The 72089-nt window shown below is 36.5% G+C and overlaps 1 protein-coding gene across 1 annotated transcript; it reads left to right on the forward strand.

Moving 5' to 3' along the window:
- The first annotated feature begins 10403 nt into the window (after positions 1-10403).
- On the forward strand, positions 10404-54662 carry LOC136041840 (uncharacterized). Its single transcript, XM_065726619.1, has 5 exons — positions 10404-10572; positions 15457-15585; positions 38683-38853; positions 48279-48484; positions 54428-54662. Exons 2-5 carry the CDS (start codon positions 15457-15459, stop codon positions 54660-54662), a joined length of 741 nt encoding a protein of 246 aa, XP_065582691.1. The 5' UTR covers positions 10404-10572.
- The last annotated feature ends 17427 nt before the right edge of the window (positions 54663-72089 follow it).

The following is a 72089-nucleotide window of genomic DNA, read 5'->3' on the forward strand; positions in this document are numbered from 1 at the left end:
TGAGTACATGTTTGTTTGTCACTGTTTCTCTCTTTGTGCGTTTGAGTGTCTGATTCTGTGTGTTTGTTGGTGTTTTGGTTTATTTCGCTCTTTGTCCCTGTGTGTTATAGCGTATATTTGCTTGTCCCCATGTTTATGTATCTGACTGTGTGTATTTACGTATTTTTGTCCCTCCCACTCTCTGTGACTGTGTTTCTTGGCGGATTCTTACTGGTCCCCATCTCTATATTTTTGTGTTTGTGTCTGATTTTTTTTTTGTGTTTATAAATTGTTTTGTCTCTCTCCCTCTCCGTGCCTTTTTGTCTTAGCGGGTATTTTCTTTTCTCCGTGTCTGTTTTTGTTCGTTTGTACGTGCGAATGTGTGTTTTTAGGTGTTTTCGTCTCTCTCTTACTCAGTGTCTTTGTGTTTGAGTGGATATTTGGACGTTCCCTTGACTGTCTTTGTGTGTTTGTGTGTCTGATTCTTTGTCTTTGTAGGTGTGTTTGTCTTTCTCACCCGCTGGGCCTGCGTGTCTGAGCGGATGTTTGATTGTTCTTTTTTTTGCCTTTTTGTGTCTTAATCTGTGTGCTTTTTGGTATTTGTATCTCTCTCACTCTTTGTGCCTACGGGTTTGAGCGGATGTTTGCTTGAACCCGTTTCTAATTTTGTATATTTGTGTTTCTGACTCTATTTTTTGTGTTTTGTCTCTCTCATTTTCTCCGCCATTGTGTCTGGGAAGATGTTTTCTTGTCCCCGTTTTTTTTTCTGATCAGTGTATTTGAAGGTTTTTTTGCTGTGTCCGTCTTTGTGTGCTTGTGTGTCTGAATATGTTTTTTGGTGTTTTTGATATCTCACTCTCTGTACCTGTGCGTCTGACTGGATGTTTACTTGTGTTTCTCACTCTTTGTTTTTTTAGTGAATGTTTGCATATCCCCATTTATGTCTGTTGATAATTTTGAGTGAATTATTTATGTCCCCATGTATGTCTGTGGGTATGTTCAAGTATGTCCGCTGGGCCTGCGTGTCTGAGCGGATGTTTGATTGTTCTTTTTTTGCCTTTTTGTGTCTTAATCTGTGTGCTTTTTGGTATTTGTATCTCTTTCACTCTTTGTGCCTACGGGTTTGAGCGGATGTTTGCTTGAACCCGTTTCTAATTTTGTATATTTGTGTTTCTGACTCTATTTTTTGTGTTTTGTCTCTCTCATTTTCTCCACCATTGTGTCTGGGAAGATGTTTTCTTGTCCCCGTTTTTTTTGTCTGATCAGTGTATTTGAAGGTTTTTTTGCTGTGTCCGTCTTTGTGTGCTTGTGTGTCTGAATATGTTTTTTGGTGTTTTTGATATCTCACTCTCTGTACCTGTGCGTCTGACTGGATGTTTACTTGTGTTTCTCACTCTTTGTTTTTTTAGTGAATGTTTGCATGTCCCCATTTATGTCTGTTGGTATTTTTTGAGTGAATTTTTTTATGTCCCCATGTATGTCTGTGGGTATGTCCAAGTATGTCCGTGGGCATTTATGTCCCCGTGAATCTTTGGGTTTGTGGGTGTTTTTGTCTCTTTTCACTCTCTCTGTCTTTGTGTCTGAGCAGATATTTGCTTGTGCCAGAGCCTAATTTTGTGTGATTGTGTCTTTGTCTCTGTGTGTTTTTGTATTTGAATCTGTGCGTTTGTAGGTGTTTTTGTCTCATTCACTCTCCTCTGCCTCCGTGTATGAGCGGATGTTAGCTTGTCTCCATGTATGTCTTTGTTCGTTTTTGTGTGTGTTTGTTTGTGTTTTTTACTCTCACTTTCCACGCATATGTTTGTTAGGGGATGTTTACTTGTTCTCCCGTCTGTTTTTTGTGTTTTTATGTCTGATTCTGTGTGTTTGTAGGTTTTTTTCTCTTAATTTCTGTACCAATTTTTCTGAGCAGATGTCTTTTTGTCCTTGTGTCTCTCTTTGTGTGTTTCAGTGTCGGATTTCGTGTGTTTGTAGGTCTTTTTGTCTCTCTTATTGTGTGTGCATGTGTATTTGATCGGTTGTTTGTTTATCCCCATGTCTATCTTTTTGTGTCTGACTCTGTGTTTTTAGGTGTTTTTGTCGCTCTCAATTTCTGTGCTGCGTTTCTGAGTGAATATTTGCTTGTTCTCATGTCTGTCTTCTTGTATTTTTTGTGTGACTCTGTGTATTTGTAGGTGTTTTGTCAATCCTGCGCTCTGCACCTTTGTCTCTCAGCAAATGTTTTTGTCTCTCTCACTCTCTGTGATTGTGAGTCTGAGTGGATGTCTGCTTGCTCCCATACCTGTCTCTGTGTTTGTCTGTCTGACTCTGTGTGTTTTTATGTGTTTTGTCTATCTCAATCTTTGTGCCTATGTGTCTGAGCTAAAATTTCTTTTGTCTCTCTCTGTGCCTCTGTGTCTGAGCAGTTGTTTGCTTGTCGTTTTGTCTGGCTCTTTATGTTTATATGTGTTTTTGTCTCTCGCTCTCTCTCTCTCTCTCTCTCTCTCTCTCTCTCTCTTTCTCTCTCTCTCTCTCTCTCTCTCTCTCTCTCTCTCTCTCTCTCTCTCTGCCTATAATTCTGAGCGGATGTTTGCTTGTCCTCTTGTCTGTCTTTGTGTGTTTGTGTATCTTACTCTGTATGTTTTAGGTGTTTTGTCTCTCTCAGTTTTAGTGTCTCTGTGTCGGTGTCAATGGCTGCTTTTCCTTGTATCTGTCTTTTTGTTTTTGTGTATCTGACTCTGTTTGTTCTTGGGTTTTTCGTCTCTTTTACTCCCTGTGCCTCTGTGCCTTAGCGGATGTTTTCTTGTCCCAATGTCTCTTTGTGGGTTTGTATCTCTGACTCTGTTTTTTTAGGTGTTTTTGTCTCCATACTCATTGTGCCTGTGTGGGAGAGCGGATCTTTGCTTCTCCCCGTGCTTGTCCTTGTGTGTTTGTGTGTGTGACTTTGTGAGTTTACTAGCGTTTCTGTCTTTCTCACTCTCTGTGCCTGTGCATCTGAGCTGCTGTTTGCTTATCTATCTCTCTGTGGCTTTGCGTCCTAGCGATTGTTTGTTCGTTACTATGTCTGTCTTTGCGTACTTGTGGTCTGAATGTATCTTTGTAGATGTTTTCCTCTCTTTCACTTTCCGTGCCTCTGTGTCTGAGTGGATGTTTGCTTGTCTCCGTGTCTGTCTTTGTGTGCTTGTGTTTCTGACTGTTTGTTTGTATGTGTTTTTGATCTCTCACTCTCCTTGCCTGTGTGTTTGAGCGGATGTTTGCTTGTCCCATGTTTGTTTTTGTGTGTCTGACTCTGTGTGTTTAAATGTGCTTTTGTTTCTCTCTCTGTCTGTCTGTCTGTCTCTCTCTCTCTCTCTCTCTCTCTCTCTCTCTCTCTCTCTCTCTCTCTCTTTCTTTCTCTATCTCTCTCTCTACCTGTGTGTCAGAGCGCCTGTTTACTTGTCGTTGTGTCTGTATTTGTATGTTGGTTTGTTAATTTCGATAATATTACGTAAGGTTTCGACAATGCAATAGAGGATTCTCTTATGTTAGGCGATATTTTGATAATGTGGTACAAGATATTCGGTAATATCAGACAAGATTTTGGTACTATCAGAACAGGACTTGGAAACACTTGGCTGAAATTGTTATCAGCATCATACCCTATTATGATATGGCACCTTTCCAAAAAAAAGTAAAATAAATATCACTACAAACTTTAATTTCCTAATAATATGAAAAAAAAACTTCTTTTTCTTAAAGAGTGAAAGAGGCTGCGTCCCAAAGTCGAACCTTAAAGGTTCGACTTTGGAATTAGGAGAGGCAGGAATTAGGAGAGGCAGTTGGGGGGCTGCGGCCCCCCAAACCCCCCGCTTTTAAAAACTCTTTTGTACAAGTTTTTTGTTTTTGGGGGGATTTCATTGTTACTAATTACTAGTTTCGGCGCAATGATTCTCCTGTCCTCTTGTGTTTAACATTTTCGAAGTTATTCCATTATTCATTCATTTCAATTTTTTTTAATTAAAAGAGGGCCTTTCCGAAGCCAAGAGCGGGGGCGGCAGCCCCCCACAACAAAAAACCTGTCTTTAAAAGCGGGTGGTTCGGGGGGTGGCAGCCCCCCAACTGCCTCTTCTAATTCCTGTACGTTTTAAGGTTCGACTTTGGGACGCAGCCTCTTTAACTCTTTAAGAAAACGAAGTTTTTTTCATATTATTTCTGTATGTTTTTCTACAATCCATGGTGGATATAATTTAATAATAATTTTCCATGTTTATTTTCTCGCTTTCTGTATCAATAAATTCAAACTGACAAAATTATCTAATTTTGAAAATTTTAATAGTTTAGTAGCTTAATTAAAAATTTAGCAGCTAGTGGTTTTTACCCACCTGCCTCCGGTTTATTGGCCCAGCGCGCTTCCGCTGCGCCAAGCTGCTGTTATGCTTGTTATCAAACAAGTTATTACAATAGAAAATTTCACCAAAGGCTTCAATTAGGAAATCAATTTAAATGGTTCTTTTAACTTGCTTCCATCAAGCCTTACCCCCGCTTCAGTATAAATTCTTGTGATCATTCCAGTATGTAATTCTGATCACATGTTTCCATGTTTATTTTCTCCCTTTCTGTATCGATAAATTCAAACTGACAAAATTATCTAATTTTACAAATTTTCAATAATTAGCAGCTATCGGATTCGATCCACCGACCTCTGGGTTATGGGCCCAGAACGCTTCCGCTTGGCCAAGCTGCTCTTAGTGTAAGAATTTTTCAAACAAGTGATGTTATTACAAGAGAAAATTTTACCTTCAATGGGGAAATGGGTTTTTCTAAGCTAGAAAATCGGGGGGTTAAGATTTTCCGACGAAACTTTCCAGGGCACTTACTCGGAGAATTCCGCGTCGAATGAGTCTTCGTACACCCAGATCCGATGTTGGCTGTGACCTTTAGGCGTGGCAGAAAAAAAAGGGTTTCTGTAATTTTTCTCAAATAAAAATTTTACGGATTAAGACATAATTTTTTGAAGTTTTTAGTCAGTCTCACCATGTCGAGCTGATCATTTTGATGTACTTGATGTTGAAATTTGTAACTTTTAACAACAAAAAACTTAACATGGGCTCTTATAGGGAAATGGGGTTTTTCTAAGCTAGAAAATCGGGGGGTTAAGATTTTCCGACGAAACTTTCAAGCAAAATTACTCGGAGAATTCCGCGTCGAATGAGTCTTCGTACATCCAGATCCGATGTCGGCTGTGACCTGTAGGCGTGGCGAAAAAAAAAGAACATGAACATTACGTGGCTATGCGTGGTTTCTGGAAAACAGGGAAGGAGTTATCGGATCGAGCTGAAATTTCGCGGATAAGCTCCTGGGCCCTAGGGGACCTTAAATTATGAATTTCAACCCGATCGGACAACGTTAAAGGGGGGCTGGGGCTGGGGGGTTGAAACTTTCGGCCAGATTTTCCCCATGAAGGAAAAGTCGGAGGGGGATGAAATTTTGCAGGTTTCTTAGTTGGAGCTCGGGCTACGAAATGCATCCCTCCCCATCCCTCTGCAACCACTGAAACCGAAGATCGCTTAATATTGTCGTGGTTCGCCTCTTTAAAGAGGCACGAGTGTGCCTCCTTGATAAGCGAAATCACTACTAACATATATATATATATATCAGCTTCACTTCGAATTTCAACAGTATCACAAGTGATTGTTTTTGTTTTCAATATATTTTATGTCATTTTAATGCATGAAAAAGGTTGAAAAGATGTCTATGTACTAAGAAATTTAAAAGCCAAAGTCAAAAAAGAAACAAATATTTCACTAAAATCTATTATTTTTTTAATTAGAAAAATTTTGACTAACAGGTTTATCTTTATCTTCAATCTTTATTTTCAACTTTTCCATGGGTAACAAATTGTGCATGAAGAGGAACTTGTGTTGTTTAACCTTTAGCAGCAACAAGGAACTTTCTAATAGCATGAGCTTTTTGTCCTCCTCTTCTTCACTGTAACTATCGTTTTCAATGATCTTTCTTCCTTTCATACTACTTCTTCAGCCTTTCTTTGTTAAATTTTCCACTTATCTCAAGTGAAATTCCTAATTGTTTTGTTTCATATTTTTATTTTAATGTTTTTCTATTTTTCGGTGGATATTCTATTTTCTTAATTATTTTCCCCAACTTTGTGCTAGTGGAAAGTTCGTTCATCTTATATTCCATACGTATGACCTGACGACCTCCTTGCTTTCTATTTATGAACGTATTTTCTTCGTAGGTAGTTTCGAAGGCCACACTGTCTTTCTATGACGATAAAAAAAAAGTTCGAATTCGGATAAATCCTTTTAATAGTCAGTGAATAAACAATCAAACCACACAGTAGATATCTTGATCCCATTGACCGTCATTGTTTGCTGCTGACGACCACTGTTCACGTGATCAAAATATCCATAATATTTTCACTGTCTAATAAAAGGATTTATTCCTATTCAAACCATATTCTGTTTTCAGTTTATTTTCAGTATATTTTCTGTTTTCAGTTTAGGTAGAAGTTTGTCATTCCATATAATCTGGTAAATTACACCCACTATTTCCTTTCGATTTGTCTTTTTAGGTTACAAAATAAAGAGCAGATACCACAAAACTGGGCAAGAATAAGTATTCACATTCTTGGCCTTACGGTGTACATTCAGATCTTTGCCTTATCCTCGCCTACGGGCATTCTTGAATTTTGATATTGTATTTATCCGGTTTGCACTTTTTATCTGTTTCCAACTTCTTTGAAATAACACTCCCAAGATTTAAAATGTTTCCTTTCATAGGATTTCCTCACAAAACATCTTCTATTTTGTCTCCCAATAATAGCATTTCACACTTACTTCTATTGAGCTCTACATTGAAAATGTCACAGTATTCATCCACTTCGAAATCTGAATTGCCGCCTCGAAATCTTATCCAGGTTCCATGCACGTTGTTAGACCATCCAAAAAATTGTTCAACTTCATCACCACTTTATTGTCATTGTCACTTATTTCTTTTTCTAGATATTTGAGTTACGGGTCAAAATAAATTTCAAGCAGTAAAAGACTCGGCAACTCTCTTTGGGCTGCTCCGGTTTCTGCGCAATCTTTCTGGTAATAAAACCATTCCTATAAATTACTTATACTATTTATTGGAAGTCATTACTTATAAGTTTCATGGAAGTCATGGTGTTGCATGAGTCATTTTGGAATTTTTCTTCTTAGTATTATGGTCTCACTGGTTTTAAACCGACAGATACATCTTGTGGAAAACTAGAATACACCTATTTGTTACATAATAGCGAGTGTATTCTTCAAGATACAAATGTTTATTATGTAAATTGTATACAAAACCTACGAAGGCCAGAAAAAAAATCCTCAGGGCCCGGCAATACAGATGCAAACGTACAAGTTACAACAAAGTTTTTTTGGTTGTCAATTGCTCAAAAACCTTCAGGGTGACCCTACAAACAAATTCCAAAGGGGGCCCTATTCCACTCAATTCCACTGAAGATCTAGAATTCAAGTCCAAAAGGGCCCTTGCATCCAGTTCAACCGAAGTCTTAGCATCTAATTTCACTGGATCCCAAGTGAAAATTCAAAAGGGGTGACCCACTAGTCAAGTGGGGAACCCCCACTTGTAGCTGAAGATAACGTAATCTCACGGGACTTGTTTGAGCTCAGGGATTGCTACTCAAGCGGGGAACACCTGCTTGTAACTGAGGACAGCGCAGACATAGGTGTTACGTAAGGCGGTGCACACACGAATGTTGCGAAATGACAGCGCAGATGTGGATGTTACGTAATGACGGTTCAAAAGTGAATGTTAAATATTGGTGGCGTACATCTGGATGTTGCGTAATGAAGAGAGCCCGTGAGTGTTACGTAATGACTGCGGCCACTTGGGAGGTTATGTAATACTTTAAGGGATTTTTTTCCGGGATTTCGCTTTTTTCAAAATTTTTTTTTCTTCAAAGGTTTTCAAAGGATTCAAAGGATTTTCTTCAAGATTGTTTTGGTTATTTTAAGATATTTTTCTTCAGGACATTTTCTCCAAGACTTTTCCCTCAGAGAACCATTAAAATCCGACATCAAAGTTTTTTGTCTCTTGAGGAATCGAATGTAAAACCAGACATTTCCCCAAATGGAATGCCGCCATAACCACCTGTGCCAAGAAACACTTCCTAATACTTTGACTAGGAAAATATTTGCTAGTGGAAATTTTCTTCCAACAAATCTTTCTGTTTCATCCATCTGTGTATATCAAGCTCAGTTGACAGGTCTTCATCTGTAAAACCTCCGAAACTCATAAATTATGCGTTCTTTCTTTCATACTTCATTTCTATCTTTTCCTGCAAATTCCTCGCATACTCATCTTTTTTAAAAAAAACTAAACACGAATAATTAAAATAAACAAATAAATAAACACACACGAAAAAAAGAAAACAACAAACACTACTATTAAAAAACCACCAATACCACCACTAGAAACTTCAAAAAAAAATGAACTAATTGCCAGATTAACTGCTTTCACTTAATCCTTCCAGTACCTAACCTATGCACATAACCTTCCTCTACTTAAATCCTTCCAGTTGCTACTAAATTATCTTTTCCAGAAGCATTGTAGCTGTCTTTAATATAATAAAGAGGTTTCAAAATCATCTGAATACTACTGTTACTATTACTAACAACTCACCGCAGCACCAAGCCACCTGAGGCCAATACAGCTACCCATGCTTCCCCTCTACCCCAATTTATTCAAAGCCTCCCTCTTTACACCCTACCAGACACTTACTCCTAGCCTTAGTGACTTAGTCTCTAACATTAATTTTCAAACCTATTCTAGCACCCTGAACTTACAAAACTTCTTAGAGTTCATTCACTTTGCTCAGACTTCCATCTAGGATACTTAAATCATCAGCATAATCTAAGTCCAGGAGAGTTTTCCTCCCCAGATGATTCTGTGTTCTCAAACAATCAATCAACCAATCAATTTTATTGATACTAAAAAAACAGTTAAAAAACATGAAGTAATTAAGAAGCCCAAGAAGCTTAGCTTGTAATGGGAATGTCTCCCATAACCTTTCCTGTTTTCCTTGAGATAAATTCCATCAAAATGATCCATATAAAGTGGGAGAGAACACAATCCTAATTTAATACAAAACCAGGTGCTATCCCCATCTCCTACCTTAACTGCAGCAGTGTTAATCTCGTACATAGCACTAATCACTTCAATAATTTGTTTGGTGTACCATACAAGGATAAGACCTTTGAAAAAGTTCTTCTATCAACAGAATCGAACCATTGCTCATAATCTATAAAGCTGAGGACCAAAAGTGTTTGACAACTAAGGTACTTTTCAATTATAAATCTGAGTGTGAAAATTTGGTCGACACATACTACTTTTCCTAAAACCGCACTGCTCTTCTCTTAAAACTTTGTCTGCAGCTTCTCTCAGTCTAAGAATATAATATTACTAAGTAAGTTTCTACCTAAAGAGACAAGACAAGCGTTGATAATTATGACACTCACTCTTATCACCTTTCTCATACAGTAGTTTTAACTAAGGTTTTCCTAAAATCGTTAGGAGAGTCACCAAAGTCACCTCAGACTCACCAAATTTAAGGAAGTATCTCGGTTTAGCATGTTCTCAAAATGTTCCACCCATCTCTCTTTAACTCTTTCTTTATCACTAGTTGTGGCCCTGTTCCTATCTTTAACTGGGACAAGTCTCGATTGACTACTTCCTCTCACCTTATTAACATGTCAGCATAATATTTTACTATTATGCCATCTTGCTGTATGTTCCAGATCCTCGGCAATTTTATTCATTGCCTCCACTTCACACCTCCTTAGTTCGGATTTTGATGCTTTCTCCACTTTCTTTACATTCTTTTGTTTTCATATGATCTATCACTCATATAATTCTTGTACAAGCCCCATCTCCTCTCTACTAAACATAAAGATTTTTCACTAATATTCCTAGCTGCAGTCTTAACTTTCTTTCATAAGGAACCATTAGCAACTTCACAAATTGCTTTTTTAAAATTATTCCAACCATCTTCTACATTGTCAAATTTTAAACTCTCAAGTTTAGTATTCAACTGTGTCTGGAAATTTTCTCAAATTCTCATCCTCGAGTCTAACAACATAATAACCTCCTGGGAGGTAGTTACCCTTCCGAAATTCAGCTTTTAATTAACCCTAGACATTACTAGAGGGTGATCTTTACTTTTAACATCAATAACCGCACTCCTATATACCCTAGTACCATCTGACTAATCATGAAAATCAACTAATCAGAGTTCTTAAATCTCCTGACTTATAATTTCTGACCCCCGTCTGCACCTATATTTTTGTGTAAAACTAATTATTGTATTTTGAATACGAGTTAACGATTAAATTTAGTGGAAAAAGTTTGTATCATTGACCTACTAAAATGTTGAAAAAAAACTCTCACAAAATTTCAAATTAATTTGGAGCTTACAAATAATCCATAAACCTCAGTTTATCTACTCTGGTGTTAAAAATTTCAATTTGATTATCGACCGCAAAAACTGTTGTGATCATTGACTGTATCTATGTTTAGGTAGTCGTTTCGCAAACGTGATTTAGCTATATTTAGGACGGTTAAACAGTAAGCCTTTTCCTGTCTTTTTTTATTCTGTCTTCTGTTCTCATTTTTGTATAAGTAGAAATTGTAAGATTATTCCCTTCCAAAATATTGGAGACAATTTTGCGTTTGGCTAAAAAAAATAGGTTAAATTGTGCCATAAATTGATTTTTTCTTGTTTTAGTTCTAAGACTAATTTGGGCTAATTTGAGCATTATTATTCTAGATCGGATTAGTCCACCTTAAAAAAAATTCTGCAGCTATTTAAATTTACAACTTTGTTTTTGAAGGAACTTTGTCACCCTGCCTAACAATTAGAGATGCGCCTTATTTAAAAACGTATAAAATTTTGACAATTTGGTTATATAAATTAAAAACATATTGGAACTTTCTTCAGGAGCAAATCTCTTGTACCATGCACCTACAGTGTGCTTACGGTTAAATATGATGGTGTATTTTCAACTATTCTTTATTTTCTGCTTGTAGCATGGTCAAATTTATCCCTGATCAGGTCAGCCAAAATATGATACAATATATGTTTTAGGTTCTGTATGATTTTTAATTGTAAAATGAGAATTATAAACCAATGCATAGCTGCAACCACAGATGTTGTAACCGAAGTTTAAAAATAGCTTCCTAATTAAACTGTCTAGTCACAAATATCTCTCAGCTGACACTAATTTGGGATAGTAATATTCATTTGGCCTTAGCATAACGGTAATTTGTAAATTCAATTTTTTAGGAATTTCAAATAAGAGCCTACAAAACCGAAAACTTGATACTACATTGAAAAAGAAGTGCACCGTTGAAATTACCATTGTCGGAAACTCTTGACTGGTGGTTTACTTCCCCCCTGCAAATAATGTTTAGCAAGGGTAGCACTGATCCGTCTCCTTTTGTTTTTCTTCATTTTTTTTTTACCTGGGGTGACCTTCTTTACCAGTTGTAGGAGAAAACTGAAAGAGGGATTATTTGAATGGAAATTATACACATGGTAAGTATACCTAATGGAGTAAAGTGCCATTTTCTGTCATTTCATGGCACAAAATATCTATTGGCCAAAATAAGGTGCAAAATAAAGTTTGACTCTTTGTCACAACTCTACTTTTTAAGACAATAAAAACTTGAGTATGGGACAGCCCCATTCACATATGGAATAATTTCTGTTTGTTCTAAGTATAAATGTCGCTTCTTACTTTCAGTTCAAAAAAACACCTTTTTTTTCATTTAATTTGAACACAAATAAAAATGCCAAACACTTTTTTAAGTTAAAATTTTTATTTTGCGACAAAGAGTGCTGTTTTCTGTCGCAAAACAACAATGTGGATAAAATTGGACTAACATCCGGGTGATAAATTGGACTAATCTACCCTTTAAATTTAGCATTGAAATTTGTCAAAGTTGAAGTATTATAGCAATGGAGTAGAGCAAGAAGTTTATATGGGAGGGGAGGTGTTATTACGATCAATTGCAATTGACTTTGACCCAATTTGATCGTATTGACCCAATGGTCCTAGAATGTTGAGAGATGACTCGTTATAACGGAAATTAAAAGTTCTATTGCCCTTTTTAAGTGACCGAAAAAATTGGAGGGCACTTAGGCCCCCTCCCACGCACATTTTCCCCCATAGTCAGATCAAAATTTTGAGATAGCCATTATATTCAGCCTAGTTGAAAACTTAGTAACTATGTCTTTGGGGACGACTTAATCCCCCAAAGCCCCCGGGGGATGGGCTGCAATTTACAAACTTTGACCATTGTTTACATATAGTAATGGTTATTGTGATGTGTACAGACGTTTTCAGGGGGACTTTTTCACGTTGGCGTGGGAGTGGGTCGGGGTCGGGGGTTACGTGGGAGGATCTTTCCATGGAGGAGCTTATCATGAGGGAAGAAAATTTCCATGAAGCGGGTGCAGGATTTTCTAGCATTGTTTAAAATAAACAACGAGAAACTAAAGAAAAAAAATCACCTGGAAGTAATGAGCAGCATTAAAACTTAAAACGAACATAAAATATTACGTTTATAAGGGGGTTTGTCTCCTCCATAATACATTTCTCCTTACGCTGATGTATTTTATAGTAATTTCAACTATTTATTCTACAGCCTTTGTGATTCAGGGGTCATTCTTGAAGATTCAGGATAAAATTCCAGCTTTAGCGTAAAGAGCGAGGTATTGACGAGGGGGCAAACCCCCTCATATACGTAATAAAAACATACAAATATAGATGTTTGTTACAAAAGTTAATTCTTAAGATACGTATGTTTATTACTAAAGTGCAAAAAAAAATCTAGTTGCATTTTAAAGTTGCCAAAAAGGGAAGGGCAACTAGGCTTCCTCCCCTACCCCTGTTTTTATCAAACTCTTTCGATAAAAACTATGAGAAAGCCATTTAGCAAAAAAAAAAATATACAAATTTCGTTTTAATTATTCATGTGCGATGAGCCAAAATCAAAACATGTATTAATTCAAAAACGTTCTGAAATTAAATAAAAAAAATAAGTTTTTTTAACTGCAAGTAAGAAGCGACATTAAAACTTAAAACGAACAGAAATTACGAACTGAATAATGAAAGGGGTTGTCCCCTCCGCAACACCTTGCTCTTTACGCTAAAGTTTTTTCATTGTTTTAAAAAGTATAGTTGTGACAGAGTCAAACTCTAGCGTAAAGAGCGAGGTGTTGTGGAGGGGACAACCCCTTTCATATACGAAGTAATTTCTGTTCGTTTTAAGTTTTAATGTCGCTGCTTAATTGCAGTTAATTGAACTTGTTTTTTTTTCGCTTCACAGAACCGTATCACCTCTTCACGTGTTTGCTTTTGGTTCATGTTTACTTTCCTACCTCTCTGTTTTTTCGAGCCTGTCAGTCGGATTTCCTCCATGTATCAAAGGGAGGTTTTTGCCAAATGGAAAGTTGGAGTACCATCTTTTATGGTATACACATCTGCTACATACAAATACAAATCCGCTGCTAGAATTCAGCCGTAAACTTTCTCAAAGCTGTGATCATTTCCCTTTTGACAAAGTCCCACTAGTGTCTCACCAAACTCTATTGTGCAGACGTAAAAACTGTTTTCCTTCTTGTGAGTATTCTCAAAAGCCACTCTGCTCGAATAAAATAAACAATCGGCTCTAAAATTGAATTGTTCTATCTGGCGATTTGAACTTCTCCTCTGGGACTCATTTTGTTTGACTAACAGTCTCAAATGCTGGTCAATGGCCCCTCTATTTTTGTAAGATCTTAACCATGACTTGTGAAAACAATCCCCCACCACAGCCGTCACATCAGTTCTTTTTCGCTTTTTGCTTTGTTCATTTATGGTTCTCGCTCCTGATCCAGTCACAATAACCTTCTCGTCCGCTTAGAGTGTTTTATTCTTACATATTGAACAAATCATACTTTTAGACTAGTATTCCACCCCATAAAATAACGTAACGAGTCACCTTAAGTGAAAGGAATTTTAAACTTTTCAAATATTTTCTAGTTTGAATTTGAAAATTAAAATTATCACTTAGACGCCATAAATATTTATGCAGTTTACATAATTAGCTTAGCGATCCTGTTAAAATTTTCAGGAACTATTGTAGTTTCAATTGACAAATCAGATTGCTTGTTAATTTTTGTATCTCCTCATATCTACCTCTGTATCTACCGGAAGCTTTCACCAGCATCAATTAGAAAATAGAACTCTCAGACAAAAAATTGGTGTGGACAAAAACGATTTTTGAAAAAGTTGGTCTTTTGTGTGCCTTAAAATTTGCCTCAGAGACTACCTCATCCTCTCTATCCTCAATCAAAGTTGCTATAATGTTCTGATGTAATTAGGGATGTTAAATCAAACCCATAAACCATTTTCTAAATTCGGAATCGGCTTTACAGGACGGCATTCTTTACGTTAAAAAATCACCCTCAACCTCAACCAAAAAACTCAAATTTGTGAAAGAGCTAGAGTGCATAACTTTTCGGTTTTGGAATCAGCATATATTTTTAGTTGGAATCTGAAAGAACCAATTGCATAGCAATTTGTTTGAGGTTGACTCCTTTTTCACTATTTTCATAAAACCTCTCCCCCAACCTCAATCTCTTTCATAGCTTTTAGCCCCAAACAGTTCTTTTGGCTTTAAACGTTTAGTTTCATGCTCATCAGCAAAAAAAGAGCACAGACATGGCTTATCTAATCAAATTTGCTGGTATTTACTCAATCAACATTTTCGCCTCAACTTCAAATACAACCTAAAAAACTCAAATTCGTAAAAAAAAAAGTTCGAGCGGTAAATTTGGAATCAGAATCAGTGCATATTTTTTAGTCGGTAAGCGAAACAATCATTGTATAACAGTTTGTTTGAGATCAAGCCACATTTTTACTGGACTAACAGTCCGTTTTCAAACTATATCTTTTAAAGCTAGAGGCTGTCAAACTTCCGGGGTCTATAACTTCAAATCGATCTTAAGACTTACACAAAAAGGAACGATAAAAAATATTTTTCTTGTAGTAAAATCAACCAAAACTGTGTAGCTAATTTATTCTACTTAAAATCCCTTACGAACTTATATTAGTTTTATTAAACTTGTATACATAGTTTCCCTCAAGAAGCCAATCAAATTTTAAATAAGAAGGCTTTTAAAATATATGCAGAATGCTTGAAAAAATGTTTATTGTTACTAATAATAGCTTTTAGACTCCCCAATGATTTGAGCAGGAATTGTATGTCTTTAAATGTCGTTATGTCGTTAATGTAAACAAACAAAATACCTTTGAAGTCACCTTTTTTGTTTTTGCTTCTTTTTTTCACGGATGAATGTCGTTTTCGAAGTCTCAGGAATACTAAACATAAAAAAACGTGAGCTGAAGGAGAGAATAGTAGCATTTATTTCTTTTTAAATGGTTTGAACTCGCTTTATTGTAGATGAGCAAGAACGTTATTTACATCACTCTACTCTTGTTTGTACACAGAAGCAACACAGAAGCCACGTCCAGCCTGACTGTTGAAGATAAAAATATATTGGATCAAACAGCACGTTATGGTCTTATTTCGGTATGTCTATAAGCATTTGAGTATATCTTAATCCTGACTAAATGAGGAGTGGAGAGAAAGAGCGAGAAAGAGAGATAAGAGATTAAGTTTGGCGTACTTTGGTCAGGGTCACCACTTGTAGCATGAAGTTGTTGTTTTAGCACCATTTCATCATGTGTAACACTCTAACAAGTGCTAAATTTAATGACAAATTAGTAACACTTTCGTGCTACAATTTGTAGTAGTTTTTGCAACAATTTTTTCTTTTTGTCAAGGATGGAATAATAAAGATTCGGAAAAAGGCAAAGAGATTAACAAAAAGTGCAGAGCGCCTTTTCCCCCTATTTGTTTTTGAGAGATTGGCGCAAAGTTGATATAACCTGGACCTCCTTTTTGCCGTGTTTGTTTCAAAATATTGGCACTAAGTTTGAAATAACCAGATAAAAAAATTTGATCTGGAATTAATCCACTTATACTTAAACGGACAATGCGCGTGTCATGGCGCAAGCCACGACACGAATAAACATTTTGTACTCCAGCGCCAAAAATTGTTGTGTAGCGCTCAACTTTGTGCAATTTTTGCACTTTAGGAACTGACCACGGTGGCAACCTTGACCTTGGTCCATTGTTAATCGAAAAATGTTATTTTACTAAAACAACAATCTGGAATGTTCTGAGCAGCAAAGGAGCTAAACCAATCCAAATTTTGTCATGCTGTAAACATCTACCGATTTAGTGCAGTCTAGTATTTAAATTCTCAAATACAGTAAATAAAAATACAGAGACAGAGAGTCAGAGCAAAAAAGGGTTGGATAAAGAAATAAAGATTTTGCAGATACACCTATTTAATGGCCAAGATGCACATAGTATCTTTAGATTTAATTAAGAATTAACCTTATAACTACACTACTACAACTAACAAATCACCGCAGCAGGAAGCCGCCTGAGGCCAACAGAGCTACGCACGCTCCTTCTCTATCCCAAACTATTCAAAGCCACCCTCTTTACACTCTCCTAAGAAGTTCCTATTACCGTTAAATCTTTCTTTATGGAAACTTCCCACCCCAGACGAGGACGACCTGCTTTCCGTTTAGCCCTAGATGTTCGGCCGAAAAGCACAATCTTCGGCAATCTGTCATCCTTCATAAACAGAACGTGCCCTATCTATGTCAACTTATCTATCACTATAGCCCTCGAAAGTGGGGTTGAACCACACTTTTCGTACAGCCTACTTTTTTCAGTACGATCAGTCAGCCGGGTACCCAGAACGATCCGTCGGCAATTTTTGTGGAAAATATCTAGTAAATCTTCATCCGCTTTTTGGAGTGCCCATGCTTCATAGCAATATTTTACAACTGTCATCACTGTACCTTCCAATATTCTAAACTTGGTCTGCAGACTTATTTTCCTAGTCTTCCAAACTTTTTCTAATTGTGAAAAGACACTCTGGACCTTGGCTGTTCTACTTTTAACATCTTCACTGCTACCACAATATTTACTAGCAATACTACCAAGGTAGGTGAAGCTGCCCACCTGCTCAAATCTTTTCATTACCCAACGTCATCTTGTCATATTCACTCATTCATAGCGCTAATGATTTAGTATTCTTAACATTTAATTTCAAACCTATTCGAGAATTCTGAACTAGCAAAGCCTATAAAAGTTCATTCATTTTGCTCACACTTTCATCTAGAATGCTTAAATCAACAGCATAGTCTAAGTAAAGGAAAGCTTTTCCTCCCTATTTGACTCCGTGGTCTCCCATTGTCTTTCCTGTGTTCCTTAAGACAAAGTCCATTAAATTGATCCTTGTAAACGGGGATAGAATACACAACCCTCCTTAACTCCTGATTTAATACAAGACCAGCTACTAACCTCATTTTTTTGCATTAACCGCAGCAGTATTATTCTCGTACATAGCACTAATCACTTCAATGTGTTTGTCTGGTATACCGTATAAGAACTTTGCTAAAGGTCTTCTGTCAACAGAATCGAAAACTTAAAATAATCTATAAAACTGAGAACCAAAGGTGTTTGAAAACTAAAACATTCTCAATTATTAACCTAAGAGTGAAAATTTGGTCGACACATATTCTTAGTTTTTCTGAAACTGCACTGTTTTTCTCTTAAAACCTTGTCTATAGCATTTATCAGTCTAAAAAGTATCATATTACTAAGTAATTTGCTACCTACAGAGACCAGACTAATGCCTCGATAATCACGGCACTCACTCTTATCCCCTTTCTTACAGAGTGGTTTAATTAAGGCCGTGATTAAGAGAACTGATGGAACTCGAAGATCCCATGTTAAATTGAAAATTTATATTTAAAAAGTACTCAAGTATTCATTGGCGGAAGATGCCGCTTTTAATATCAGGCCATAGCTTCTTGAAGATGCTACAAAATGTTTGAAAGGATTTTGCTCTATTTCCTCTAATTGCTTAGAAATCTTAGAAAATGTCTAGGTCTTTTTCACAAGTGTACTCGATAAAGGATATTGCTTTTAGAACAAAATCGGTACTATCATGAGCAGAAGACAATAACCTGTAAGATGATTGGAACCATTTTTCGATTTATTTTCCTGTTTTCTAACAGTCCCCTAGAATATTTTCAGCTACCTGAAATTTTTACAAGTCGGTTGCCAGAAAGAATCTTTTCAGATCACCGATAATACCCCCCAGAGACCAAAATGACAAGCTGGTATAATCAGCTGCTTGTTAATAGAGTGTGAAATTTTCATAAATTATTTCAATGCAATGAAGAAACCTAGAAATGAGAAATAGTCAGGAGCCTTCAGTAAAGTTGTGCACACAAAGCCGAAATCATGGGGAAAATTAAATCAAAGCGAGGTATACATCTTAAAAGTGTTACCACACATAGACAGCGCCTTTGTAAAAAGTATTTGGAGCTTGGTAGATGTAAATATCCAAAATACCTAATAATGCGGTACGGTGAAGAACTAGACAAGTCAAGAGATTAAGGTCAAGTGACAAACCTTGAAGCGGAGCAGAACCCCGTAGCTTCCTCCCCGTTGCCCTACCGGGTCGTGACTGGTGTTAGAAACTTGGATTGCGACGAATTGAAGGATTGCCGGCTAGAGACTTCAGTTTGGAAGCACAGGTGAGGAGGAAACAACCCGTAAAAATCATAGAAACTTAACGAAATTTACACCACCAGATTCAGCGTATCAGAGAATCCTACTGTAGTTTCAAGCTCCTATCTACACTTAAACAAAAAAAAGTTTTTTTTAAGTGAAAGTAAGGAGCGGCATTAAAACTTAAAACGATTAGAAATTACTCCGTATATGAAAGGGGCTTTTTCTCCTCAACGCCCCGCTCTTTACACTAAGGTTTTTTACTGTTTTAAAATGTAGAGTTAAGAGAAAGAGTCAAACTTTAGCGTAAAGAGCGGGGCGTTGAGGAGGAAAAGCCCCTTTCATATACGGAGTAATTTCTGTTCGTTTTAAGTTTTAATGTCGCTCCTTACTTTCATTTAAAAAAACTCGTTTTTTTGTTTAATTTCTGGACGTCTTTGAATTAATGCATGGGTTGATCTTGGCTCTCCACACATAAATAATTAAAACGAAATTTGCATATTATTTTTTGGGGCTAAATGGCTTTTTCACAGTTTTAATCGGAAGATTTTGAGAAAAAAGGAGCGAGGGAGGAGACCTAGTTGCCCTCCTATTTTTTGATTACTTAAAAAGGCAACTATAACTTTTAACTTTTTACGAACGTTTTGTATGTTTTTTATTCGTATGTTTTTATTGCGTATATGAGGGGGCTCACCCATCGTCGATACCTTGCTCTTGATCTTAAAGCTTAAATTTTGTCCCAATTCCTTAAGAATGACCCTTGAATCACAAAGGCCGTAGAATAAACAGTTGAAATTACTAAAAATGCTTTAGCGTAAAGAGCGAGGTATTACGAGGAGTTAGACCCCTCAGATGCGTAATAATTTCTGTTCGTTTTAAGTTTTAATGCTGATTCTTACTTTCAGTAGAAAAAAAACTTTTCATGTTTATTTTTTCATTGTTTTTTTTTTTAAACAATGCTAGAAAATCCTGCGCCCCCTCCATTGAAAGTTTCTTCGCCCATGAGAAGTTTGTCCATGGGAAAATCCTCCCCAGTAAACCTCCCCCTCAAGTATCCCCCCAAACCAAAAAAAATCCCCTGAAAACGTCTTTACACTTCTTAGTAACCATTACTATATGTACTGACAGGTCAAAGATTGTAACTTGCAGCCCCTCCCACGGGGACTGCGGGGGAATAATTCGTCCCCGAAGACATAGTTATTGGGTTTTTCGACTGTGGTGAATAAAATGGCTATCTCAGAATTTTGATCCGGTGAATTTGGGGGGAAATGACCGTGAGAGGGGCCCTAGGTTCCCTCCAATTTTTTGGTCACTTCAACAGGGTATTAGAAATTATCATTTCCGTTAGAATGAGCCCTTTCGCGACATTATGGGACCACTGAGTCGATATGATCACCCCTGGGAAAAAAAAAACAAATAAACACGCATCCGTGATTTGTCTTCTGGCAAAAAATGTGAAATTCCACGTTTTTATAAATAAATAAATAAATATATATATTCGCAAATTTGATGGCAGGCCGTTAAGCCTCTACAAAACAAAAATCTTAATTTGCATTTCTTCTAAATTTGCATAAGGAGAAAATGTCACTTGAATAATATTCATCAACTTCCTTCTTAAATGTCCGTAGGTTTGTGGAGCAGATTACTCTTTCTGGTAAGTTGTTCCAATGCTGAACAACTCGGTTGCCGAAAGTCCATCGGCCCATGTCCTTGTAAAAACGTTCCATACTCACTTTGTACTGATGTCCTCGGAGATAATTTTTATTGAACTGCACGATTCTCTGGGCTGGTACGTTATCATAGGCTCCATTGCAGAGCTTGTACATTTCAATAAGATCACCACGATGGAATCTATAGGCGAGGGTTGGGATTTCAAGCTTTCTAAGCCGCTCTTCGTAGGGAAGGAAGCGTAACCTGGGAGAGAATTTAGTTATCCTCCTCTGAACATTTTCGATAGCATCTATGTCCTTGTTGTATTATGGTCTTGTATAACAATGTCCATACTCAAGAATTGGGCGGACAAGGGACTTATAGAGCGTAGCAAGCATTTTGTCGTCCTCGCACGAGAAGTTTCTTCTGATCATACCAGCAACTTTGGAAGCCTTCTTGACGACAGCTTCATAGTGGTTACTGAAGTTCAGTTCAGAATCCACTAAGATGCCTAGGTCTCTTTCTTCTCTACTAAGAGTGAGTGCAGCGGAACCAAGAAAGTATGAGGACGAAAAGTTTTGTGGACCCAGAGTGAGGATATGACTTTTCTGGGTATTGATTTCCATGATCCACTTCTTCATCCAGTCATCGATTCGTTGAAGATCCGCCTGCAGGTGATGAATGTCTTCACATGACGAGATGACGCGATAGAGCTTTGTGTCGTCCGCGTAGAGAAGGATGTCAGATTTGATGCCCTCAACTAGGTCGTTGATGTAGATATTAAACAGAAGGGGGGCGAGAATTGACCCCTGAGGTACTCCGCTAAGAACTTCTTCTTCGGTATTGCTGAGACAACCTTCTACGCACACAACTTGCTTTCTGCCAGTTAAGAAGTCCGTAATCCATTGAAGAAGACTGAATGAGGACCCGGATGAGGAGAGACCGTATTTCCTGAGCTTCTTGACGAGACGCTTATGGGGAACTTTGTCAAAGGCTTTCTTGAGATCCAAGTATATGAGATCAATCTGGAACCCCTTGTCGATGTTTTTCTTCCAATCATCTGTGGCACAAAGCAGTTGGATCTCTGCAGATCGTTCCCTAAGAAAACCAAACTGCTTTTCGGTAAGTATTTTTTCTCGTTTTAAGTGTTCTAGGGTGTGGTCTGCAATGAGAGACTCAAGTACTTTACACGTAATACAAGTGAGGCTTATCGGTCTGTAGTTTGATGGGTCTTCTCGTTTCCCACCTTTGTATATTGGGACGACAATAGCTTTTTTCCAAATAGTGGGAAGCTCACCGAGTTCAAGAGACTTTCTGTAAATGTAGACTAGTGGCTCTGTTATTACCGTTGCAAGTTCTTTGAGCAGTTTTGGATGTAGATTGTCTGGGCCTGTGGACTTGCTTGGGTTAAGTTCTCTGAGTTTTTTTTAGAACATCGCTATGTTTGGTCTCTATCGGTCTTATCAATTCGCTTATACCCTGAATTGGTTCCTCGCGGCTAAAGTGGTCTTCGTTCTCAGGTTCCTGAGAACCTGATTGGGCTTGAATATAGATTGGGCCTTGAAACTTCCACAACAAGGTTCTCTGATACGCTGAATCTGATGTGAAATTTTTGTTAAGATCGTATGACTTTTAGGGGGTGTTTCCCCCTATTTTCTAAAATGAGGCAATTTTTTCAGGTTCGTAACTTTTGATGGGTAATACTAATCTTGATGAAACGTATATATTTAAAATCAGCATTAAAATGCCATTCTTTTGATATAACTATTGGTATCAAAATTCCATTTTTTTTTAGAGTTTTGGTTACTATTCAGCCTGGTCGCTCCTTACTACAGCTCGTTACCACGAACTGTTTAAAAATGTGGAATTTTGTGTTTTTTGTCAGAAGCCAGATCACGGATTCCTGTTTATTTGTTTTTTTTTCAGGGGTGATCGTATTGACCCAGTGGTCCTAGAATATTTCGAGAGGGTTCATTCTAATGGAAATGAAAAGTTCTAGTGCCTTTTTTAATTGACCAAAAAAATCGGAGGGCACCTAGGTCCCCGTCGCACGCTAATTATTTTCCCAAAGTCACCGGATCAAAATTCTGAGATAGCCATTTTATTCAGCGTAGTTGAAAATCCTTACAACTATGCCTTTTGGGATGACCTACTCCCCCACAGTCCTCGTGGGAGGGGCTACAAGTTACTAACACTGACCAGTGCTTACATATAGTAATGGTTATTGGGAAGTTTACAGACGTTTTCTTGGTCGTTTTCATTTGGTTGGGGACAGGGGTTGAGAAGAGGGGGATATGTTGGGGGAGCTTTTCATGGATGAATTTGTCATGGGGGAAGAAAAGTTTCATGAAGGGAGCGCAGGATTTTCTAGTATTATTTAAAAAAACAATGAAAAAATAAATATGACAAAGTTTTTCAACTGAAAGGAACAGAATATTCCTGTTATTATTTTCCTGTAAATATTAATTCCTGTAACTATTCCGGAATAATTTCTGTTAAAAGGAACAGAAATTATTACGCATAAGAGGGGCTCTCTTCCTCCTAATACATCGCTCTTTACGCTAAAGTATTTTTAGAAATTTCAACTATTTATTCTACGGCTTTTGTTATTCAGGGGTCATTCTTAAGAAACTGGGACAAAATTTAAGCTTTAGCGTGAAGAGTGAGGTACTGAGGAGGGGGTGAACCCCCTCATATATGTAATAAAAATATGAGAATACAGAAGTTTCTTTACGTAAACTAATTTTTAAGTTGCGTATATCTTTAACTAATAAAATTTATTTTTACTAATAATTTTACTAATAAAAACATTCATAAAAAAATAAAAGTTCTAGTTGCCTTTTTAAGTAACCAAAAAATCGGAGGGCAACTAGACCTCCATCCGTGCTTGTTTTTTTTTCATCAAGATCATTCAATCAAAACTATGAGAAAACCATTTAGCCAAAAAAAAAAAAACGCAAATTTCGTTTTAATTATTCATCTGCGGAGAGCATAAATCAAAACATGCATTGATTCAAAAACGTTCAGAAATTAAATTAAATAAAAACAAGTGTTTTTAACTTAAAGTAAGGAGTGACATTAAAACATAAAACGAACAGAAATTACTTCAAAATGAAAGGGGTTGCTTCCTCATCAGCGCCCCGCTCTTCACGCTAAATTCCGACTCTTTCTCTTAACTCTATTTTTAAAACAGTAAAAAACTTTAGCGTAAAGAGCGGGGCGTTCACGAGGAAGCAGTCCCTTTCATATACGAAGTAATTTCTGTTCGTTTTAAGTTTTAATGTCACTCCTTACTTTCAGTTTTTTTTTCAATTCAATTCGTAGGAAAACTTTGGTTTTCTGAGAATCCTCGAAGAAAGCTTTCAACTAAGTTTGGTGTTTAGTTTCGAATTAATCAACTGAGGTATTTTAATTAGCCTATTCCTAGGAAAAAAAGTGGAAAAAATAATGAATTTTAAAATGCACTCTATGCTTGCCGTCACAGTTGCATATACATGGGCATTTTGTACTTGAGAATGATAGTGCTCTTTTGCTCATTTTCTCTTCTCCCTTGGTCGGTAACCAAGCTTTGCAAGACCCAGCCAAATATATTACTATTCCTCGGCTGAAGCATCTCACCAAAGGAAGCTGTCTATCAAAACCTTTGACAAGACTTGATAATTGGTGCTATTTGAAGTTTTGACAACCAACGGTCTCTAGAGAATTAAAAGACAGAAGGCTAACCTAACTTCAATTTTGAAGCTCGATGTTTTCAAGTTCACTTAATCACGGCCTTAAGGTTTTCCTAAAATCTTTTGGTGCTTCTCCTTTTTCAAAAACTATATTCATAATCTTCAGCAACCTATTTCTAACCTTGGAGTCACCATATTTAAGAAGCTAAATTACCTCACTATCAGCTTTTGGAGCCTTATTATTTTTAGTCCTTTTAGTACTGTCGCTAATTTGTCCTCACAAAACAAATCTTGCTTCAAATCCAAGGTATCACAAACTTTGTGTTTTCCTCTATATCTTTTCCTTAAACTCAATCCCAATTTATCACATTCTCAACATGTTCCACCAACCTCTCTTTGACTCTTTCCCTATCAAAAACTGTGGCCTCGTTCTGATTTTTAACTTGGGCAAGTCCAGATTGGCTACTCCCTCTCAATTCATTAACATGCCAGTATAATATTTTACTATTATGCCGTCTAGCTGCATCCTCCAGATCCGAGGTAATTTTATCCATGGCCTCCACTTCAAACCTCCTTAGTTCATATTTTAGTTCTTTCTCCCCATTCTTTACATTCTTACATTGTTTTCATATGATCAATTACTCAGATAATTCTTGTAAAAACCCCTTCTCCTCTCTATTAAACATAAAGAATTTTTACTAATATCGCTAGCTGCAGTATCAACCTTCTTCCCTAAGACACAATCAGCAACATCATCAACTGTTTTTCTAAAATTATTCCAACCATCTTTCACACGGTCAAATTAATTTCAGTATTCAACTGTTCCTAGAAAGTATCTCTCAAATTCTCATCCTAGAGTCTACCAGCATCATAACTTCCCTGTAGGTAGTTAGCCTTTTGCAATTTCCGCTTTAAATTAACCTAGACGCAATTAGATGGCGACCTTTACTTTTAACATCAAAAAGAGCACTCCTTTATGCCCTAGCATCTTGTATTGATCCTCCCTGTCTTTGGTTTATTATAACATAATCAATAAGGTTTGCTGACTTACCATCATGTGAGTAACGTGTCAACTTATTGGCCATTTTATGACTAAACACCATATTATTTATAACTAGATTGTTATACCTACAAAGTTGCAAAAGTTTGTAGCCATTACTGTTTTGGATTTCCTACACCAAATTTACATAGGCTATGATACCATCTATCCCTATTTCTACCAACCTGGGTGTTGAAATCTCCTAGTAAAAACACCCTATTTCTACCTTGGACCCGTTCTATTCGCTCCTGTAACTGTAAATAAAATTCATATGAGTCACTAGTATCTCTGAAAGTCGGTTCAACAGGGGCATATACTACTATGACTGATACCCTGAACTTTTTAGTAAAAAATCAGCAATTAGTATTCTATTATTAACTAGCTGGGGCCAGGCGGCTTCGCCACATGGCCCCAGCCATGGCGCGCGGAAAGCTTCTATATATGGATTCTCATTGTCCCCTGTATTCTAACAGCAGACAATTTGCACTAAACGCACTAAATTATTATTATTGTTGACAAGATGTTGCATCAGGGAAACGTTAGTCCTTTCAACGCCGGGAGAAATTACGCAACGTGTATTCAATTCAGCATTGCTATCACTGATGAAGTACAGTTGCAAAAATTTGTGATGTTCATAAGAATTAAAGTCATGCATTAAAATGAAAACTTTCTTGAATATTTATTGACGTCATATTGTAACAGATAAAAGATAATAGACAGTATATATATATATATATATATATATATATATATATATATATATATATATATATATATATATATATATATATATATATATATATATATATATATATATATATATATATATATACTACCCGGTCGTCGTCATTTATACTCCGTGTGTCCCGGTGCTTTGTTGATTGCTAATCGAACATTCCTTTTGTCCCGGTTGCTTTCTCTTTGAGTGTCGTCATTTATTTAGATTGTTTCTCCTTTATTTTTCAGTTTTTTCCTTTTTTTAGTTTTTTTCTTTTTTAGTTCTTTTAGTTTTTACCTTTTTTAGTTTTTTTTAGTTTTTTAGATGAAAATTTTTTTTAGTTTTTTTCCTTTTTTTCTTTTTAGTTTTTTATTGGTTTTTACCTTTTTTTAGCTTTTTTAGTTTTTTTCGTTTTTTCTTTTTACTTTTTTTTAGTTTTTATCTTTTTTATTTTTTTTTATTTTATTCTTAATTTTATTCATTTATATATCCCCCTGTGCACCCCGGCGTCCCCTTTGTAGTTATGTCCCTGTGTCCCGGTCGTCGTCATTTATACTCCCTGTGTCCCGGTGCTTTGTTGATTGCTAATCGAACATTCCTTTTGTCCCGGTCGCTTTCTCTTTGAGTGTCGTCATTTATTTAGATTGTTTCTCCTTTATTTTTCAGTTTTTTTCCTTTTTTAGTTTTTTTTTTCTTTTTTAGTTCTTTTAGTTTTTACCTTTTTTAGTTTTTTTTAGTTTTTTAGATGAAAATTTTTTTTAGTTTTTTTCCTTTTTTTCTTTTTAGTTTTTTATTGGTTTTTACGTTTTTTTTAGGTATTTTAGTTTTTTCGTTTTTTCTTTTTACTTTTTTTTTAGTTTTTATCATTTTTTATTTTTTTTTATTTTTATTCTTTATTTTATTAGTTTTCTTTTTCTCTTCTATTTTTCAGTTTTTTCCTTTTTTTAAGTTTTTTTTTAGTTTTTAGTTTTTTTAGTTTTTTTTCCTTTTTTTCTTTTTAGTTTTTTATTGGTTTTTACCTTTTTTTTAGCTTTTTTAGTTTTTTTCGTTTTTTCTTTTTACTTTTTTTTATCTTTTTTATTTTTTTTTATTTTATTCTTAATTTTATTAGTTTTTTTTTTTCTCTTCTATTTTTCAGTTTTTTCCTTTTTTTTAGTTTTTTTAGTTTTTTAGTTTTTTTAGTTTTTTTAGTTTTTTAGCTTTTTTATTTTTTTTATTAGTTTTTAGTTTTTTTGTAGTTTTTGCCTTTTTTTAGTTTTTTCAGTTTTTTATTTTTTAGTTTTTAGTTTTTTACCTTTTTTGTGGATCGTCACCTGATCCACAGATCCACAGACAACTTATTTTTATATAGATAGAAGAAGATATATATATATATATATATATATATATATATATATATATATATATATATATATATATATATATATATATATATATATATATATATATATATATATATATATATATATATATATATATATATATATATATATATATATATATATATATATATATATATATATATATATATATATATGTAGATAGATAGATACCGTCCGATCCAAAACAAGACTCAGCAGGTTCCTTATTCATCATGAGCCCTACTCCCTGTCTATGCACCACATACTTCCTGCCTGAGTAAACAAATTCTGTATCAGATAATTTCATGTTTCCCACCCCCTGGGGTAACTCCTAAAAAGTCTGGTTAGAATCTTCTGAATTCGTCAGTCAAAATATCAATACGATAGTCATTTTTTAACGTTGTAACATTCCAAGCTCCTATTTACACTTTCTTTAAACCATTGAAATTATTTTGGCCTTAGTAAAAGAAATGATCCCGGATACCAGTGCAGGACGAGGATCAACATTTTTTCTCGAGTGTACTCCGAGGCGCTTAATCCGGCTTAGAACTGGACAGCTTGAAGTCCCTGGGACCTCCAATATGAATGGAGGCTTCGTGCAATCCTGGGCCCATCTTGCTCACAACATGGTTTTCAGCACTTTTCGAGTTTCTTGTATTCAACAATACTCAAAATCTTGCTCAGAGAATCCCAAACCTATTACCTCCAAACTCATTATATATTCATGGCTACAAATATTATTTTACTAAGGAGAAGCAACCCATAGTAGACAAATTAGATAAGAAGAAGTTTTTTAGCCCAAAGAAACCCGTCAAAACAGACCAAGCCCAGACGAATTATTCATTAATCACAATCTCTTGCGAACGCTATTTCGTTTCCTAGGGCATAATTTCCTCGGGGGCTTTGTTCCTAAAGTGGGAATAGAGTTGACAGTCCCCAGTCTTGCAGGTATCCAGAAGCGGTCGTGGCAACCCTTTGCAGAGGCTTTTTGCCATAGATTCTGATCTTACGCCCTGTCGCAGTTACCCCCCTTTAAAGGATACTCCCACGATGGTGTTCTGCGTCACCATACAATTTAACCTATTACTGGGACAAGGTTTGTAACTCATGGGACGTGTGGACACGCTGTTGGACCCTGTTAAGCATACACCTCAGGGGCCTTTTTCCTACTCCACCTGTATTTATGGCCCCGGACGAGGGTGCTCAGATTTCTATTATGGACCACCAGGGACAAGGTCCCACTTTGATCTAACCCCCTTATGGAGGTACTCTACGTATCTGACGAGTGTTCCCCTTTCGTCACCTGGGAACACGCTGAGTGGCCTTGGGAAGGTCCCCCAGGGGGGATAACCTCAACTTTTGATGGATAGCTTTAAACTTAAAGAATAAAGGGTACGATTCGTAGTTGTAGTGATAAATGCAGTCTAGTAAAGAGTAAATCATGGCCAAATAGTAAGTAACAGTTTCAAAATACATTTAAAAAACTGTTTAGTGAAAATAAAATGGGTATTTGTGGTGATTTGGAAATGTTAATGATTATTTCCACTAATATTAAGAGTAAAATGGTATTTAAAAACAAATTTTCTGGGATTTTGAAAGAGCCTGGAACCCCTCGATAGTAGCATTAGATCGAAACGAAAATTACACCATGGAAATTGACATTGGTGAAAACCTTGTTCAGAAAACTTATTGCCCCCTACCATCAACAAAAAGAAAATCACTTTTTACATAGGTCGTACCACTAATGTTCTTTTTTTCAATTTTTTATGTTTATAAAATTATCATTGTTGTTGTTTAGTATTTTAGTTTTATTAATTTTCTTTATTCCTTATTTTTTCGCATGAAAATGTTGAAAGTTTAAAACCTTATAACATTCGCTGATGATCCTCTTTAATATTTTAGCCGTCTCGGAGCCACCAAACATCAAGTTGTCTCCCCTGTACAGATTTTCATCTGTATGTTACCTAATTATTTACCTATGTAAATATTTTCTTCAAATGTCTTTGGATGTTATGTTAATCACTCACAAACTTAAGAGAGTAGGGGAAAACCTTTAACATCCATCAATGAAGATGCAAAGGTGTATGTTACATCATAGTTTTTTTCTTTGGTTGTTAATTACTTAAAACCCTAAGGTTGCAGGGGAAAATCTTCAGGGTCCTTGGGGAAGCTCCGGTAGCAGTAAAAAAATATCATAGTGCAATATTTACATAGTTTTTTTATGCATTGCAGACAGCCCCTTTGTCTCCATTGTCGCTAGTAGACTAACAAATTTCCTGTTATGTGTTGGTTTTCCAAGAACAAAGGCGAAGTTTTGCGTAGTTCTGTGTTGATTTTTCATGAACAAAGTCGAACCGTTACGTAGTCTCGTATAAATTTCCAAGAGCATCATGTAAGACTTATAATTCCTTTTGCTCTCAGGGAGTATAGAGCCCTGTACCAAAGGAGGAATTTTATCAGTCTAGTGTTCAAGATGAACACTAAAACACCTAGAGATTTTATTAAGAAATGGATTACGGCCTATATGCAGGTGAGCCTCCATGTGTATAAGGGACAACCCCTCCCCCACTAAAAAGGGGAGCAGGATTATACTAAGAAAATAAGTAACATAATTGCCTATATGGAAGAGCAAGTAAAACCTTAACTTTTTCCTCAGAAAAAAAATTATCGGAGGTATAATAAACTTATTTCATCATGACTGAATATATTTTACTCTAAGTTTACCTGCTATTTCAACGCACCTTTAACATATTCAGAGAGGAATACTATTACCACCTTCCCTCATTCACGACAATCCATCAATCAATCAATCACTTTTATTTATCAATTTTATTATACCAACGATGAAAAACTCATTTTACTTCAATCTGCTCTTCGTCATGTCGATAGGCATAAACTCTACCGTGATAAGACTGCTCCAAGTACTACTCAGACTCAAAATTCTTAAACTTTGTAACCACCAAAACAAGAAAACTTATGATCAAATCGTGAGCAATGTAAAAAATTCTTGACCTATCTTGGTGAAAACGAACATGAACAAATTGATGGCAAAAAGAATAAAGGCATGGCAATAGACCTCCATGGAAAGACCCACAATCTAATTGATTTGGCATCAGATTTAATTGCAAATCGTAAAAGACTTGAATCATTTGATAGTCATTTGTATACATTTTTAAACTCATCAAACTTCCCAAAAAGTCTTAGTGGGAATAACAATATTCTAAATCTTACTGAGCCGTTTGTCACGGTGTCGCCTATCCCAGACGTGGTATTTGGCTCGTCGGCTGCCCCATAGACGGTAGATGGTATCGCATGGCTGTCGAATAAAACTCCGGCCACTGTATCACTGGTTATTGTAAGTTTTCATGTCTTCATCATTGTAAAATTTGAGAGCAATATCTGAGCAGAAAGGTCAGCTATATTAAAATAAATTGGTAATCTATTCCTCTCTGTCTCTGGCAGGAGCCATTGACTCGTGTCTGAGTTCGTCAGTCCTTTACAGCTGTTATTCTAAAGAAAATCCTTCCATTTGGCGTCCTGAATGGTTAATACAATTTTTTCTTTGATGAGAGGAGGTATGGCGTTGGACGGGACACGTCCACACGCCGGTGGGCCCTGTGCATTACCATCTTAAGGGCCTCCTTTGTAATGTGAACAAATTTATATCCCTGTGCATGGGTGCCTCAGTTTAATTTTTTTGGACTCCCGAGGGCTGCATCCCTCCTGGTCCACACTTCCTTATTTTATTTTTGGAGGTATTTCTTATATCTAAAGGACTTCCCTATCCACCATCGATGCTCCTGTGCACAAATTTATATCCCTGTACATAAGTTCCTCAGTTTCATTTTATGGACTTCCGAGGGCTGTATCCCTCCTGTTCCACACTTCCATATTATTATATTTGGAGGAGTCTCTTGTATCTAAAGGACTTCCCTATCCGCCATCTGGAGACACTCCTAGTAACTAGGGGAGGCTAAATTCCCAGGAATTTAATCGATTCTAAATCGATTAGTGGAATATGGTCAAATATCAAAAGGTGTTGTAAAATCGTTTTCAAAAATATTAGCACACCAAATGGTGATGATAATTTAAAGGCTATCAACCGAAGGCGCCTTAATATCAGCGCATCACCTATTAGTAAACAAAAGGGTAGCAGTCACTTCATACCACGTTCACGTTCAAAATGGCTCAAGTTATGAAACCTGCTAATAAGAATGAGCAGGAAGCTGCTCATTCTTGCTAAAGAATGAGACCTGCTAAAGAATGGTACCTGCTAAAAAACCTGCTAAACTTGCTTATACTTTTCGTTTATCCTTATCACTTATCCTGCCTTTCCTTTTCGCTTATCCTTATCCTGCTCATACCTGCTAAAGAATGGAGCAGGAAGTTTAAGCTCTCCCACCACACTTTTTCGAGTCCCTGGACTAAAAAAAACTAGTGACAGAGTATCTACAAATTGAACCCAGCAAACTCATCATCAGAATAATAAAATCCGTGGTAGTCTTTCAAAAAACTAAAGCCTTTTTCCCATTGAATATATTACAAGAAAATCTTTTGACTTTAGACGAGATTAAAAGACTTCACGATAGTCCCTAAAGTGTATTTTAATTCCAATCAGTGTTTTTATTCACTATACATATGCCGTTTGATTCAGTTCAAAGTCAAGTGATGAAGTTACAAAAGCCCTTAAATTTATCCTTAAAGAAAATTGATATAGGAAAATTCGTCACCTCATCTCTAAATCTTTTCAGTACAGAAAATGTTTAAATGAGTGTAAAATATGATTACTATGAACAGTTTTATCCGCAACAATGGATTTCTGAAAATTAAAGATTTACATATGGTTTATAAAATAAATCATGAATGTTTTATATACCTCAATGAATGACACACAACATCAAGATTTATATAAAGTTATAACTTACATAGTCCAATTTTATTTTGCAAAATGTACTTGTTATTGCACCTGATGTAACTATCTTTCTCACCTCGGTAATACTTCATGTACAAAAGCCCTGGGTTATGAGCTCTGTTGCTTTGGCAATTGAAAAATTGAGAGCTAGTAGAAATAATATCAAACTGTTCGTTCCGCATACAATCACGAATCAAGGACATACTGCTACGAGTTGACGTTCCTACACTGACTCTTCATTTATCAATGGAAAAATTCCTTCAAGAATTTGCTTTGACTTTTGTAAATAGTGCTAGTGCAATTGGATCACGGACAAATTCTCAACGCAAATTTGATATTTTTTTAGACTTTCATCTCTTCTCTGTAAAGTAAATGGAATTCCACTCTACAGCTTATCCTTTAATAAATCCTACAGAACCCTCTATGAATTGACAATACAATCCCTTGATTGAAATTTGCAACTGTTTGAAAATGGTATAACCGATGAAATGTTTGCAAAAACTCATGGTATCATTGTATTAGATTTTTCAGGTATTCAAAACATGAGTATTGTCCGAACGGGCACTGTACGTTTGGAGTATACCTTTCTCCAGCCGTTGGAGGAGAGTATAGTATTAATTTTGTAACCTATTGGAAAATTACCCCCGATGGCAGTGCTATATTGTGTTTGGTATGATCAACACAAATCAAGTTATCAATGTATTCAACTTTTATCCGTACATTCCAAATACAAATCCTATTGAATACTTTCGGGTTCCCTTGAACATATTCAAAAGGTTAACAATAGGCTTATCGTTGTTAATAGCATTCCACCAACTGTAAAGACGGGGCATTGGTAATACATCTTTCAAACAGCAAAGAATATTGAATTTTTTGATCCTATTGGCCTATTTTCGCTTTCTACACACTTCACACCAAAATTGTTTGAGCAAAGTAGAGAATCTATTATTCAAAATTGGATGTGAGTGTAAGATTTATCAACCAGACCTGTAGTTTCCATCCCCTATGATATTTTATTTTTTTTATGTCGTGGATATATTTACAGTGAATTTCTCAGCATTTATGTAGACAATCATCGATTGAACGATAAATACTTTAAAAATCCTTGTGAATTTGTTAATTATAAAAAAAATTGTATGCACAATAAAATCCTTCATTCTTTAGAGTTCTTCTTCCAGGTATAAGTAACTACCGACAACGATAAGTGGCGGCAGCTCCTCAGGACTCAGCTTATGCTCATCTTAGTGTAGAAAGCTAGGGTCACATTTTCTCCTATAAAATGTAACTTCATTTTAATTATAACTCCATGTAAAGTCAATAACAATATTCTGATTCATGCTATAAAATTCACGTATTTCAGTTTGTTTATTTGAAGCATTGTCACAAACGATATTTTCATATGAAGAATATCTTTCTGTAACAGCCAGATAAAAACCACTAGGCTTATAATCATATTAGCCGGTATCTTCACAGATTCTATTAAGAATCTGCATAGCCTTGATAGATTCAGATGCTGACTATGTATGCATTGCTTTGCCTACTGAAAATTCGCCATACACTTCCCACAAACCAGTTTGATTTTGTCATGGCTAAATCACAGTCACTACCATGACACTTCCAGTTTTTCATACTGATTCGGTTGCCAGAAAGGCCAAATCCATATCTCTCTCTGTAATGTCGTCTATTGAATAGGTTTATTGACCCAGGCTACCTACAAAAAAAACATAACATGAAACTTCCATACAACGTAATATAAAAATACTACATCTTCCTTCTCATAATAAAAAGCAACATACTAAACTTCCAAAACACTTTAACTTCAAGAGTGGTCCACTAAAGTCTTGGCTTGGTCCAGTTCACTGAGTCTTTGGCCGCGTTAAGGCCGCAGCTTTTCGTACTTTTATGTAATATAAAAATACTACATCTTCCTTCTCATAGTAAAAACAACATACTAAACTTCCAAAACACTTTAACTTCAAGGGTGGTCCACTAAAGTCTTGGCTCGGTCCACTTCACAGAGTCTTTGGCCGCGTTAAGGCCACAGCTTTTCATACTTCTTTTCACTTCACTCCTTTTACAGGTTTAGCTTCAGGGGTCCTCTTACTGTTCGACCATAGCGCGTGCGTAGCTGCAATGGTGTTTCACTGGTACCCTGGTGCTGAGATACGGTGGCCGTCTCGTTGGGGCTCGGGCTGGCCTGCTGACCGTCCCGCAGTGGCAATGGGGACATGAACAGGTCTGCCTGTGACGCTGAGGGTGGTGACTCAATAGTCGTTTCTGTTGTTGGTGGTGCTGCTTCATCGCTTGTCTCACTGACACGGCTCAAACCTTGCTGGCTTTGATGTGGACGGGCTGTGAGATGTTTACGGTTTCTCCTTAGCACGGAACCTTCGTTGGTACGCACCCGGTAGGATCGTGGCTGTCCTGCATGGGATAGCACAACAGCCTGACTCCATGGTCCGTTGGGTATCTTCTGTACGTAAACCGCGTCTCCAGGGGTGAGTTGTTTCAGTGATCTAGCTGATTTGTCATGATACAGCTTTTGGCGTTTCTCCATTTCAGTTCTTCATCGGGTGAACTGTGTGGTCAGAATGACTTTCTTCTTGAGGTGTTGTGACGTGCACGGCAGGATGGATCTTAGCTGACGCGAAATTAGGAGCTGGGCTGGTGACGCGCCGTGTCGGGCGAAATGGGCCTTGAGTTTCGTGATGACTGCACTGGATGAGGTCGTCGGAAGCTTGTCGATTTCGAAAAAACGGCTGTAGTAGTTGACGGTTACCAAGAAACTAGTGCTTTTCCATTTGAAGAGATCGGTCGCAACCTTTTGCCACGGCAGCGTCTCGATGTTGTGGTTTATCATCGGTTCCTTTGAATTGCTTGGCATATTGTTGGCGCATGTTTGGCACTTCGTTATGTGCCGCTCGACGTCTGCGTTGAGTCCTGGCCAATATACCAGCATTCTGGCTCGTTGTTTCGTTTTCTCGATTCCGAGATGGGCTGCGTGTAACTGCTGCAGTGTAGCTACCTGCATATTCTTGGGGATGATCAGCCTTTCTCCTTTGAGTAGGATGCCTTTTTCGAAGGAGAGTTCATGCTGTAAGTTCTAGTATGCTAGGATGTTGGTTGGGCAGTCTTTTCTTGCACTCGGCCACCCCACTTGGACCGTTTTGATCAGGGTACTCAGTTCTGAATCCTTTGTTGTTTCCACCCGGATCTCTTCGAGCTTCTGGTCCCTGGCAGGTAGATTTCGTACAACTTGGTGTACGTAGACATCTAAACTTTCTTCCAGTGTTGGATCCGCATCGACCAGGTGTAGGTGGGATAGAGCATCGGCTACAGGAATTTCTGAGCCCGGTCAGAACTTCAGGCTAAGGTCATAAGGCTGGAGCTGGAGCATTAATCTCTGTACTCGGGGTGGGGCCTTGTGGATAGGGTTTGCCACCACGGTTTCGAGTGGGCGGTGGTCGGTAGTAACTTCGATATGTCGGCCATAGAGATAATGGTGGAAATGTTTGCAGCCAAATACGATGGCGTACAGCTCTTTTTCTAGCTGGGAATATTTCTGCTCTGTTTTGCTGAGCGATCTTGATGCGTACGTTGTGACTTTCCCCTCCGAGACCAGGTATGCACCAAGTCCGTGGCTAGAGGCGACAACTATGAGTTCCACGTTGTTACTCTTGTGGTTGAAGAAAGGGGTGTTGGATACTATGGAGCTCTTCAAGTCTTCTAGGATCTGTGTGTGTTCCTCTTCCCAGATGAACGGGTCTGCTTTAGTCAGGTCACGGAGTTTTTTGTTCTTTGTTGAGAGACTTGGTATGTACTTGGCTAAGTAATTGATCATCCCAAGAAGTGTTTAGAGTTCTTCTCGGCATGATGGGCTTGGCATGTTGTTTATGGCACGGATCTTATCAGGGTCTGGCTGCATTCCTTCGGAGCTTATGACGTGTCCGAAGTACTTTACTCTGGATACTGAGAACTCGCACTTCTCTTCGTTGAATCGGATGCCCTTGACAAGGGCGCGTTCCAATATTGCTGCTAGGCGTTCGTCGTGTTCTTCTTGGGTGTCGCCATACACGATAATGTCGTCAATGATGATTTCAAATCCTTCTAGGCCTTCGAAAGCGTCTTCCATTCACCACTGGAATTCATCTTGGACTGAGATGATTCCGAAGGGCATTCGCTTGAAACGGTATCTCCCATAGATTGTGCTGAATGTCATGAGATAAAAAGAGTCGTCAGACAGCAGAATTGACCAGTAACCGGATCGGGCGTCAAGTTTGGTGAATACTTTGGCTCCATGTAGCTTCGAGGTGACTTCGTCCAGAGTGGGAATCGGGTAGTGCGGTCGCTTGATGGACGTATTCAGATCAACTGGATCGATGCACAGTCTTTTGGAGCCGTCCTTCTTTTCTACCATTACCATTGAGTTAACCCATTCGGTCAGGGTCACTACTTTTTCTATGATACCTAGGCATTCTAGGCGACTGAGCTCTGTCTGGAGCTTATCCTGCATAGCGGCGGGGACTCGTCGGGCTGGGTAGACGGTTGGCGTAGTGTTATCCTTTAGGTGTATGTTGCATTCTCCGTCCAGCTTTCCAATTCCTCTGAATACTTCTTTGTACTTTTCCTTCAGGTGCGGTACTTGGGAGGTTGCTACGTCTATGTTTAGGACTAGCTTGATCAGGTCCAGGTTGAGGCTAGAACGGTAGCCAATGATTGGGGAGGATGAGGTCTCGACTACGTAGAACTGCTGCGTGCTGCTCACGTTGTCTTTGTACCTATAGGATAGTTCACAGACTCCTGTTACTGGGATCCGTGCTCCACAATAGCTTGTGAGGTGCTTATTGGTGGGTTTCATGGTGGGCTTTGGCGCGATGAGCTCAAAATACTTCTTTGGGATGATATTCACCTGGGCTCCTGTGTCGATCTTAAATTGTACAGGGGACTGGTTGTTGATAGTCAGTGGAATAACTGCTTCGTCTTTGTTCTTACTTTGCTCGATGGAGTAAAGGAAAACAGTTTCGTCGCCGGGGTTTGTATCTGCGGTGTCTTCATCAACTGCACTGAATGTCTTACTTCGACAGACCCTGGCAAAGTGGTTGGTCTTTTTGCATATGGAGCAGGTTTTCCCCTTTGCAGGACAGATGTGTGAGGAGGAGTATGTTCCGCCACAGAAGTAGCATGCTTTACTCTTGGAGCCGCTTGCTTCTGTTTGTTTGTTTCTACCACTGTTCCGGTTTTGGTAGCGGAATATAGCGTCGGTCTCTTGTTTGATGGGGGCTGGTCTCGTTCCGTTGAATGTCTTGAGTTGAGCCTGGGTCGCTTCGTGGCTTCTGCACATAAAGGTTGCTTTATCCAGTGTGAGTTCATCACCTTCAGCCAAGAGCTTTTCACGCACGTTTTGGTTTTGGATTCCACATACAATTCGGTCCCGAACCATTTATTCTGGGTCTGAGTAGGAGCATGGTTTCACTAATGTCTTTAGATCTGTGATGTATTTTTCCACAGTCTCTGTGTCGTTTTGGTCTCGCTTCTGGAACAGGTATCGTGCAAAAACTGTGTTCTTCTGAGGTGAAGCATATGCTTTGAATTTAGCGAGGTAAGGTTCAATTTTATGCAGCTCTTCAGGCGCGACGTTGAAGGTGTTGAATATTTCCCGACCTTTTGCTCCAGCCCAGATGAGTAGGTAGGCACACTGTACTTTTTCTGTTTTGCCTGAAAGTGGCCCTGCAAACATCAGCTTAGCGTGTTCTTCGAAGCGGTCCCATTCCTCTGAAAGGGAGTCGACCTCCCAGTCCCAGATGGCTGAAGGACGTCCATTGTTATTCAGATCCCACTTCTGACACCATGTAATGTCGTCTATTGAATAGGTTTATTGACCCAGGCTACCTACAAAAAAATCATAACATGAAACTTCCATACAACGTAATATAAAAATACTACACTCTCTATTGTATCCTCAAATTGGAAAAGATCATCAGTGGAAAACACGTGTCCAGGAAAAGCAGACCAAGATGTGTGGCAATAATGCCGAGTCTGATCTGAGCATCGCCTATAAGCCTGGAAGGCTTAGAATACTTCGGAGGTCCTCAGCAACATCTGGAAATTCGCCCTCACTAAACACATTTTGAATTTGAGAACAATCTATGCCATCTTACAAATACAGGTATGCATGCTGTGTATCTACATTTACGAGTCAATAGACTAAATACATAATTGTTCTTCTTCTTGACCATTTTCTAAAACTATTTTCCATATTGGATCTATTCTGCAGGACGTTCACCGACAGACAGTAAAAAAAAGTTCAGAATAGTCAGAAATTTTTTAAATATTGTTTTCAATATATATATTCTCCCCGGGTCCATACTTCTTCACTTGCAGACAATTTTGAACTAAATGTCCGTCTCGAAGTTTTGATTAATGTCCAAAAGGGGGTGGCAGCCAAAAAGAGTGTTGGCAGGGGGATTGCTTGCCTTTTGATTTTTCAGAAGGTCCCTAGAACTTATAAGTTGAAATTGAATCAGTCCCATATGAAGTTTCTTTGGCCATTCCTTCCATATTAAGTGGCTCTGAAAGGAGGAATAATACATTGAAACTTTATAACTCTTTACTATAGGCAACAATGGAGCGTTGTCTCTGATAACAAGCCATCCATAATTTTCTATTTTTTTCAGTTATCAGATACCCGCTCAGCAAACTATACATTTAACTTAACTGGAGTTCTTCTTTTGGGATTGGTTGTGTCAGCTGCCACAACATATTGGACGTTCCTTAACGTCCACTTAAACAAGAACAGAAAAGACAGCGAGTACGATAGTGCCTATGGAGGTAATTACAGAAGAAAGGTAAGCTGTTACTATTTGACCTAATATGCTGCTATATTACACTGGATTTCATTTTTGGTTTATATTTATTGGAACAATTATAGAATTGAGCGAAGCCTGGCTAAAACTTCCCTGGGATGGCACAGGAACAAAATGAACCATAGATGTATAGACTTGGTGGGTGTACACCTAGAAGCACCTTTGAAGGATGGAGGGGAGTTCTACCCACTAGGAAGAAAATTCAACGACGTTAAAGTGATATTTTCAAGCTACAATCTCGCCTGAAGGAGGTTGGTTTGAATCTAACCTCCCTTGCATAGGAGGTTTAGCTACGTCTTTATGACAGCCTACTATTATTACTTTCTCCTTCGATAGGGCTTATAAGTTCTTTTCCTAATTAACTTATGTTGGCTGCTAATTGGCATAAAAATGGGTAATTTTGTGTTATTACTACCACACTCGAGATCTGGTATCGTGAACATTAGATAGTAAAGGGTTTTCAAGGTCTTTATAACAGACAATATTAGCTTTGGCTCAGTAGAAAATTAAATAAAAACAACAAGTTTTTTTAACGGAAAGTAAAGAGCGACATTAAACCTTAAAACGAACAAAAATTACTTCTTATATGAAAGGGGCTGCTTCCTAATCAACGCTCCGCTCTTTACGCTAAAGTTTGACTCTTTCTCTTAACTCTACTTTTAAAACGTTAAAAAAAACTTTAGCTTAAAGAGTATGGCGTTGATTAGGAAGCAGCCCCTTTCATATGCGAAATAATTTCTGTTCGTTTTAAGTTTTAATGTCCCTCCTTGCTTTCTGTTAAAAAACTTTTTTTTATTTAATTTCTGAAGGTTCAAGGTTCAGCCGGGTTTGCTTGAGTTAACCACGGCAATGGAATGCAACTACTTCAATATTAATAATATTATTGTATTATTTTAGAATTTCTTCGTATAAGTATTATTTATATTACTAATATTATTTCAGAATTTCTCACCTTCTCAATACCATCCAGTTCCAATATATAGTTATGTTTTGTATAGGGTCGCATATATTTTTCCATAATTTTGCCTAAACTGCTGTATATCCAGCTGAGGATTTTTATTCTTATTTTAATACATGTCATCCAATCATATTTCCATAATTAATTGTTTATAAATCGTAAGTTTTACAAGACAATTCTCTTACTTACAGCTAGATCTGAGTCAAAATTCAAATTTTTATTCTTATGCTTAACAGACGTATCGAGAATTAAACGTTTGAACTGAATATCTGAAAATCTCAAGATTAAAAAAAAAAAATTAGAAACCTACCACAGCTTGAAACCATGAGAATTTGAATCCCCGATTTATACCTATCAAATGCAAAATAACAAACACATTATTATTTGTTTTTTAAGAAGTATTTTGACTCGTATACTTAGTTTGAAGCAAATACCTACATGCATCTTTATTAGAGTTCATATTTTTCTGACGATTTTGGTCTTTGTTCGAATATTTTAGGATGAATAGAAGAGGAGATACTAACGAATAGTCCTAAACTGACATGATTCTAGACTGACAGGAATAGCCATTATAAAAATTCACCGAAATATTGAGGTAGACACCGACCGTGTAACAAATAGATATGGCGGAAGTGGAAATAGAGAAATAGACTTTTTCTTATAAAAGTGTGAAATCTTTAATTTAAGTGAAATATGTCGAATTTTAAAACGCAGATAGATACGATACGTTGTTATGAAAAGTAAAATTTTGATTAGCCAATTTTTTAGATTTCGTCGAAGTTGACACTATTTATTAAAACGCTATTTTATTTAGAAGTAGTGATTAGTTAATGCTTTACTGCCTGTACTTAAAACCCTAGTTTTAAATGTCTTGTTCTGTTATTCTTGTTACATTTCTAATAGAACTAATATTTAATGTTTAATATATCTCTTACGAATATACGAGTTGTATCTTTATCCTCATTTCCTAAATGTCATTCAACCCCACCTTTTAGGGCGAAAATGAGAAACAGGTTGAAATAGCTTGGACATGTTGAAAAGGATAGAGGATTAAAACTTGTTAAAGATCGTCCTTGTGGCCAACTGTGTGGGTCCAACAAAAAGCGCGTTCTTCCTGAAAGGAGATGGCTTGATGTCTTAAGGAAAGAGTTAATGGAAATTGGAACTTCCTGGCAGAGAGTAAAGAGGGAGGCTTTGTATGAATTGGGATGAAGGAGCTTGTGTAGCTGTAATGGTGTTGGGTGGCTTGGTATTGCAGTGAGTTCTTGTTTGTAATTGTAGTATAACTCTCCTAACGATCATCTCCAAGTTGAGAGTAAAATTGCAAGAGAAATGGATTTGGTCTTGCTGGCTCCTGAATATGTATCGGTAGAAGCAAGTCTCGTGAAAGTCCCTTTGATTCAGCCACGACAGAATAAAGTCATTATGTGGGGGTTACACGACGAAGTTTAAGATGTCAACACAAAACATGCTCTGTCTGTAGCCAAATCTATCGTGGCTCTGGAGATTCTCAATAGGGATTCACAGTAGTGGAGGGGAAAATACTCGTACACGGACCTTATTTGAGCAACCGTATTAAAATAAAATTTGCATAACCGGTTTACTTAGCAGCTAGATTCGGTGAATGACTTAAATAATCTTGTCAGGACATGATTAACACATATTCAACCTTCACAGATTCAGAGGAATGACCAATATAGCAATACCTGTCTGGACTTTATTAACATATATTCAACCTTCACTTATTAAGAGGAATGACAACTTTAGTAAACCAGTTTTTATGAATTCAAATGGAATGGTAGAATCGGCACAAGCAGAGGAATGATCATATAAGCAACACATTTCATTTGATTTCGAATTGGAACAATACAATTTATTATATAGTATTGAACTTTAATTGACAGCATATATTAACCTATGCATATTCTAACCGCTTGTATCATCATTTTTACGGGAATGAGTGGTTATATAAACACTGTTTTTAGAGGGAACTTATGGTCAGCATGTCCCACTTCCAAGGGACCCTAATGTCACTCGCTCAAATTCTTCCTCCCCCCCAAAAAAAAATTAATAAATGGAAAAAAATGAAAATGAAAAAAAATAAAGAAAATAAAACAAATTTAAAAATGAAAAAAATAATGAAAATAAAAACGTCTAAAAATGAAAAAAAATATCGAAAAATAAAAACAAATTTAAAAATGAAGAAAAAATAACGAAGAATAAAAATGAATTTAAAAATGAAAAAAAAATTAAATTATTAAAATGAAAAAAAACAACGAAAATAAAAAATAATAAAAATTTAAAATAAGAAATAACGAAAAAAATAAAAAATGGAGAAAATATAGATAAATATTTTTCTATTTTAATTAAATAAAAAAAATAAAAAACATAAATCAAAAAAAAAATATATTTAATAAGGAAATGCATAATACTTCTTACAAAAGAAATGACGAACATGATTTTTTATACTTCTGTGGGGTTATCGACAAAACTTAGTTTATTATAAGTTTTTGATCAATAATAATTGTGCACTGGACGTCATTTTAAAAAGTAAAAAACAAAAAAGACAATTAAATGAGTATTTGAATAAAATTAATCAGTAAAAGTACTACCTCCCATAGCCTGGGTATCTACAAAAAAAACTTACCGCAGCCCAGATACCTGCAGCCAACCTTCAATTATCCGGGTAAATGTTGCCAACCTACCACAACCAAGGTACTTACTGCAGGTATCTTGGCTGCTGTAGGTTGGTTGCAGGTACCACAGCTAGCTGTAGGTTGGCTCCAGGTAACCGGCCTAAGGCTCGATTACCTGCAGCCAACCTTTTCGTTATTAACATTTTGTATTTTTAAATTTATTTTAGCTTTCTTTTTTTCGTTTTTAAACGTTTGAATTTTCGTTATTTTTTCATTTTTAAATTTGTTTTTATTTTTCGTTATTTTTTCTTTTTTAAGTTGTTTTTACTATTTTTTTTCAACGCTTATTTATTTTTAGGGGTAATAAAGTTTGAGGGAACAACTTTGGGGTCCTTGGAAGAGGGAGATGGATAACCAAAATTTCCTTCTAAAAAAAGTGTTGTTATAAGGGCACTTTTTCATGAATATCATGATACAAGCGGTCAAACTACGCATATGTTAATATATATGCTGTCAAGTTCAATACTACATCATAAATTCTATTAGTCCAATTTGAAATCAAATAAAATGTATAGTTAAGTGATTATTCCTCTGATTTCGTCGATTCTACCATTCAATATGAATTTTATAAACTGGCTTACTAGAGTGGTAATTCCTCTTAGTGGTCGGCTCCTTTTTTTTATAATTTGTATAAAAAAAATAATTTGTCGTTCTTTTATCATAGGAAATCACGGGTCTCACGTTCAATTCATATATGAGACATAAATTTCATAAAATCAATGGAAACTGCTTAGAAGCTAAAAATGTGCCGTTAGAAAAGGAAACATGTCGACATCTAGAACTGTAGTAAACAATTCCCCATCTCTGATTTTAGTCATGTAGATGGTAGCACTGAGGGAATCGGCATTAAGCCTTCCTCATGATCTTAAGCCACAAAAGAGGAAAAGAGTAGTAGGTACCAGGGCGCTTAAAAGCAGAGATGGGATATTACTTACGAAGATACATTGTTTCAAATATATAATTTGATATTTTTAGCTGTGTTGTTTCTTGTTTTTTCCTGTCAGTAAAGAGTTTCTCAAGTCTTTTCTGAGCTTTCTAACTTTTTTTGGACCCTCTAAGGTTCTTTTTATGACCTCCTTCATCTGTAATACCTTCAAATCACCTTCCATTACCCTATACCCCTTCTGTCTCTTTGATTACGAGTGGGTTTAGCGTTTTCTAAGCTTATGACTTTCATTTGTCCCTCCCCATGTGTCTTTTTCCTTCCTTTAGTGTTTTACCGCTTATATAGTATCCACTTATGTGTATCTTATATAGATACACGAAAGTATCCTTAGCTTCCTTTGGCATATTCCAAAATTAAAAGTCCTTTTCTGGCTTGTTTATCTTAATCACTTTGTGGTAATATTCATTTAATTGTTTTCCGTAGTGTTAGACGATAACTTGATTAGGTGATATTTCGATATTCTACTTTTGGTGTTCGATAATCGATATTCCCAATCAGTTTCTCTAATCAGATTAACAAATGAATTTGAGAAAGTTCGATGACGAAAAGTGTAAAAAAGAGCGTTTTCATATTTTTTCTTCAAAAAACTTGGACTTCGTAAATGAATAGAACGAAAACCACAATTAAAATTTTTCAAAGCAAAGAAAATTAAACTAGTGGCTTTTTATGGTGATTTTAAAACAGCAACATATCAGTGATTTTCCCTTAGAGTTGGTTTCACCTTTCAGTGATTAACTGGAAAGCCATAGGAAACACTTTTAGAAAGGACACTGATGGCGGCCACGAAACCTTAATTCGGTGGCAACCTCGTATTTTTGAGACCCCATAGAAAGATTTATTGTAAGCACAACAAGGCCATTCAATACAGTATTTGAAAATTAAATTACAATATAGTAACGTAAATCTACTCTCCCCTCCCAGCGAAAAAACAGCAGCAAAAAAAAACACGAACTTATATCATTCTCTTTTCATTTCAACATATGCATGTAAATTTAGTTCTTAAATCAAGGAACTGCTGACACCTAGCCAGAGTGTGTGCCATATCCTCAACTACTGTATCGTTTCTTGGACAAGAGTACTTTGTTTCTGAGGTAATTTTTTTTTTCATTGGTAGATAAATTATTCGAATACGAAACCATGGCTCTAATATCTCGGACGGTGAATCTAATTTAAAACGGTATTAAAAACCAAACACGTGTATAGCTTAGGCCTAATACTTCAACGTGTCTTATCTCCTTACTGCCAAGATCCAAATCTGGATTTCCTAGCATTTTATTTTATTCTTAAACCGAGTAATTAGAGACTCTCACAACTTGAGAGTATTAGTTTTTCTTGGCCTGTATATAGTAGCGGAGGGGTGCAATACAACTATGCGTACCTAATTTGCATAACTGTATTAAAACAAAATTTGCATAACCATTTACTTATCAACTAAATACAGTGAATGACCGACATATTCCAGTTAGAACAGGATTAACGTATATTCAACTTTCTTGGTTGGTATATTTCAACTTTCAACTTTCATTATTGGTAGAGGCACATTTTTTATTTCACTATATTCAAGCAAAAATCACTCTTCATGACCCGACATATTTCTTGCCCGAAACACCGGTAATTGGAAACACTGAGAGATGTTAATAAAAATCAAGAATGAACTTACATCAACGGACGATGAGTTGAAATAATGAAGTCCGGTTTGCTGTTTTTGTAGACGAGACGAGACGAAGTTTGCAGCCATTGCCACTGAAATTCCTTAGTTTGAAGACGATATGCTATTAGTCCAGATGCCCCAGTTTTTAACACTACAAAAAACAAAACAAATGAAGTTCAGGGAATAGGCAACTGTTGTCTGTACTTAAACACATTTTAACTATTGTTCACACGACAAAACAAAAAAAAGCAAAGGAGCATAATTTTGTCAAGTTAATAGTGGGAAAAACTAGTCATTCAAGTTGCTTATTTGGCTCCTTTTCTATGGGATTAAATAAAAAAAAACAAGTTTTTTTTAACTGAAAGTAAGGAGCGAAATTAAAACTTGAAACGAACAGAAATTATTTCGTATATGAAAGGGGCTACTCCCTCCTCAACGTCCCGGACTTTACGCTAAAGCTTGACGCTTTCTCTCAACTTTATTTTTTTAAACAGTAAAAAACTTTAACGTAAAGAACGGGGCTTTTACTTTTTGGGTTTTTTTGGGGGAGTTTTTTAGCTTTGACCCTAATTTTTTGAATATGTGTGTATTTTTATGCAACGCTTATGATTTCTATGTCTTCATCCAGAAGTTTTAGGTTAAAACGTGAAAAAACGGAAGACGCTTTGAAAACAAAACTTTTAAGGTAAAAAGTAACAAAACATAAGACGCTGAAAAAAAAACTTTTTAGGTGAAACGTAACAAAACTGAAGACTCTTAAAAAAAAATTAACTTGAAACATAACAAATTAGAAAACACTTTGAAAAATAATAAAAAGGTAACCAAACAGAAGACACTTTGAAATTTTTTTTTTACGTGAAACCTAACAAATTAGAAAACACTTTGAAAAAAAGCTTTTAAGGTGAAACGTAACAAAACAGAAGACAGTTTCAAAAAAAAAGTTCATGAATAAAACGCACTTGGAATTTTTTTTAAAATAAAACCTAACAAAATAGGAGACAGTTTGAAAAAAAAACTTCTAAGGAGAACCCTAACAAAACAGAAGACACTTTGAAAAAAAAACTTTTAATGTGAAACTTAACAAAACAGAAGACACTAAAAAGAAACTTTTAAGGGGAATGTATTAAAACAGAAGACACGTTGACAAACGACTTCTAAGGTGAAACGTAACAAAAACAGTTGACATTACGAAAAAGAAATTTTAAGGTAAAACGTAACAAAACAGGAGACAACTTTGAAAAAAAACTTTTAAGGTGAAACCTAACAAAACAAAATACACTTTGAATAAAAAAAACTCATAAGGTGATACCAAAAAAACAGAAGATACTTTTAAAAAGAACATTTAAACAAAACAGAAGACACTTTGGTATAATACTTTTGGACCGCTCAGATTCATGGGGGAAACATGTATATCCCACTTAAGATAATTTGAAATTACGATACCAAGGAGTTTAACACGTTTCACTACCTTTACGGGAGGAATAGGGCTTAGGAAAATGGAAGTGAATTTCAAGAAATGTATCGCGATTATACTTACTTTAGTGGAATTTACTTTCATATTTAGATTTTTAGATTCATCCGATAAGTGGGTTATGATTTCAAGGGGATCACTTTTAATATTTATATGACATACTTCAAGGATCGACAAGTCATCCACATATTTCCACCTTTGGTGAAATTCCTCACCAATTTTGTTAATCATAACTAGAAATAAGAGTTGTCTCAAAGAGGTCCCTTGAGGAATTACACTGTAAATAGGGAGAGGGTTGGAGAAAATATATTTGTTTTTTACAACTTGATATCTATTTGAAAGAAACGATATACCAATATTTACTAAAAGAGGATTAAGTTCAAAGTTAACCAGTAATGAGCGAATTAGGATGGGGTAGTCAACGAAGTAAAAGCTTTTTGAGTATCAAAAAGACAAGGTCTAGCCAAACATTCGTTTTCTCAAGGTCGCTTACGTTGGTATTTACTAAGTGCACTAGGTAATGGCTGGTGAAATTTTTTCTTAAATTGCCAAACTATCGGACGTCAATACGCGGAAAATTTTGAACTTTAAGCTAGTCGCAGAGGAAACATTCAAAAATTTATGAAAAAACTGGAGTGAGTGTAATGGGGCGTACAGTTTGTGAAAGTCAGATTTAGAAGATTTTTTGGGACAGGTGTAATAAAACCTTGTTTCCAGCAACTTGTGAATTTATCAAATTTTTTATTTGGTTGAAAATATTTGATAAAGATTCAGCAATTTAAGTTTTGTGATTTGGTTTAAAATATTTGATAAATATTCAGCAATTTTGTCTGAAAAGGCTTTAATTAAGTCAATTAGGATGTCTAAGGGGCAACTGCTTAATTTCCTAAGCTTTAGGATTTTATTTATAACGTCAGAAGGAGAAATTATTGGGAAGGAGTTATTGGGAGGAATAGTTGGACAGAAGCCAGTGAAAGGGGGGAGACTTTGAAGGGTGAACGCAAGGTACGAGCTCAAATCATTGGCAATCTTAATAGGGGGCTCAGGGAGACGTAAATCAATTTCAGAGGGACTTTTTCCACATATGTCTTTACCTTGTCTGTACCATTGCTTGGGCTTATTAGGATATAGCGCTTGGACTTTAATAGTATGCTAATCAGTAGCTTTTTTTCTCATTTTTATCTTCGGGAACTTCCTTAGACTATTAGCTTCAGTAATACAATCTTGCTTCAATAATTGATTTTTTATTTCTTAGGGCTGATTTTTTTTCATAATTGATTTTTTTTTTCTTTTTTTTCTTAAAATTCTCAGTAACATAAGGCTTATCAGTAGAACACGTTGTATTTTTTTTCTCATTGAAATGGAATTCATAATTATTCCTCAATTAGTTTTGGAGGGACAAAATCTTGCAGTCAACTTCATTTGTTTGATGTACAGTGGACAATGTTAATTGAATCACATTTTTGCTTTAAAGTACTTATTACCCTGTTTAAGGTAAAACAAAAAGAAGAGAAAATGGTAGCCAACAGCTTCTATCTAAAAAAAAGTAAATTAAAATTTCAGATTGTCCTGCTTATCAATCTTCAGTCTCCAGGGGCTAATAAATTTCAGTTTTCAGTATTCAGCCTTCAGTTGTCATTGCGTAACCAACAAGAGATCTCAACATAACTAATATTATTTTGCAGCGCTCAGTGACTGAATCAATGTTGGAAAAAGTTATTTTCACCATTAGGGAGCTGGAAAAAAAAGTAAAAGAAACAAGACTATACAAGAAAAGAGAAAACAAAATCAATGAAGGCTGTTGTCTCGAGAAACTTGTTTGCATGTCACCCTTAACGCATAACAAAATCGAGCTTGGAACTTTTGGCTCTGAAGTAAATAAGTCATTTCGGTAAGTAGTAGGAATAGTGTTCAGAGTATTATTCACCAATAAATACGAAATGGAAATACAATACTCTTATTTCCCTCCCCCCTACAAAAAAAGACTCCATGTCCAAAGATACAAGTGGGATACAAAAAATTAAACATAAGCAACAAAAAAAAAGAGAACAATAGCCAAATAATATATACAGTGAAAAAGAGAGCATCCCTGAGGCCTGGGAGTCAAAGTGAGAGAAGACCATCATACACCATGAACAAACAATCAGGGGACGTCAACTCCTCAGAGGAAAAAGAAAAGGAAAAATATGTTAATCTGTTTGATTCTTTACTAAATGACCCTTAAGAATCCTTTTAAAAGTCCGAAACGAGTGGCATCTCTGTACTGAAGAAGGTAGTGAATTCCGAACCTATTGACAAGCAATTAGGGGATTAAAATCTCCTCAGATAGTAGGGGTAGGTGGAATGTAGATATTATTTGAAGAACGAAGGCTATATAGAGCTGAATCTGAAATAAACACAGGAGTTTTTTTGAAGAGATTATGAAAGATTGCCGTGAAGCTGATGAAAGACAAATTAAGCACAAGTAATAACGTAAATAGACTGTAGACTTAAGAGCGGTGTTAGTGAGGAACGGTTGGTGTCCATAGCCAGACGCCATGCTTTATTATGCATGACAAAAAGTGACCGCAGTGTAGACGGAAAAGTAGACATCCAAACAATGGGGCAATAAGAAACATATGGCTGGACCAAGCAAAAAAAAAGAAGCTTCAAAATAGATCCAGAAAATGTGTGTCTAAGTTTTCGAATGATACCCAAACTCCGTGAGACCTTAAACTTAATCATGGCTATATAGTTCCTAAGCGAAAGGTTCTCATCAAGTAGGATACCATGAAACCGGACCACCCGATTCTCTGGCCTACACAAGGAGCTTCGTGAAACCTGAAGGTGAGTAAGCTGAGGGAGAGCTATACAAATTCGAGAAAAAATAAGAAAATGTGACTTACCAACATTCAAGGCCAAGTAATTTTGCATTAAACCATGAAATAACTCTCTCGAATATTGCCACAAGGTTAGACTTGATATCACATTCCATCTTCCCAAGGATCCCAAGAGTGGTTGCATCAGCAAAAGCAACTAGAAAATCTTCATTAAAAGTAGTATTAGAACACGATCAAGCATCAGAATGACAGAGCTTGCAGCATGCCAGTGGACTGGTGTTTTTTTACCACCGAGATCAGATCATTAACATAAATCAGAAATAAAAAGGGGCTAAGAACAGATCCCTGAGGGACGCCATAATATTCTTCAGAGGGGCTTCGAAAAGGTGGATCAATTGAAATAAGCCTACAAGAAATATATGAATCAAACCAAGAAAAAGCGTTCGATCTCATACCAGTATGTGATAGTTTCCAAAGAAGAATTCGATGAGTCAAGGAATCAAAAGCTTTTCAAACATCCAAAAATAAAACTGTCGGGATATGACCAGAATCTATTGCTGAATGAATGAAATTCAAGAAAGCTTCGCAGGCATGCTCCATAGAGTGATTCGCTAGGAATCCAAACTGGAAATCATGCAAAATTCCTTTGCATCCAGAAAACTAAGAAGCTTGGATAGCATATCCTTCTCAAAAATTTTGCTGAAAACAGATAGGAAAGATAATGGCCTATAATTAGCAGGGTCACTCCAAGAACCACCTTTTTACAGCAGTCTAACCTTAGCTCGCTTGAGAGTTTCAGGGAAAATCTCTTTCTCGAAAGACGGATTCATAAGCTTAGTCAATGGTGACAGAATAGCACACAGAATGGCTCGGATAGTCCTTGTAGGAATTTTGTCTGGTCCTGAAGACGATCATCCTTTAAGAGCATTTACGATACGAGCTACCTAAAATTCAGAAACAGAGTTCAAGACCATTGACTTTGAAAATGAAGGTTCAAGATAGGCTGTAAAATCGCAACGAGAAGTTGCAGAGCTTGCAGAGGAAGCGCTTGTCTTCCCTATATTAGCAAAATAAGAAAATGGCCGTTCTTCTCCTTGAACGGTTTTATCATCGATAATCAGCATTGATGGAACTGAAGGCAGAGAGGGAGTAGGTCTAAGAACTGAATAAATTAAATAATATGTCTTCTTAACATCCTTTCCACATTTCCTATGATAATGCTGAGACTTTGCCTTTCGACACAGAGAATTAAATATACTCCTATAGGCCTTGAATCTTTCATGATGAGCTACAGATGATGAAGCCTTATAAAGCTTTCACAAATAATTTTTCGAAGTATCCTGATTACAAATTCCCAGGATTCCTTCTTTCACTAAATCATAAAAGAAATCAAAAGAGCGGTTAAATTCGCTTCAGGAACCAAAATATCGCATGGCCGATCAGTCAGACGAGAAATAAGTAGTCTTAGCTCAGTATGGTCATAAGGAAAAAATGGGAGATTAGATGGTGATACTTTACTCTACGCTTGATCAGCACTCTTATATCGGGAAATAGCGGAGAAATGGTTAGAAATTTCACTAACCAGCACCGAATTATCTAGGACATCTAATGATGGAAATATATTATCAATGAGAGACGCATGCGTGTCAGTAACTCGGGCTGGTGTACAAACTGATCACATCGGGAACAAACAGCTCCCGAAGAGAGCATCCCCGACAAAAATCTGTAGCTGAAGCAGAACTTTGATCCAGCAGGTTGAGGTAGGAATCGCCCATAAGGATTAGTTCACTGGGATGCTTTTCGACTGAGTCTAAAACTTCTTTCAGAATCTTCATAAACGAAGGAATAGATCCACTGGGGGACCTATAAACCAAACCCACAACTAAATAGTAACGCACTGACTTAATGTCAATAAAAGGGATTAAAAGATTCCTTCCTCATTTCTGCTCAAATCACTTCGGACATTATATGCAAGACGATCAGCAATATAAGGGGCAAGGCCGCCTCTTGCAATCTGTTTCCTGTTCAGCCTCTCCATCCTGTATCCTGGAATATCTAAAAGTATGTTCTTATTTGAATCCAGGAAAGCTTCACATAATCCAATAGCATTAGGAGCTCCGCCACTTACGATCCGTTTCAGCTCATCAAAAGACGAGCAAAGTCCCTGAATGTCAACGTGAAGCACAGAGAAAATATCATCTCTTTTATAGGAGGCAGAACCATTTAATTGCTTAACATACTTGCTTTTATTAGCCGAATTAGTATCCCTATTTTTCTGATTTCTACTAATTATACTTTCAATATCTAAAGTATTATTTTGTAATTCAATTGAAAGTTTCCCCAAAGAGTTGATACCAACCTGGTCACCAAAAGAAATTGTCAATTTACTTACGGTAGATGGTTGATCCGCCCCGCGACAAAACCCACCAGACCAAAGGTTGTCAAAATCACATCAGAGCTATGGCATCTATACAGAGGTAACGCTGAACTGATTCTTATGCACACATGAAACTGAAAAACAAAAAAGAAAAGCCGAAACAACTGAATCTGAAATAAGGAATAGTGGAGACGAAAAAATATAAGGAAAAAAAGTAAAAAGTCATATAATAGAGGTAAGGATAAGTGGGAAAAAGCAGGGAAAGATAAGGAAAAAGAAATAAGGAAAAACTAAGAAATAAACAAAACAAGGATGAGGGATTGTCGATGGATTCATTTGAAGATCGATACACACATACGCAGGAAAATTATTATATTATAGTGAATATAACAGTAAATAGACAAAGAGGATAATGAAAACAAAGGAAGGAACCAGACGAAATAATATAAGGCAAATAAATAACAAAAATTAGTTTCCACTTTCAATTCAAGGAATAGTCACGTTAGACGAACTAACAGAGATCTTAAACGGATAAAAACATGTAGGCTATCCTCTACTCCCGTCCAGTTCTTCGCTTTCGAATTTTTCTTAGCTTCAAGCCAAAAGTTAATACCTTTCAAAATAACTCTGGTTTCAGTCACTTTTACTAACGGGTGCGCAGGCTTTACCCGTAAGCTAAAATTTCTTTACGGTGACGAGCTAGGTCACAGGGTAAGTCGTAATTTACACTTTTATGAGAGCCTTTAAGATTTCCACAATTCTGCATAATGCTATCTGTATCACCAATGCTTGTCAATGTGACTAAAATTGGCACAAACTTATTCCTAGCAGATGATCTAGTAGAAGCCTCTGTCTGTCTATTACTGTTCAAGCGACAGCACTTCACAAATGGAATAGCGTCAGCACTCGCCAATCCGATATCAGTCAAAAGCTGGAAAAAAGCTAGAAATGCCCTAGAAATTTCTTCTTGATACAGTAAGCCGTCCCAAAAATATTTCTGATGTTCCCTTTTGCCCCTTTGACGCCCTCTTCATTTTAATACTCTAAGCCTTTCAAACGTTGTTGCAATTAAAGCAGTAGCTAGAGTAGTTTAGTTGGAGTACCAGTAGTATTAGTAGCAGTGGCAATAGTTTTGTAATTGCATGAACACATTACCATTTTTTCAATTGATTTCCCCCCTTTTCCGCCCTTTAAGCATTCTCTGAAAATTCCAAATTAATACCCAAGTCCGTTCCTGTGATACGGCATTTTCACAATCTGCATGCACATAGTACTTTTTGATTTAATTTAAATTCCCCCTCAATATTCTGTCAAATATTCACCTTCATACACATAGGCTTAATTATACTAGCATAATGGTAGTAGTGGTAGCAGTTGGTATAGTAGTAGCAGTAGTAGGATTGTGTTAATGGCAGTATTGACAGTAGTAGCAGTAGTATTCACAGCTGTAGTGGAAGGCACTATGGAGAAAAGAGGTCTTTGGGGGGTAGGTCTAGTTGACCTCTTTTATTTTTGACTCTTAAAACGGGACTAGAGCTTTTAGTTTCCAGTCAAATGAGCCTCCTATAAAGTTTGTACGACCACCCCTTCCATAAAAACCTTATATAGCTCCGAAGCATAGCTGACAACCCTTGCCATCAGGCTCTGGGGGTTTGTTTCACCCCCCCCCCTAAAGCCTTGCAATCTGATCTTTTGACTATTTTGAATAAAATGGCTATCTCAAAATTTCTTTTGGATGCATTTGGGGAAAAGAGGACGCAGGGGGGGGGGGCTATTTGCCCTTTGACCACTTTTGACTCTTAAAAAGGGAACTTATGATTTTTTGTAGAATGAGCCCCTTGAAGTTTATATGACCAACCCTTCCATAAAAGATCTTAAATGTTAATAATGTGCAAATAGTATAAGTTATAGCCCTTGCCCTTAGGGCTGTCGGAGGATGTCACCCCCAAATACATAATTACTAGACCTTTCAACTGTGTTGAAACAAATGGCTATCTGAAACTTTTGATTGGGTGTGTTAAGGAAATGATGGGCGTAGGGGGAGGGGGAGTAGTTGCCCTCCAATCACTTCAAACTCTCGAAAAAGGCATTAGAACTTTCAATTTCCAATCGAATGAGCCAGTTTAGAGGTTTCTACGACAACGCTTTCTATACGAAGTGCGACGTCTCTAAAAAAAGAACATTGTCCCAGCATCGTTCTTTACTTTACGTTCTTTACAAATCCTATGATTTTATACAGTTTGTCAAAATAGGAATTCAACTTTACTGGGAAGAAAAATTACACTTATGCATGCACTTTGGTATTTTATAGTTAGCGTGCTGAAACCAAAGACACCCCTGAGCCTCTTCTAAGTGTTCATGAAATATATTGACGATAAAACGTGTTCACTTTATCTAAGAATTGGGAATCTCGTTAGAATTTAGACCCTATATTTCATTGCGATCGGTATCAAACCCAAAGAAAATTCGACGTTGCCTAAATTCTAAATAACTAATTTCTACACTACCGAAGATTATTGTGGACGAATAAAATTTGATTTCAGTGCACATTTTGCGTGTCCTAAAAGTTTTGTTTGATTATTTTTTTCTTTTTTTTAATCTGGCTGTTTTTAAACGGTATCATTTGACTCTTTTTCAGGGTTTTTGAGCTATATCTACAAAAATATGTGGAGAATGACCTAACTCATTCACCTTTGAATAGGCTTTTTGGTGCCTGGATGAAAGGGCGATACAAGGAAGAGTGTGATAGTGATTTGAAGCATAAGTGCTCGATGTCTGATGAGGAACTCTTATCAATTCTCAGGGAGAGTTTTTCTAACAGAAGCTCAGCCTCTGATAATTCAGTGCTTGAAGAAAAGTTTTTGATGCAGTGAATGTGCTCGTGCTCTTAAATAGAATAAGTTTAACCTTTAAATGATTCAAAATTTTTTTTTTTTCAAGTATTTGTATATTAGTAACTATTTATTTATTATAAGTTCTATTTAAGTCAAGTCAACTAAATATATTTTTATAAATTCAGCTTTTGAATCGTATTTTTTAAATGTTTTGCTTTAATATAACAAGTCAGATGTGTGTTTCCGTGTGGGTGATAAAATAGTTATAGAACCGCAAAAATGGCTTTAAATTATGAACATGAAAAAAACTTTATTGAGCTTAAAACTGGCTATGAAATTTGATGTGCAAAATAAGGGTGCAATCTTGCTGAAAGCCAAACCATAGAATTCAAATTGCCTACTGGACCCCATTAGAATGCAGTTTTTGGCTTAAGGACACTGTATTTGGTTTCGTCCTCTATTTATAAAAATACAAATTGTATTTATTTCCCAGGAATCAGAGTCGCAGCTTAATTGTTATTATTATTATGCTTTTCTTGAATTCGACAGAAACATAACAGACAAAAATTTCTAATAGCCGAGGATTACAGCCAGATTTAAACACTATTTAAAGGCCTTGAATAAAGCGTAAATTCGAGCTTTCTTACGGTAACACACACACGAAAAGCTGAAATTCCTTGTCCCATGTTTCGACGAAAATCTTGAGACAACTATGGTTTTCCTATAGCTTCAAATATTTTCCAAAAAAACTGTCAATTATGTGTGGTTTTTGTTTGTGCGCGCGAATCACTATTTATGTTCCTCCTAAAATAATTTTGGCGAAAGTGGCTTCGGTAGTATATTTCATTAGATAGCATATACAGCATATTAACTAGTTGTTACTTTGGGAGAAAGGGCTGCATAATTTTAGAAAATAACTACAGAAATAAACAAATTATCTAAGCTTTACTTTCATCTGAAAAACCTTGTTTAATCTGATATGTGTTCGTTTGCGTTATCATATTCAGGAAAATCCAGGAAGTAAGGGGTAACTTACCTCTAGGATCCTCCTGTTCCCTACGGTAACATTAAATTTTTAAAAAATCAATTTGTAGGTTCAACATTACTTCTATTATTCCCCTAAATGTCAGAGGGGCTGCACTCTCATCCTTGAAATTTTCTCATAGCTCAAGGATTGATTTATAATATTTTTGTGTCATTACAGACAATGTAGATATGGGTTTAAATAGAAAAAAAAAATCCATATCTTTCTCTTCAGTTATAAGTATTCTTATATTTTCAAATTTGAAATCAATTGCTTCATTTTAGAGGAGCAATATCAAATGTCAGAGGGGCTGCAATCTCATCCTTTAAATTTTGTCGTAGCTCAAGGATTGATTTATAATATTTTTGTGCTATTATGAAAATGTAGCCTTGAGTTTAGATAAAAAAAAACACATCTCTCTAATCAACTATAATTATTTGCATATTTGGAAACTTGAAATCAATTGCTTCATTTTCAAGAAGCAATATCAAATGTCAAAGGGGCTGCACTCTCATCCTTGAAATTTTGTCATAGCTCAAGGACTGATTTACAATATTTCTGTGCTATTACAGACAATATAGCCTTGAGTTTAGATTTAAAAAAATCCATATCTCTCTATTCAGCTATTAAACAAAAAAAGCAAGTTTTTTAAATGAAAGTAAGGAGCGACGTTAAAACTTAAAACGAAAAGAAATTACTCCGTATGTGAAAGAGCTTTTCCTCCTCAACGCCCCACTCTTTACGCTAAAGTTTAACTCTTTCTCTTAACTCTACATTTTAAAACAGTAAAAAACTTTAACGTAAAGAGCGGGGCGTTGAGGAGGAAAAGCCCCTTTCATATACGGAATAATTACATTGTCATTATGAAAGACACATCACCGAACATTTGTATCTTTTCATTTTTGAGGTGGAGGGACAAACACTTCTTTTTTTCCAAAGATTTATCAAATCCAGGTTTTTGATTTTCAAAGATATGGCGGACCACTTTTTTTCTTTTAATGTCCTGGTGGTGGGACAAAAGCTCCTTCTTTTGCTTCGGCTTGTCTTTTCTCATTCAGAAAGACAAGATGCCAAACATTTTTAAAGGTATCGGAGGCACTGATGACCCTAACCATGTCAAAATCCTAAGCCCAGTCGTCATCGCTATCATTTTCAATTTTGACAAGTTTTGATTCTCGCTGTCTATGTTGATTTTCGTTGATTCGCTCACACGTTCGGTGTTGCATATCTTCTAACCACGTGTGTCTTTGCTCTTCATTTTTATTTTTGACCACGACACCGTCGTCCATCTAACTGTGCGTGTATTTGCTCTTAATTTTCATCTTTGACTTCCTCACATGCTTGGTGTTGTATGTCTTCTAACTACTTGTTTCTTTGCTCTTCATTTCCATTTTTGACATACCGCCGCTTTTCTTCTAACCGTGTATGTCTTTGCTCTTCATTTTCATTTTTGACTCGCTCAAATGCTCAGGGACGCATGTCTTCTAACCGCGTATGTCTTTGCTCTTCATTTTTATTTTTGACACTCTCTAATTGTTGTTTTCACATAAATTCTAACTGCCCGTGTCTTTGCTCTTCATTTTTATCATTGACAAGTTTTTGGATTTTAATTTCAGACAACATAGCAATTGCCTTTGCATTAGCTACCCGTATTGATGTTGTTGTAATTGATGGTGCAAATTTTCGGTTTTTGGCCCTTCCAACATACACTATAGTACATAGATAACTGATGCGTTGGAAATTCAATAACCTTATTTATGTTATGCATGACATCATGTAAGAAAATGCTTATATGGTGTCATAAGAAATGCTTACATGATGTACTAACATGGTAAACGACGTCATTTTCAAAAACCAAATTAAGGCTCTTAATAAATTTTCCAAGATTTCTAACCTATCTAGATCGTTTTTTTTATGCTAGAATATCCCAAGTTACCAATTTCCCCGAAAAAGTATGGACCCGTTTTCGAGAAAGAAAACATAAATAAATAAATACATATATATACAATTATTGCTCTTTTATAACAATAGTATTATAAATATATGTATATATATATATATATATATATATATATATATATATATATATATATATATATATATATATATATATATATACTAGCTGTTGGGGTGGCGCTTCGCGCCACCCCAACACCTAGTTGGTGGGGCTCTTCGCGCCCCCCAAAGCCCCCCCGCGCGCGTAAGCTGTTACGCGCCGTATTAGTTATGCGCCATTGTAGTTGTGTCCCTGTGTCCCACCTGTGAATATAGATTTATATATGTGTTTCAAACTACGTAAAAATTGCGAATATACAACATTCTTGGCTTTCCCATTGTCTGTGCATATACAGAGCCGTATGTACTAATGATGACGTCATATGCAAACGCTCTTTTTACAAACAAACAAACATGCATACACACAACTCGTTTTTATATAGATAGATAGATAGATAGATACAATACAAATTAACTGCGTAAAACTTGCAAATATACAACATTCTTCGCTGTCCAATTGTCGCTGCATATAAATAGATTGTCAGGTTTACCGACCCTAGAACATGCAACGTACAATTGTCCATGGTGGGGCGCTTCGCGCCCCCCCCAAGCCCCCGCGCGCGCTTAAGTCGTTACGCGCATTATTAGTTACGTGCCATTGTAGTTGTGTCCCTGTGTCCCACCTGTGAATATAGATAGATTTATATATGTGTTTCAAACTACGTAAAACTTGCGAATATACAACATTCTTGGCTTTCCCATTGTCTGTACATATACAAAGCCTTATGTACTAATAATGACGTCATATGCAAACACTCTTTTTACAAACAAACATGCATACACACAACTCGTTTTTATATAGATAGATAGATAGATAGATACAATACAAATTAACTGCGTAAAACTCGCGAATATACAACATTCTTCGCTGTCAAATTGTCGCTACATATAAATAGATTGTCAGGTTTACCGACCCTCGAACATGCAACGTACAATTGTCCATGGGAAAAACAATCAGTATTAAGATCTATACCACATTTTTCTAATGATTGACCTTGAGCTTTGTTAATGGTGATTGCAAATGCTAATCGAATTGGGAATTGCAATCTTTTAAATTGAAAAGGCAGATCCGTTGGAATCATGGCCTCACCCTCAAAAGGCCCTGTCAAGATTGTGGCCTCTATTAGGTTTTCCATTGTTTTTTTACGGCAAGTCGCGTGCCATTGCAAAGCTTTGGTGGGTTGATATTTCTTAAAAGTATTATTGGTAAGCCTATTTTTAGTTGTAGCACGTGTGGTGGAAACCCTGAAAGATCTATGGAATTTAAAAATTCAGATGGATAATTAACCGCTTCATTTGGTTCCAAAACTGTGTCGACTGACTTGTAAAGGACTGCCTGGTCTCGAATCTTGGTCAAAACAATATTGTTGATTTCGTGGACGTCTATATTTTTGGGTGCGAGAATCGCTCTTTCACTTAGCCATTTATTATTTTTATAATTTTTTAGAATATTCGGAAATACTTTTTCAATCAATTCATTTTTGAACGTCACTAAATTACAGAAATCAGCAGGTAGTTGTATACGTCCTGAAATTGAGTTCACTGGGAGCTTTCCGTTTCCAATTGCCAGCAATTGATCTGAAAATGTTTGACCAGAGTCATCCAGAGTCATCGTTTTGCAATCGGACACGCATATTTGTAGTTAATTTTAATATTTGTACGTGTGCCCATAAATTAGAATTTTTCAGGCAAGCATTCATTTGGTCTACAGGAGTTGATCTAGGTATTATAGGTAATGTTCGCCTGAAATCTCCCGCAAGCAATATTAATGTGCTGCCAAAGGGTTTCGACTTGCCTCTCAAATCTTTCAAGCATTGATCCAGAGCCTCGAGCGATTTTTTGTGTGCCATTGTGCACTCATCCCAAATAATAAGTTTGCATTGCTGCAATACTTTACTCATCCCAGATGATTTGGAAATATTGCACTTGGGAGTTTCTGTAGAATTCAAATTCAGAGGCAATTTCAAAGCGGAATGAGCAGTTCTTCCACCAGGCAGTAATGTTGCGGCTATTCCGGACGACGCAATTGCCAACGCTATATCATTTTTTGATCGAATTGATGCCAGAATCAGTTTTATCACAAACGTTTTACCAGTACCTCCTGGCGCATCCAAAAAGAAAATTTCTCCAACGTTGTTATCGACACAATGCATTATCGTATCATAAATGTCTTTTTGTTCCGACGTTAACTTGGAAATGTTATTTTGTGCATACGACAATAGATCACTCGTACTGTAACTTTGTTCACGATCCAATTCTACACATGTCGAAACAGCAGCGATACGGTTAGGTGAAGGCATTCCCAAATCCTGAAGAGGTTTGTTTGCCATACGTACGCACAAATCTTCTATAACAACTAAAGTGTAGTTATAAATTTCTGATGTAAAATCAAAAGTCATATCTGACGTCTCTAACTGTTTTCGAAGCAGTATATCTTCGGACATTTTTGACCTATATTTTTCCCATAACTCTGTAGGAGCTGATGGAGAGCAAGTTGTTAAAATGATGCCCAACAATGCACGAATTTGACTTGGGGTTGACGTTTCGCACGCGTCATTGATGCAGTTATCCCAGTGTTGGTCATTCTCCAATAAATTCATAGCTTGGCATGCACTACGGTAAGTGTCATGTATAGTACCGTTTACAGTTCTCAAATACTCAAAGGATGTCGGACCGGGTACATTCACCAAAAGCAGGCGTAGAAAGAAGCATTCATGTTGATTGGGGTGAGCGGTGTAGAGTCTTCCTATCGTGGTATTTTTGATAATGGTAGGTTGGCCGTCGACTGACTTACCCTGTTTTAGACGTTCAAATACTTTATTTTTAGTATTCCACGTGTAATACGAAGGCACTTCAGTATACAGCAGTTTTTTTGCAAAAGAATCATTTTTGCAAAGCGAAAAAAAACTGTTAATGTTGTATCCGGTGGATTCAGGGCTCTTTGTTGCACGTTGGTTTCCGTGAAATAAACACGTTGACCATTCTGTAAATGTACCGCTAAGTGAACAACAGCTGGACTACGTTCATGTATCGGAAATGAAAGAATTCGCCAAACAGCTTCATTACTGCTTATGTATCTTCCAGCCTGATATTGTACGATTTCGTCGAAATCTTTGATTTCGGGCTGCAAGCCAAAAACTGCCATGTCACTACCTTTGTTGTCGTATTTACATATGTATTTGATTGCCTTTACGGAGTTACAGTACGTGACTCCGTAAACTCCTTTACGGAGTTTCAACGTTTATGTGTGCATTAAATATTTTTGATAATAATAGGGAATATGGAACAACCCACTGGTTATCAACTTCGATGGTGGTACCGTTACGCCTCTTTATTATTGCTGTTTTATCGCCATCTTCAGTAGATTTTCTTCTATATTGTGGGTAACCATCATTGCCAGTAATTGTGTTTGATACTAAAAGTCGAGGATATTGCTTTGTGCACCTTCCTTTGGCCATGCATGGTGAATTTTCGTTCAGTGCACCGCAAGGTCCATGTATCATATTTTTTACAATAATATCATGTAACCCCTTATCGACATTTTTATCAGGTATTTCAGCGGAAATCACATCATCAATTTCGTTCGAAGTAATTTTTTTATGTAGCCAGATTAGTATATGTGCGTGTGGCAAACCTCGTTTTTGCCATTCCACTGAGTACATCCAGCATCGCACTGACCCAAACACTTCAAGTTTTACTATGTAGTTTATCAGTGATTTCAACTTTTGCCTGAAGACACGGGCCGTAATGTCATGCCTATGAACCGCCGATTGTCCTTGAAGTAAAAGCTGCTGTATCTCGTCCCAAGATTGATTACATGTAAATCTAATAAATAAATCTGGACGACCATAGAGACGAACATACGCAATAGCATCTTGAGCATATTCATGCATATGACGGGGACTGCCAGCATATGACGAAGGTAAAATTGTTAATCTTCCAACGTTTGTGGTATTACCGTCATTTATAACTGCATCTCGCAAATGAATGTATTGTTCAGAGCGGAGCTTGGTCTGATTCAGGCGGATATATAGCAAACGTTCTGATTCAATTTTAGCATACATATCAACGACAAATTGGTGAAACAATTCACGGCATTTTAAAATATAATTTTCTTCATCCTGCCAAATCATTAGTCTATAGGAATAATAATGCACTGCACTGCATTTCTTATTCATTTCTTTGTTAGTGGCTGGATTCATCAATTTAATATTAAAGTGATAGCCGTCGGCTCCATCCCAAAAAATGATAGGATATTGTAGGGCAACGTAGCATCGATGAGTTTCAGCAATTCTTAACAACAGAGCGTTTCGCTTATGAAGAATAATATCTCGAGGTAAAAACTGATCACCGACCATAACCATTGCCACTTCGTCGATAGTTGGAGCATTGTATCTACGCACATGTTGGCCAGGAGGCGTTTTGTCAGCGGAAATAACAATTTTATGCGTATCAGTAGGCATCAAATCGATGGCTGTTTTGAACAGACGCACTAAATTATTATTTTCGTGGAAAAGATGTTGCAATTGGGAAACGATTGTCCTTTCAACCTTGGGAGAAATTTCGCAACGTGCATTCAATTCAGAATTTCTATCACTGATGAAGTACAATTGTAAAAATTTATGATTCTCGCCTGAGAATGGTAGAAGGGACCCTGCTCTATGATAAATTTGCCCTTTTACTTTGAAAGTAGACATAAATTGATCTGGATTTTCGATTTGGGCTCCAAACGACGTCATTTGGAAACATGAGTTTTATATTCTGATTTTTGACAAAAAACGCTTAGATTCTGACGTATTCCAGTAAGGAAAGTCTTCAATGGCTCTGGTGGTGCAGCCAATAGAGGAAGTTTAACTTTTCCTGAGGCGCAACAAATTCCCATTGTTTCACCATTGAATTTCAAGGCCTTGCAATAGGGACAAATTTTAGACATTGTCCCGATTTGAACACATCTACTCAAGCTATAATCATCGACTGGGCTGTACCTGAATGCCAGGTGATAACTTTCAGGTTGCTCTGATTCCTCGGCACGCTTTCTTTTCTTACTTCCTCTATCAGCAGCAAGCCTGATTTCTTGCTGTTCTTGTGATTCCTCGGCACGCCTTCTTTTTTCACTTTCTCTTTTAGCAGCAAGTCTGCTTTCGCGTTGCTCTGGTAGTTCCTCGGCACGCTTTCTTTTCTGACTTTCTCTATCAGCAGCAAGTTTTTTGGCATAGACTCTTTGAGCATCTTCATCGGCTTTTGCCATTGTAAGTTCATCAGTCATTTTAAACTTAAACATTAATAGATTTCTACGTGAACATATATGTCTTAAATATCTTTAATGACGTCACCGTCATAGCAAAAATGACAACAACTAACTTCATGACGTCAGCCGACACAGAAACATGACGTCACCTGATCCACAGACAGACAACTCATTTATATATATATACTAGCTGTTGGGGAGGCGCTTCGCGCCACCCCAACACCTAGTTGGTGGGGGCACTTCGCACCCCCCAAAGCCCCCCGCGCGCGTAAGTCGTTACGCGCCATATTAGTTGTGTCCCTATGTCCCACCTGTGAATATATATATATATATATATATATATATATATATATATATATATATATATATATATATATATATATATATATATATATATATATATATATATGTATATATATATATATGTTTTTAACTACGTAAAACGTGCGAATATACAACATTCCTTGCTGTCCCATTGTCTGTGCATATAAATAGATTGTCAGGTTTACCGACTCTTGAACATGCAACATATAATGGTTAATGGGAAAACAATCCGTATTCAGATCTATACCTCATGATTCTAATGATTGCCCTTGAGCTTTGTTGATGGTGATTGCTAATCAACCATTCCCTGAGTCGCCATCGTCATTTATATATCCCCCTGTGCACCCCGGCGTCCCCTTTGTAGTTATGTCCCTGTGTCCCGGTCGTCATTTATATTCCCTGTGTCCCGGTCGTCATTTGTGTCCCGGTGTCCCAGTCTCTGATTTCTCTTTGAGTGTCCCGGGCGTCATTTATATTCCTTGTGTCCCGGTGTCCCGGTCGTCATTTATATCCCCCTGTGCCCCCCAGCGTCCCCGTTGTAGTTGTGTCATTTATATTCCCTGTGTCCCGGTCGTCATCCTGGTATACATTCGTTTTTGAATTGGTATATGATGAAATAAATTTTTAATTTTTTCCCTTTTTTTCCTTTTAGTTTTTTTTATTGGTTTTGACCTTTTTTTAGGTTTTTTAGTTTTTATCTTTTTCTTTTTAGTTTTTTTTGAAGTTTTTATCTTTTTAGTTTTTTATTTTTATTTATATTTTTTTAGTTTTCTTTTTCTCCTTTATTTTTCAGTTTTTTTTCCTTTTTTTAGTTTTTTTTCTTTTTAGTTCTTTTAGTTTTTACCTTTTTTAGTTTTTTTTAGTTTTTTAGATGAAATTTTTTTTAGTTTTATTCCTTTTTTCTTTTCAGTTTTTTATTGGTTTTTACCTTTTTTTAGCTTTTTTAGTTTTTTTCGTTTTTTCTTTTTACTTTTTTTTTTAGTTTTTATCTTTTTTATTTTTTTTTATTTTTATTCTTAATTTTTTTTTATTAGTTTTTAGTTTTTTTGTAGTTTTTGCCTTTTCTAGTTTTTTCAGTTTTTTTTTTTAGTTTTTAGATTTTTACCTTTTTTAGCCTAACCAGGATTTGAACCTGGGGCCTTCATTCTCCGTTCTGACACCCTCTCTCACCGAGTGACTACTCCAGCATGTTCATTTTGGTGTTTTAAATGGTATATTATTAACCTAATTAATGTGTTTTACAATATACTAAGCATCGTCATAACAAAAATGACGACAACTAATTTCATGACGTCAGTCAACACAGAAATTAAGTTCTAAAATTAAGTCAAAAAATTAGTTGCCGTCATTTTTGCTTTGACGGTGACGTCATTCAAGTTATGTAAGACATATGTTCACGTAGAAATCTATTAATGTTTAAGTTTACAGTGACTGATGAAGATGCTCAAACAGTCTATGCCAAAAAACTTGCTGCTGATAGAGAAAGTCAGAAAAGAAAGCGTGCCGAGGAACTATCAGCAGCAAGTTTTTTGGCATAGACTCTTTGAGCATCTTCATCAGTCATTGTAAACTTAAACATTAATAGATTTCTACGTGAACATATGTCTTATATAACTTGAATGACGTCATCGTCAAAGCAAAAATGACGACAACTAATTTCATGACGTCAGCCGACACAGAAACATGACGTCACCTGAAAACTAATTTCATGACGTCAGCCGAAACAGAAAAATGACGTCACCTGATCCACAGATCCACAGACAGACAACTTATATATATATATATATATATATATATATATATATATATATATATATATATATATATATATATATATATATATATGTGTGTACTAGCTGTTGGGGTGGCGCTTCGTGCCACCCCAACACCTAGTTGGTGGGGCGCTTCGCGCCCCCCCAAGCCCCCCAGCGCGCGTAAGTCGTTATGCGCATTGTTAGTTACTTGCCATTGTAGTTGTGTCCCAGTGTCCCACCTGTGAATATAGATAGATTTATATATGTGTTTCAAACTACGTAAAACTTGCGAATATACAACATTCTTGGCTTTCCCATTGGCTGTGCATATACAAAGCCTTAGGTACTAATAATGACGTCATATGCAAACGCTCTTTTTACAAACAAACAAACATGCATACAAACAACTCGTTTTTATATAGATAGATAGATAGATAGATACAATATAAATTAACTGCGTAAAACTTGCGAATATACAACATTCTTCGCTGTCAAATTGTCGCTACATATAAATAGATTGTCAGGTTTACCGACCCTCGAACATGCAACGTACAATTGTCCATGGGAAAAACAATCAGTATTAAGATCTATACCGCATTTTTCTAATGATTGACCTTGAGCTTTGTTAATGGTGATTGCAAATCCTAATCGAATTGGGAATTGCAATCTTTTAAATTGAAAAGGCAGATCCGTTGGAATCATGGGAATGCGAGGAATAAGAACAGCCTCACCCTCAAAAGGCCCTGTCAAGATTGTGGCCTCTATTAGGTTTTCCATTGTTTTTTTTACGGCAAGTCGCGTGCCATTGCAAAGCTTTGGTGGGTTGATATTTCTTAAAAGTATTATTGGTACGCCTATTTTTAGTTGTAGCACGTGTGGTGGAAACCCTGAAGGATCTATGGAATTCAAAAATTCAGATGGATAATTAACCGCTTCATTCGGTTCCAAAACTCTGTCGACTGACTTGTAAAGGACTGCCTGGTCTCGAATCTTGGTCAAAATAATATTGTTGATTTCGTGGACGTCTTTATTTTTGGGTGCGAGAATCGCTCTTTCACTTAGCCATTAATTATTTTTATAATTTTTTAGAATATTCGGAAATACTTTTTCAATCAATTCATTTTTGGACGTCACTAAATTACAGAAATCAGCAGGTAGTTGTATACGTCCTGAAATTGAGTCTACTGGGAGATTTCCGTTTCCAATTGCCAGCAATTGATCTGAAAATGTTTGACCAGAGTCATCGTTTTGCAATCGGACACGCATATTTGTAGTTAATTTTAATATTTTTACGTGTGCCCATAAATTAGAATTTTTCAGGCAAGCATTCATTTCGTCTGCAGGAGTTGATCTAGGTATTATAGGTAATGTTTGCCTGAAATCTCCCGCAAGCAATATTAATGTGCTGCCAAAGGGTTTCGACTTGCCTCTCAAATCTTTCAAGCATTGATCCAGAGCCTCGAGCGATTTTTTGTGTGCCATTGTGCACTCATCCCAAATAATAAGTTTGCATTGCTGCAATACTTTACCCATCCCAGATGATTTGGAAATATTGCACGTGGGAGTTTCTGTAGAATGCAAATTCAGAAGCAATTTCAAAGCGGAATGAGCAGTTCTTCCACCAGGCAGCAATGTTGCGGCTATTCCGGACGACGCAATTGCCAACGCTATATCATTTTTTGATCGAATTGATGCCAGAATCAGTTTTATCACAAACGTTTTACCAGTACCTCCTGGCGCATCCAAAAAGAAAATTTCTCCAACGTTGTTATCGACACAATGCATTATCGTATCATAAATGTCTTTTTGTTCCGACGTTAACTTGGAAATGTTATTTTGTACATACGACAATAGATCACTCGTACTGTAACTTTGTTCAAGATCCAATTCTACACATGTCGAAACAGCAGCGATACGGTTAGGTGAAGGCATTCCCAAATCCTGAAGAGGTTTGTTTGCCATACGTACGCACAAATCTTCTATAATAACTAAAGTGTAGTTATAAATTTCTGATGTAAAATCAAAAGTCGTATCTGACGTCTCTAACTGTTTTCGATGGAGTATATCTTCGGACATTTTTTACTTATATTTTTCCCATAACTCTGTAGGAGCTGATGGAGAGCAAGTTGTTAAAATGATACCAAACAATGCACGAATTTGACTTGGGGTTGACGTTTCGCACGCGTCATTGATGCAGTTATTCCAGTGTTGGTCGTTCTCCAATAAATTCAGAGCTTGGCATGCACTACGGTAAATGTCATGTATAGTACCGTTTACAGTTCTCAAATACTCAAAGGATTTCGGACCGGGTACATTCACCAAAAGCAGGCGTAGAAAGAAGCATTCATGTTGATTGGGCTAAACGGTGTAGAGTCTTCCTATCGTGGTATCTTTGAAGATGGTAGGTTGGCCGTCGACTGACTTACCCTGTTTTCGACGTTCAAATACTTTATTTTTAGTATTCCACGTGTAATATGAAGGTACTTCAGTATACAGCAGTTTTTTTGCAAACGAATCATTTTTGCAAAGCGAAAAAAAAGCTGTTAATGTTGTATCCGGTGGATTCAGGGCTCTTTGTTGCACGTTGGTTTCCGTGAAATAAACACGTTGACCATTCTGTAAATGTACCGCTAAGTGAACAACAGCTGGACTACGTTCATGTATCGGAAATGAAAGAATTCGCCAAACAGCTTCATTACTGCTTATGTATCTTCCAGCTTGATATTGTACGATTTCGTCGAAATCTTTGATTTCGGGCTGCAAGCCAAAAACTGCCATGTCACTGCCTTTGTTGACGTATTTACATATGTATTTGATTGCCTTTACGGAGTTACAGTATTCAACGTTTATGTGTGCATTAAAATGTTTTTTGATAGTGATGGGGAATATGGAACAGCCCACTTGTTATCTACTTCGATGGTGGTACCGTTACGCTTCTTTATTATTGCTGTTTTACCGCCATCTTCAGTAGATCTTCTTCTATATTGTGGGTAACCATCATTGCCAGTAATTGTGTTTGATACTAAAAGTCGAGGATATTGCTTTGTGCACCTTCCTTTGGCCATGCACGGTGAATTTTCGTTCAGTGCACCGCAAGGTCCATGTATCATATTTTTTACAATAATATCATGTAACCCCTTATCGACATTTTTATCAGGTATTTCAGCGGAAATCACATCATCAATTTCGTTCGAAGTAATTTTTTTATGTAGCCAGATTAGTATATGTGCGTGTGGCAAACATCGTTTTTGCCATTCCACTGAGTACATCCAGCATCGCACTGACCCAAACACTTCAAGTTTTACTATGTAGTTTATCAGTGATTTCAACTTTTGCCGGAAGACACGGGCCGTAATGTCATGCCTATGAACCGCCGATTGGCCTTGAAGTAAAAGCTGCAGTATCTCGTCCCAAGATTGATTACATGTAAATGTAATAAATAAATCTGGACGACCATAGAGACGAACATACGCAATAGCATCTTGAGCATATTCATGCATATGACTGGGACTGCCAGCATATGACGAAGGTAAAATTGTTAATCTTCCAACGTTTGTGGTATTACCGTCATTTATAACTGCATCTCGCAAATGAATGTATTGTTCAGAGCGGAGGTTGGTCTGATTCAGGCGGATATATAGCAAACGTTCTGATTCAATTTTAGCATACATATCAACGACAAATTGGTGAAACCATTCACGGCATTTTAAAATATAATTTTCTTCATCCTGCCGAATCATTAGTCTATATGAATAATAATGCATTGCACTGCATTTCTTATTCATTTCTTTGTTAGTGGCTGGATTCATCAATTTAATATTAAAGTGATAGCCGTCGGCTCCATCCCAAAAAATGATAGGATATTGTAGGGCATCGTGGCATCGATGAGTTTCAGCAATTCTTACCAACTGAGCGTTTCGCTTATGAAGAATAATATCTCGAGGTAAAAACTGATCACCGACCATAACGATTGCCACTTTGTCGATAGTTGGAGCATTGTATCTACGCACATGTTTGCCAGGAGGCGTTTTGTCAGCGGAAATAAAAATTTTATGCGTATCAGTGGGCATCAAATCGATGGCTGTTTTGAACAGACGCACTAAATTATTATTTTCGTGGAAAGATGTTGCAATTGGGAAACGATTGTCCTTTCAACCTTGGGAGAAATTTCGCAACGTGCCTTCAATTCAGAATTTCTATCACTGAGGAAGTACAATTGTAAAAATTTATGATTCTCGCCTGAGAATGGTAGAAGGGACCCTGCTCTATGATAAATTTGCCCTTTTACTTTGAAAGTAGACATAAATTGATCTGGATTTTCGATTTGGGCTCCAAACGACGTCATTTGGAAACATGAGTTGTATTTTCTGATTTTTGACAAAAATCAGTTGCTCTGATTCCTCGGCACGCTTTCTTTTCTTATTAGAAAGGAAGAGTAGAGTCTACTGTTTGACCAGAGTCATCGTTTTGCAATCGGACACGCATATTTGTAGTTAATTTTAATATTTTTACGTGTGCCCATAAATTAGAATTTTTTAGGCAAGTTTTCATTTCGTCTGCAGGAGTTAAACTACGTAAAAATTGCGAATATACAACATTCTTGGCTTTCCCATTGTCTCTGCATATACAAAGCCGTATGTACTAATAATGACATCATACGCAAACGCTCTTTTTACAAACAAACAAACATGCATACACACAACTGGTTTTTATATAGATAGATAGATAGATAGATACAATACAAATTAACTGCGTAAAACTTGCGAATATACAACATTCTTCGCTGTCCAATTGTCGCTGCATATAAATAGATTGTCAGGTTTACCGACCCTCGAACATTCAACGTACAATTGTCCATGGGAAAAACAATCAGTATTAAGATCTATACCACATTTTTCTAATGATTGACCTTGAGCTTTGTTAATGGTGATTGCAAATGCTAATCGAATTGGAAATTGCAATCTTTTAAATTGAAAAGGCAGATCCGTTGGAATCATGGGAATGCGAGGAATAAGAACAGCCTCACCCTCAAAAGGCCCTGTCAAGATTATGGCCTCTATTAGGTTTTCCATTGTTTTTTTACGGCAAGTCGAGTGCCATTGCAAAGCTTTGGTGGGTTTATATTTCTTAAAAGTATTATTGGTACGCCTATTTTTAGTTGTAGCACGTGTGGTGGAAACCCTGAAAGATCTATGGAATTTAAAATTCAGATGGATATTTAACCGCTTCATTTGGTTCCAAAACTGTGTCGACTGACTTGTAAAGGACTGCCTGGTCTCGAATCTTGGTCAAAATAATATTGTTGATTTCGTGGAGTCTATATTTTTGGGTGCGAGAATCGCTCTTTCACTTAGCCATTTATTATTTTTATAATTTTTTAGAATATTCGGAAATACTTTTTCAATCAATTCATTTTTGGACGTCACTAAATTACAGAAATCAGCAGGTAGTTGTATACGTCCTGAAATTGAGTCTACTGGGAGCTTTCCGTTTCCAATTGTCAGCAATTGATCTGAAAATGTTTGACCAGAGTCATCGTTTTGCAATCGGACACGCATATTTGTAGTTAATTTTAATATTTTTACGTGTGCCCATAAATTAGAATTTTTCAGGCAAGCATTCATTCGTCTTCAATGGCTCTGGTGGTGCAGCCAATAGAGGAAGTTTAACTTTTCCTGAGGCGCAACACATTCCCATTGTTTCACCATTGAATTTCAAGGCCTTGCAATAGGGCCAAATTTTAGACATTGTCCCGATTTGAACACATCTACTCAAGCTATAATCATCGACTGGGTTGTACCTGAATGCCAGGCGATAACTTTCAGGTTGCTCTGATTCCTCGGCACGCTTTCTTTTCTTACTTTCTCTATCAGCAACAAGCCTGATTTCTTGCTGTTCTTGTGATTCCTCGGCACGCTTTCTTTTCTTACTTTCTCTATCAGCAGCAAGCCTGATTTCTTGCTGTTCTTGTAATTCCTCGGCACGCCTTCTTTTTTCACTTTCTCTTTTAGCAGCAAGTCTGCTTCCGCGTTCTCTGGTAGCTCCTCGGCACGCTTTCTGTTCTTTTTTTCTCTATCAGCCTCAAGCCTGTTTCCTTGCTGTTCTTTTGATTCCTCGGCACGCTTTCTGTTCTTTCTTTCTCTATCAGCCTCAAGCCTGTTTCCTTGCTGTTCTTTTGATTCCTCGGCACGCTTTCTGTTCTTTCTTTCTCTATAAGCCTCAAGCCTGTTTCCTTGCTGTTCTTTTGATTCCTCGGCACGCTTTCTGTTCTGACTTTCTCTATCAGCAGCAAGTTTTTTGGCATAGACTCTTTGAGCATCTTCATCGGCTTTTGCCATGGTAAGTTCATCAGTCATTGTAAACTTAAACATTAATAGATTTCTACGTGAACACATGTCTTAAATATCTTGAATGACGTCACCGTCAAAGCAAAAATGACGACAATTAATTTCATGACGTCAGTCAACACAGAAACATGACGTCACCTGATCCACAGACAGACACACAGACAGACAACTTATTTATATATATATATATATATATATATATATATATATATATATATATATATATATATATATATATATATATATATATATATATATATATATGTATATATATATATATACATCTAATAATAAAGTTTCCTTTCTTATTAGAAAGGAAGAGTAGAGTCTACTGTTTGACCAGAGTCATCGTTTTGCAATCGGACACGCATATTTGTAGTTAATTTTAATATTTTTACGTGTGCCCATAAATTAGAATTTTTTAGGCAAGTTTTCATTTCGTCTGCAGGAGTTAAACTACGTAAAAATTGCGAATATACAACATTCTTGGCTTTCCCATTGTCTCTGCATATACAAAGCCGTATGTACTAATAATGACATCATACGCAAACGCTCTTTTTACAAACAAACAAACATGCATACACACAACTGGTTTTTATATAGATAGATAGATAGATAGATACAATACAAATTAACTGCTAAAACTTGCGAATATACAACATTCTTCGCTGTCCAATTGTCGCTGCATATAAATAGATTGTCAGGTTTACCGAC

Source organism: Artemia franciscana, unplaced genomic scaffold (genome assembly GCF_032884065.1).
Source record: "Artemia franciscana unplaced genomic scaffold, ASM3288406v1 PGA_scaffold_412, whole genome shotgun sequence".
Classification (NCBI taxonomy): Eukaryota; Metazoa; Arthropoda; class Branchiopoda; order Anostraca; family Artemiidae; genus Artemia; species Artemia franciscana.

Bases quoted from the DNA above. Each gene is read 5' to 3' on its own strand.
- LOC136041840 (XM_065726619.1), top strand. From the start codon at position 15,457: ATGAGCAAGAACGTTATTTACATCACTCTACTCTTGTTTGTACACAGA. The intron at 38,854-48,278 runs GTAAGCTGTTAC...ATTATTTTGCAG, and splicing joins GAGGTAATTACAGAAGAAAG to CGCTCAGTGACTGAATCAAT. The intron at 48,485-54,427 runs GTAAGTAGTAGG...ACTCTTTTTCAG, and splicing joins GAAGTAAATAAGTCATTTCG to GGTTTTTGAGCTATATCTAC.